Source organism: Ylistrum balloti, unplaced genomic scaffold (assembly GCF_031769215.1).
Source record: "Ylistrum balloti isolate Yb309-2 unplaced genomic scaffold, AGI_CSIRO_Ybal_v1 Utg369980, whole genome shotgun sequence".
Lineage (NCBI taxonomy): Eukaryota > Metazoa > Mollusca > Bivalvia > Pectinida > Pectinidae > Ylistrum > Ylistrum balloti.
In genome coordinates, this window is record NW_026782068.1 from 522,835 (window position 1) to 587,095 (window position 64,261).

The 64,261-nt window shown below is 34.8% G+C and overlaps 2 protein-coding genes across 2 annotated transcripts; one reads left to right on the forward strand and one right to left on the reverse strand.

The window, feature by feature from the left end:
- Window positions 1-20,870: 20,870 nt before the first annotated feature.
- On the reverse strand, window positions 20,871-23,215 carry LOC132547811 (uncharacterized). Its single transcript, XM_060211614.1, has 3 exons — window positions 22,941-23,215; window positions 21,898-22,690; window positions 20,871-21,518 (listed from the first exon to the last, which is right to left on the reverse strand). Exons 1-3 carry the CDS (start codon window positions 23,213-23,215, stop codon window positions 20,871-20,873), a joined length of 1,716 nt encoding a protein of 571 aa, XP_060067597.1.
- Window positions 23,216-40,649: 17,434 nt separating this feature from the next.
- On the forward strand, window positions 40,650-58,526 carry LOC132547812 (tetraspanin-9-like). Its single transcript, XM_060211615.1, has 8 exons — window positions 40,650-40,709; window positions 43,582-43,702; window positions 49,055-49,215; window positions 50,920-50,994; window positions 51,612-51,716; window positions 55,641-55,856; window positions 56,492-56,575; window positions 57,903-58,526. Exons 1-8 carry the CDS (start codon window positions 40,650-40,652, stop codon window positions 57,975-57,977), a joined length of 897 nt encoding a protein of 298 aa, XP_060067598.1. The 3' UTR covers window positions 57,978-58,526.
- Window positions 58,527-64,261: the final 5,735 nt, after the last annotated feature.

The following is a 64,261-nucleotide window of genomic DNA, read 5'->3' on the forward strand; positions in this document are numbered from 1 at the left end:
CAACTTGTTTCCCTTGGAAACCCACTTGCATGACCAGTACCTTGTCCCCTACCTCAACGATACTCTCCCGAACCCTAGTATCGTACCTGGCCTTCTTTTTTGTCATCCTTGTTGCTGACTTCCTTAGCTACAGCATGGTACGCATACTCAAGACTCTTCCCTAATTTGTCGACATAGGTGTCATGGTTGGTTGCCACACTGCTATCTGCACTGATACCAAAGAAAGCATCTACAGCTAGCCTAGGGTGCCACCCAAACATCAGGAATTGGGAAGAGTAACCGGTAGAGTCATTTTTTGTGGCATATTAAGCATGAACCATGGATGGGACATACGACTTCCAGTGTGCCTTTTTTTCCCTCCTCTAGTGTAGCGAGCATGTCAAGGAGAGTTTGGTTAAACCTTTCGGCTGCCCCATTTCCCATAGGATAATATTGGGTAGTCCTGGTTTTCTTGACAGCAGCGAGCTTACATAGTTCCTTCACTAATTTGCTTTCAAAGTTACGGCCTTGGTCACTATGAAGCTTCTAGAGAAATCCATAATGAACAATGAATTTCTCGTACAGAGCTTTAGCCGTGGTATGAGCAGACTGGTCAGTTACCATATCTTTCTCTAGACCAGGCCCCACTTATATAAAACATCTCAACTTGAGATTTCCTCAAGTCGAGATCTTGCTCGGCTGATATCTCCTCGAAAACGGCTTGTATAAAATTTTCTCAAGGAACAGGAGGAAAGCATCGGCTAGGATGTCCTGAAATTCCTTGAGGAATTTTCATACAAGATATTTTCAAGGAGATATTAGAATTGATAGGGCTCACAGGATAGGGCAGAAGTAGGACGGACACATCAGACCAATTGTAGTTAAGTTTAGTTCCTTTAAATATAAAGAGTTAATGAGGAGGAATTCCAAGAAACTTGAAGGGTCAGATATATATATTTCGGAACAGGTCCCAAAGGAAATTCAGGAAATCAGAAGGAAATTGTGGCCAGTTTGTCAGAAGGCACGCAAGGATAATAAATGGTCTGTTTTGGTGAAGGACAAACTTTATATCAATGATATGTTATATACCGGACCTATTCCGTTCAAAGTCGGCCTTCAGATATATTTTCATATAAAAGTGACGAATTGGTTTCAGAAAGAGTCAATCCTGATTCTTGGGTTAAACACTATGGTAACCGTCTTATTGATTGATGTTAAGCTTGTCGTTTACGTATTTTCAATGGAAGAGATAAAAATAATTTCTCCAATGACTTCACATACTGCGGTCATAATGGAATGAGTGTCATTGACTATTTGATTTTGAGTCTATCTTTATATTCATTAGTTTGCCAGTTTATTGTTAGTAATTTCAAGGTATTATCTGACCACGCCCCCTTACACGTGCAACTGTTTACTTGGTTACCTGTATCAGAGATGTATATAACACAGTGTTATATATGTCTCTGCCTGTATTGAGTGATTTTGATGATAGCAGGGCACACATGAATACCGATTCAGGTAGTGAGCAGTCTACCTACCGATGGAAAGAGGATGGTATGGAACAATTTTTATCGGAACTTGTAGCACATCGTAGGGATATTGATAAATCTTATTGTTCCCCTAATAAGATTACTCAGAATAGCATAGACGATAATGTGAATAACTTTACAGAAATCCTAACACAAGCCATGCACCCTTTTCTTGTTACAGGTAACACACGTGTGGCGTGTAATCGTGTAGATGCATTAAGGCGTGACAATGTAAATAAACAAGGAAGGCGTGTTGTAGGCACACTATTGCAGGAAGGCAAATCATGGTTTGACCCTGAATTAAAAATATGTTTTGCATATGTATAAAATGCTTTGAATATATTCAATAGTTGTAAATCAAATGAGAATCATACTAACTTGATTGCTAGGAATTTTTTTTATGAATTACTAGAGAAAAATAGGAAAAGAATGTATTTCAAATATGAAGGAAAAATGTTGGAGTATCTTAGAAAATATAATCCCAAGCAATTTTATAAGAAATTTGCTTCACCTAAGGACTTCAGATGGGTATGGAGAATTTATATTTGCATCTTAAAATTTGTCATCAGAGGCTGTTAACACTTCAGAGGCAGCAGTAAGTGGTGTAGATGTTAATGATGACTCTATTCCAATTGATGATGAGTTAGATTGTCCAATTACATTGAATGAAATTTCTGCAGCTATATGTAAACTGAAGCGTGGAAAGTTTCATGGCCTAGATGGGATTTTAAAGAATGGCTCCTCGTGGGTAAAGATATACTGCTACCAGCTTTTCGTGTATTACTTAATACAATTCTGAATTCGGTATTTTTTCCATCAGAATGGTCGCAGGCAGTGATTACTCCTGTACATAAGAAAGGTGTCAAGACTGACCCTAATAATTTCATAGGGATTAGTTTATTAAGTTGCCTTGGAAAGTTACTTACATCTATATTGAGTATTAGGTTGGTTAAATGGTCAGAATCTTGTGAAATTATTGCTGATGCGCAGTTTGGTTTTCGTCCAGGGCTTAGTATATAGTTGATGCTTTATTTGCCTTACATTCTATAATAACAAAGTCTTTCAGTGAAAAAAAAACGCCTTTACTGCAGTTTTGTAGATTTTAGGGAGGTATAAACTATCTTAAGTTGGGAATAAAGGGTAAACTTCTGTTTGTCATTAAGTCAATATATAAAAATGTGAGGTCTTGTTTGAAATTTAATGGCCGCATATCAGATTATTTCGCTAATGACATCGGCTTGATGCAAGGGGAAATTTTGTCCCCAGTTCTATTTTCTATGTATGTAAATGATTTTGAATCTTATTTTATCTCAAATTGTAGTAACCAATATAACTTTGGTGAATTAAGTATTTTTATTATGTTATATGCAGATGATTTAGTTCTGTTCTCTGAGACTTTTGAGTGTTTACAGGAACTACTAGACAATCTTGCTAGCTATACTGAGCAATGGAAGCTATTTGTTAATATAGATAGGACAAAAATTGTTTTTCGAAAAAGTTGGAAAATTCGCAACAATGAAGTTTGGTCATATAAAGGTAATCCAGTTGTGTCGATCAGTTCTCGTACCTGGGTGTGTTATTCAAATACAATAAGTTTAATATTATTCAGAAACATTTATCTGAGCAAGGTCTTAAAGCAATGTTTGCTTTGTTGTCGAAATGTTCTACTCTAAATCTTAACTGTACAACTATATTAAGTTTGTTTGACACATATATAAGTAGCATATTGTTCTATGCATGTGAAGTATGGGGATCCATAAAGGCACTAGATACAGAGCAAATTCACTTAAATTTTTGTAAGAATGTTCTTAAAGTAAAAAAAAAAAAAAAAAAAAAGTAAAATGAAGAACTATGATTGAAAATTATAATCAAGGGGGGCGAAAAGTAAGAGACATTGAATCTCATATAGATATATTAAGAATTAGCTGGGTTAAAAGATTAAATGATGGAATGTTGGCTAATTGGAAAATTATTCCAAACCTACAGTATGAAAAATATGGAAAGGACTTAACTTATTTTCAAAATGAATATTGCACATTTAACAGATATAGAAAACATGAACAGGGACCTGTTTGATTTTTATTATGACATTTTAAAATCGTGGGTTAAGATTAAAGGTTCAATTAAAGTAAAAAACAGTTATAGAGATATAAGAAACTCTATTGTATGGGGTAACGGAGATATACGCATACGGAAATCACTAATAAACAAAACTTGGTCGGATAGTGGCATAGTTTTTGTAGAAGATATAATAAACAGACATGGACAAATTGACGAAAATATCATTTACATGAAACTAAAAGATAAACGAAATTGGATTGTGGAAACAACAAAGGTGAAGAAAGCAATACCAAAAGAATGGAAAGAAATATTGCTATCTGAACAATCGCGTAAAACAAAAATTAAATTGGATAAACGAATAACGATAAACATGAGGGGAACAAAAATCAATTTGTTTTGTTTGAAAAACAAGGATTTATACAATAAGGCCGTAAAAAGGAAATTTTTAAAAAGCTACTGCTTGAATATGTGGAAAGAAATGTTTAGGCCAGAGAAAACTGAAATACACACATATATGCTTGATTTTAATTTTAATACAATGAAAGATAACCGTTAAAAAATATTTAAATGGAAACTTTTTCATTACATTATACCTTGCAATGTTTTGTTGAAAAGATGGAAAATAGAAAAAAATATAATGTAAGTTTTGTAATGTTACTGAAGATTATAATTATAATCACTATTTTATTGAATGCGAATATTTTAATACTTTAAATATCTATGGGATTTTGCTATAAAAATATTTGAAAAATTTGGTTATAGAACTGATATGAGAAATTGAAATATATTATATATGGATACAAGATATACCAAAAGAACTGTAATGAAATCAATACAATATTATGTTTAATAGGTTTTACAATATATAAAGTTTACCATTTGAGCGAACAAAAGCAAAAAATAATAAATGTGAAGGACATATAAAACATCTGATTATGAAATGAAAAAGACATATACTTAAATACTTGTTTGTGAGTGAAAATTGAAATGTATGTGTGAGTAGACGTTTGTTTATATCATGTAAGGTATGCATATATGAATATACACCTTTATTTACGTAATGGAAAAATCTATATATGATTATATTTTGCAAATATGATCACCCCTTTTCTTTTTTCCTTTTTTTCATCTTTCCTTTTAAAATCTGTCTTTAATCGAACATCTGCGAACATATCGATTCGGATCTTATATCATGCTATCTTGTCAAAGTGAAACAAATATAGAAATATATATAGTTTAAGTTTTTTGTTGAGTCGATTGAAAAACAAAACAAGGCTGCAGTGAATGTTCTGATAAGGAAAGTAAGCATGCGCGAGTCTGTGAATGAGCAAGAGTGTTCATTTGCTTAATTAAAAATAGATACCTTGAATGTTAATAAATGTAAACACAATACATAGATTATGACAGGTAAAAACTTTTCTCAGACGCGTAATTGATTTAAAAACAAAATAAGACTGCTATAAATATACTGATCAGGAATGGATGTATGAGCGAGTCTATGCGTACTTCTAAAAAATCGTTGAATGGAAATTGGTATGAAAAAGTGTGAGTGTACAAGTCTGGAGAGAAAACACATTGTAAACATTGCTGAAATCAGTATCTTGTTCTCCGAGTGAAAAAAAAAAAAAAAACATGCAATGTTATGGTTTATTGTGAACTGGGGCGTCTGCCATTAGAGAACATGAGAAAATATAGAATTATCAAGTATTGGTTTAAGTTGCTTGATACCAAAAATTGTATTTTGAATTGTGCATATGAATTTTTACGAGATAGATCCACAGGTACCTGTTTTAATTGGTTACATTATGTAAAAGATGAATTGTTTCCCTTAGGTTTTGGTGATGTTTGGTTAGCCCAATCTCCATTCAATATTGATTTCATTTTACCGCTTATTCGTCAAAGAATTATTGATCGAGGCCAACAACGCTTAAGAGGCCTGCTAGAAGCTTCATCCAAATGTTTCCTTTATAAACACCTTGTAGACAATTTATCCAAACAGTTTTACTTAACAAGATATATTCCTAAGAATATTAAGAATAAATTTAACAAAATTACGTTTGCCTGCACATTCCTTAGCGATCGAGACAGGCAGATACCAAAATATTGCTCGATCCCAGAGATATTGTATATCATATAATTCAAATAATGAAGTTGAAGATGAGTATCATTTTGTTTTAATATGTCAGTCATATCAAAATTCAAGAACACTATATATAACGAAATAGTATTGGAAAAAACCATCAATGTTTAAGTTTTTACAATTATTAAGTACGAGGAATACAAAAGAACTGTGTCAGCTTGGTAAATACATTGTTGAAGCTAACAAGTTGAGAAATTAATGTCTTCTTCTTTCATACTACTACTACTAATAATAATTATACTCTATCCACTGTAGCACTGTGTGTCGTGCCAATATTCATGATTTGTATGTATATGCATTGTACTGATAGGCCGGAAGGCCAAAAGTCAATAAAATGAATGAATGAACAAAGCCAGATCCCCTCAGACGGTAGGAAATATTCTTCACCAACCGAAGACCTTGTTGGTACAAGAATCTTGCAACTATAGGCCGATGTTTACCGCGTACATGATGGCCAAACCTATGGACATCACCGAAATCGATCCTCTGGTCAATACCGAGCTCGTGAAAAATGAAATCTCTAAGTGCCTCAGAATCTTCACTCCTAGATTCTCCAGCAAGGCCTGTGAACACCAATTTATTTTTCATTGATCTACATTGTAAATCTAGCACCGTGTCACAAAGGGTGATTTGATTCTTTTATAATTTAACGCTCGTACCACACTCGAGAAACAAATTTAAACCAGCATGTTTTCACCCCCGTGCGTAACCTCAACCGCTACCACATCAATGAAGCGTGACGAAATTCCGTGCATATCTCCATGTTCTGCTCAGGTAAATAGTGAATGTGTGAATAGAAAAAGTTCAAAGTTCAAAATGTAAACAATAGAATCAATATAGATCCATCGAAGATTGGCACTGAATGATAATTAGAAGCAGTCTGTGCAATATAAACAGCACGAATACCTGACGGAACGGTTGAATATTCAGCTTGCGAATTCTCAGAAATAGATAAAATCTCTGAACTTGATGAAACACCAAAGTTCTCAGGAGTACTTATCGACATTCCTCTGGGTTAGTCGCCATCTTATATCCCATCTTGGAGAGCGAGGAAGATGCGACAGAGACCTTGACAGACAAACGGACGTGGTCAAGCGTGAAAGTGAGAAACCTCGATAGCGGAGGAGGTGCAGTCAGGCGTTGAGGTGTGAAACCTGGCCACGGAAAGACGAAGGACAAGAATCTTAGTTAGACATTCTTTAGTTTGGGATTAAGATGGCACTTTATTAGGCCGTCATAAAGATGGTCAGAAAGACAGACAAAACGGAGATAGATAATATAAAAATTCTATGGATAAAAGATATAATAAATAGTTCCTACAAAACTACAATTCTACCTTATACTACTACCTATTATATCTTATGTATAACTCTACCTTATTGTGTCTATAATACTACTTTAAAACACCTTTAACCTAACACCTATATAACAGAAGTCATTTTTCATCTCAATGCCTCCGCTAGGAATCGAACACTGGACCCCTGGTTTACTAGTCTGACGCTTTTTTTTTTTTATCTTTTATCAAAATCAAGAAAACACATTTCATTCACACATCAGTTATATCCAAAATTGTAGCAATTAATACATGAAAGCTAGAATTTTTATAATTTATAATTAAATGGACAGTACATAGCAGGAAAATTCCGTTAAAGACATTTCATTACTTTTCTGTTCTATCAAAGCATTATCAGCAAGGAAATATTTCAAAAATAGTTTTCTGTTATCTGTACTTTGGTAGTAAAATATGACATAGGAGAAGTACTTCTTAATAGTGTATCTAAAAAACTTTACAATTTCAACATTGCGTATCCCATTAGTACATAAATTCCGCCTTTTATATATACAGAATCGCGCTACACCCAACAAAAAATTAATGAAATAGCTATTACATTTTTTTAATTTTTCGGGTAAATCCCAATAACATCCTGTATGAATAAATCTCTAGTATCAGCTGAGTCTGAATTGGATAATAGTTTTATAAAAAAAAAAAATCAAGAAAGCAAAAAATTTCAGCCAGCTTAGAACAATTTATATAACAATATTTAACAAGAATAAATGTTGAAGCGTCATAGTTTCTAAATTACAAACTGGACACACATCACTTACAACTTTTCCAATTTTCAGTGATTCATCCATTGTAAATATAGCATTATGAACAACTTTGAAATGTAAATCTACACAATCTGGTGGAAAACATGGTGCATACATTACTGAAAAAACACTTTTTAAAGACATATTGGGAAATGACACTGACCAAAATTCTGTTGCACTTGGACACTTAAATTTGTGCTTTATGAATAGATCATAGAAGTCTCGTGTATGCACAGGTGTTATTTTACATGAGCCACCAATCTCCGTTTTTTTTACAACAGAAGGCCTTATATTTATTTGTGTCTTTACATGTGTATATACATTAGATAATACAATAACTTTGTAATCTCCCGGGATTGATTTCATCACAAGATTATAATCTGAGAGAATTTTACGTTTGGGAATATCAGGATCTGCTTCATGAATAATATCTACAATTGCATTAAAGGGAAGAAACTTAGGTAAAACTTCATATGTTAGATATCTTATTCTCGTTACTCCAGCTTTAACAAATATGGATGAAAAAAACAGCCCTTCCACAACTTGTATTACTCGAGTTAAAAAACAACGGCTGCTCATAAACAAATGATGGATCATCATTATTAAAGTGAACATCATAATATTTTTGAAAATCTGACCATGCCTATAGCATTTCCTTATATACACATGGTAATTGTTTTAATTGTTTATTATCAAAATTTCAGTAAATGGTTCCACAACCTAAATTCATTTCTTCTATAGTATTAGAAAAATAAGAACACGTATTCTTCCACTTGGCTTTACATTCGTGTCAAGCCATCTCATAAAAAACTTCAACCTAAATGACTTAAGCTTTAAACTAATATCAGGATTATTTAAACCACCATAATATTTTTTCCCAATAACCGTGTCATACTTATGTGCACCATTCCATATAAATCCCATACACATATTTTTAATTACATTTACAACATTATCCGGAATAGTTTGTGACATTAATGTGTACCAACACTTCGACAGTAGCAAACTACCAACAACAGTTGCTCTGCCTTGTAAAGTTAAATTTCTTTGCACCCACAATTTCAAAATAGACTGAATAGATTTTACTTTAGTATTCCAATTTAATTCATTGCATAATTTGACATTTTTCCCTACATACACCCCGAGAACACACAAGAACTCTTTACACATTTTAACCCCCAACTCTTCTGTCTCATTTTCTGAAAAATGGCCGTTACCGCAGCAAAACAATTCTGACTTATCTTTATCAATTTTAGCCCCAGATCCCTTACTATATACTTCCAACAATTCAAAAACCTTACCAACTGAATTTTTATCTGAAAGTGTGAGAGTAGTACCGTCAGCATGCTGGAATAATTTAGTTTCTATAGTAGTTTTTGGGATTCTAATGCCCGAAATAGCTTGAGATTGAAGAATCATTTGGCCTAAAGGTTCAGCTGCCAACACATACAAAATAGCACTTATTGGACATCCCTGCCTTATAGAATTAGTAACTGTACAAAACTTCGATTTCCATTAAATTTTACACAACTAGATATATTTCTATAAAAAATCTTTATCCAGTTAATAAATTCATCATCAAAGCCAAATTTTTCTAGTGCTTTAAATAAATATGTATGATTGACACGATCAAAAGCTTTCTGTTGGTCAATTTTTAAAATAGAACCCTCCGTCTCAATGAGATCAACAATATCTCGAACACTAAATATGATATCAGACATATCTCTACCTACGACACAGCACGTTTGAGCAGGTGAGATAATAGAGGGCAACACAACTTTTAAACGGTTTGACATAATACGAGCAAGAATTTTGTAGTCTACATTAAGTAGACTTATTGGTCTCCAATTTTTTAACAAAGCTTTGTCCCCCTTCTTTTTTATTTTTTTTTTTTTTTGTATTTTTTTATTTTTAAGCATTTTTTACAAGTATAGTTAACATCACATAAGCATACACACACTCCACACACAGAAACTTGCATACCCGTATAGGATTGTAACTATTTGTGAATCAATAACTTAAGTATATTGTAGATAATATCCTAGTTTACACAACATTCTTATCTTCATAGTTGCCATCAGCATTAGAATATTGCAATCAGGATTCATCCATAGATATATAATTAAGAAAATATGGTCTACAAAAACCAATTACCATTTCTATATACACAACAAAACACATGCCTTTGTCATCTTTATTACACACACACACACACACACACACACACACACACTTTCCTTCCACATAGAGAGACAGAGAAAAAGAAAGAGAAGAAAAGAGAGGGTGATAGTGGGCTAAACATTCATATCACATCTATGTATCTCACTCACCAACAATTTCTAATCTTTTTCACTTACATTTTGAAACCCTCACACACTTTAGAGGAGAATAGCAGAGATAAAAAGAGACAAGCAGCAAGGAACAAGACAGAGGGCTAGTGGAAGAGAGAAAAATTATATGAGTATATTGAAAATCTTAAATACACAATGAAAGGTCATTTTATTCTTTGTAAAGTCTGCTAGTCCTGGAGAAATTTTGAGCTGGTGAAGATTTTATCATGAATATTAAGATAGTATCATTAAGTAGTATTAAGTACACATACTATTGAATGGTTCATCAAGTAACATTTATATATACATGTATGAGTAAAGCTTTATGATGTAGGTATATGAAAACTATGAGTATGATTGAAAGAGAAAGGGTGAAAAAAAAAAATATATATATATATATATATATACTATATTGGCCTAGTAATTATAATGTTATTATACAGCATCAGAGAGTAAAACCAACTGAGGGAAGACTACAGTATTGATACTACACAGTAAAATGAAACTACATCGGTCTATATAATGCATGCAGTTATTTCAGCATAATCAAGTTATCCTAGTGCAGATTGTAAAATGTTTACATACATTATGTCTGAAAAAACTCATACAACAATAGACACATCATAAATCATAGATTATTAAGGGTTTTCATTTTACAGTGAAGTATATTTACCTGCACAAATTATTATGCAATTTCTATCAAAGACTTCCATTTTCTCCATTCATTTTCAAATCTGACCTTTTTGGAGTCCCCTTGACTATTTGCTATATATTTCTGAACAGAGTAGTATTCTTTGATAAAATTTACAAATGCATTAATGTTTAATCTTCTATGATAGCATCTAGTCTTATAGATATAATTCTTAATAATTATTAGTATTACATTGTCAATTTTTGCTGATGTAAGCATTTGATGTTGTAATGAAAATCCAAAGAGAAATTTTTCTTTATTATAAGCAAAAGGAATAACAAGTGCTTCTAGAAGTACTTCAAGACTTTGTAAAAAATTTTGTACTTCCTGACATTCCCACATGATGTGGATTATGGTTTCCTGTTCTACATTGCATAAGGGACAGAGTGGACTGGCAACTAAACCTAATCTGTAGATAAAGGAGTTCGTTGTCAGAATGTGATGGACTAATCTATATTGAAACCATTTTAGTTTTGTATTTTTAGTTACTTTAAAAGGAATTTTGTAGATTTCTTCCCATTGCAAATTATTTAATTGGATCTTATCCTCCCATTTTTTTCTGCCAGAGGGAATAATATCGTTTTTAATCATAAGATTATACAAATCTTTAGACCCTTTCATCTTTTTTATGAAAAAATAAACATTGATGGGTATAAAAGGATATTCAATTGAAACTGCCCTAGTATTTTCAAGATCAACTTGACCTAAATATGATTTTATAGAAGATAAGATACCACGGTATGTAAGAAAATCTGTGTTTATTTGATATAAGTGGAAAAATTCCTCAAAAGTATAGAAAGTGAGAGTATCACTGTCTTTTATTAAATCATTCACAACAATAACCCCCTTTTTATACCATTCCTTATAAAATATAGTTTTCCCCCCAATAGTTAGACTCTCATTGTACCATAATGGAGCTTTAAAGATGAACTTTTCCCATGTTTGCTTTACACCACTTAAACTATTGAATCTTGTCCATGCCAGAAAGACATCCTTCCAGAAATCATTTTTACAATTATTTTGACATAGTTTAATATACTCATTACCACAATTTGAAAGCTTATGTAGGTCAATATATGTATTTAAAATGATTTGCCACTTTCCAGACTTTTGATACAGCCTCCTTAACCAACTTAGCTTAAGCGAATCTATAAAGGATCTTATATTTACCATTTTGAGACCCCCTCTGTAATATTCTTGGGTTATGATATCCCTCTTAACTTTATCAGAACTCCCATTCCACAAGAATTGAAAAAGCATTTTATTTAACCTAATCAAAAATTGATTGTCTGGATTTGGTAAAGAGATAAATAAATGAGTAAATTGAGGTAACAACAGAGATTTAATTAGCTGAATTCTCCCTATTGGAGTAAGTACTCTTCTACTCCATGTTTTAATTAGTGATTTTAATTTGATTATTTTCTTATCAAAGTTCAATTTGGGGATCTCATGCAGGTTAACACTAAATTCTATTCCAAGGAGAGTAAACTTATTCTTTCCCCACTGTAAATTTAATTCAGGTAAAAACATATCTTCACTATAAATTTTACTTCCTAACCAGATCACCTGTGTTTTATCTATATTCAATTTTAAACCAGAAATTCTCGCAAATGTATTTAATTCTTCAATGGATTCTTTCAAAGATCTTTCAGTACCATCTAATATGAGAGACGTATCATCTGCATATTGAGAAATTAGGATTGGACTATTATTTATCTCTATACCCTGAATCATCTTATTGTTTCTTATCCTTATGGAAAGTATTTCCACACACAAAATAAAAATATATGGAGCGATTGGGTCGCCTTGGCGACAACCTCTTTTAATACTTAGAAAAGAGGACAAATTACCTCCTTGATTGATAGTTGAATAAACATCTGTGTGTAAAACTTTCACCCAGTTTCTCAGACTAGAACCAAAATTGAAAAATGTTAAGACTTTAGATATAAATTCCCATGACACTGAATCAAAAGCCTTCTCAAAGTCAATCATTAATAACATACCTGGAATATTGTTTTCCTCAGTAAATTGCATGATATCATAAACTAATCTAGTATTTTCCCCAATATATCTACCCGCAATAAATCCTGTTTGATCATCACTGATTAATGTATTTAAAATATTTTTTATTCTACCTGCTATAGATCCTGAAGCAATTTTATATACAATATTTAACAATGATATGGGTCGCCAATTTTTTAAGTATTGTCTAGGCTTATCTCCCTTGGGAATGCATGTAATAATTCCTTGTCTCTGAGTTACAGATAGTGAACCTTTATCATACCCACAATTTATGGACCGAACAATAAAAACACCCAATTGTTTCCAAAAACACTTAAAAAATTCTACAGTAAAACCATCGGAACCAGGACTTTTATTATTTTTCATATTTTTTAATGTTATTGCTGCTTCTCCCAAAGTAAGTAACCCTTCTAAACTTTCAGATTGAATATCATCTAATTTTGGAACCACAAATGAGTTTGTAAAATCATGCAAGTCTATGTCTTCGGTATCATGACTGTCATAATATAATTTTTCATAAAAAGAGCGTACTTCTTCTAATATTTCATCCTGATCGGTAATAGTAATGTTTGATTTCTGTATCTTAGGGATGATCTTGGAGGTAAAATTTCTGTTTTCTAAACTCAAAAAATAACTAGTTGGCTTTTCCCCTTCTTCTTGCCATCTGGCCCTAGACCTTATAATACTTCCATTTACTTTTTTAAGTCTCAAGCTTTCTAGTTCCTTTTTCTTGCTATCTAATTCTTCTAAATCTACACCTTCTTGTTCTTCTAATTCTTGTATCACTTTTTTCAAATTAAATTCGTGCTTATTTTGTTGTTTCTTTTTATAAGAAGAGTAAGAAATGCTTTTGCCCCTAATTTCCATTAGAAGTGTTTCCAGAAAAAGTTGATCATCGATCATAAAAGTTAAATCTGCATCTGGAATATTACTTATGTTGTTAATGTTGTAAACTGGCAGGCAATATTGTACTTTTACATCCAGAATAAGTTGTTTTACCATATTAAGATATTCTTGATCATATAAGAGAGATGAATTAAATTTCCAAAGCCCTTTCCCCCTTCTAAATTCATTAAATTTTAAAACAATTATAGGAAATGAGTGGTCAGATCTATATCCAGATTCGATGGCTGATTTTTGGATACTAGACAATAAATTTTGTGAGGCAAGAAAGAAATCTAACCTTGCCTGTTTTAAAGGGTTTTTCTTTCGCCATGTATATCTTTTACTTTCTTGATTTAATTCTCTAAAGATATCAACTACAGAATAATTCTCAATAAATTCTAAAACTTTCTCTCTGGCTTTCTGGTTATTAATATTTCTGTAACTCTTATCATAATCCAATTCGGGATTTAGTACAAGATTGAAATCCCCACATACTATAAATTTATCATTACCAAAATTGTCTATCGTATCAGATAAAGTGTCATAAAAACTAGGTGTATCATTGTTGGGGCCATACAAATTAATTAGCGTAACTTTTGTACCCTCTAATTCTATATCCAGAGCTAAAAAATTCCCTGATAAGTCTTTTTTCTCCTTTTTAACCTTTATTTCAAAATTGTTATTTAATAAGATTGCCACCCCCTAGCATTGGACTTGAATGAGTTAAAATAACAGTCTTCTTTTTTATACTAAATTAATAACCCCTTGACGCATAGTCCTGGACAATTCCTTTTCTTTCCGTATACTTTCAATAACTCGACGAAATTCAATATGTAGAACATCAAAGAAATGACAATAAAATTCAACCGTTAAGCCGTCAAGTCCAGGACTTTTATTCTTTGACATACCAAAAAGAGCATATTTGATCTAATAGAGGCATCATATGTAAGTTTATCTTCTTGTCCTACTTCAGCTTGAATATTATCTAGTAAATTATCAACATCTGTATTTTCTACATCAACACAATTATAGAGTGAATTGTAGAAATAAAAATATTCATTAGATATTTTACTATATGTATTTAATTCCTCCCCTTGACAATTTTGCAGTTTTTTAATAGAATTACTATCTTGTCTAAATTTCTCAAGACGTAAAAAATAACCGGTATTTTTGTCACTTTCTTCGGCCCATTTAGCCTTAGACCTTAATACTGCTCCTTTACATTTCTCTTTTTCAATGTTCTCGAGCTCTTGCCGCAATTCATTATACCGATTACAATCCAACGTCTGTCCTGTTGAGATTTTAGCTGAAAATGTTTGCAATTTGTTTTGTATTTTATAAAATTCAGACATACGTTTTTTATAACGCTCTTTACCATATACTTTAGAAAATCTTTTGATGTTATACTTTAAATTATCCCACCAAACACTTGTCTCATTTTCATACAATGGACATGATTTTGCCTCAATAACAATAGATCTGATTTTACTATTGTAGTCTTCTTCCAATAAAAAACTGTCATTTAGAACCCAAATACCTGGTCCCAAATATCTGTGCAGTCAATTTTCAAGGTAACATAGGAATGATCACTAAAATGTGTATCATTGTAATATATGTTTTGAATGTAGCTACCTACACATTTACATGCTAAAAAATAATTTATTCTACTCTGAGACAAAACTCCTTCACGTACCTGTTTACGAGAAAAAGTAGCCTTTTCTCTGTTTCTATGCCTCCATATATCATACAGATTATAATGGAACATTAAAGCCTTTAAGAAAGCCACACTCACATTTGTTTGGTGTCTAGTTGTACCTGTACGATCAATACCTGAAAAGGTTGTATTAAAATCGGCCCATATAATTAAATTTTCACAGTAACTAGCAAGCAATCCCTTCAGCTTATCAAAAAATACTTTCTTTTCATTCACTATATTAGGCGCATACACATTGACAAAATTCCACTCAATATCGTCAATTTTAATTTTTAAACGTAGAACCCGGCCATCATAACCATCAGAATCAATAATCATATCTTTAAAACGATTGGAGATCAAAAAGGCAACACCTTTTCTATTCTTATTAGAATTATTACTAATAATCATCCCATTCCATAAATGCTTAATTTGATTGATATACTCGTTACTCCAAAAAGTCTCCTGGAGAAAAATAATATCAGACCGACATTCTTGAAAATTTTCAAAAACATGTTTCAATTTATCAACATCCCTCAAGCCATTGGCATTAAAAGAAACAATATTAATCATTAGAACTGTACATATAATCAACATGTTGATTTTAATTCCTCAACAGCTTTTTTCAATTTTTTGAATTCACTACCTTTATTCCTCTTACTTCTTTTATGAATATTTCCAGGATTAACTTTGTGTTTATAGAAATCACGAGCCTTATGAAGTTTCTCATCGTCCTCGCTTTCCCCCTCCTACCAGTCATCACCATTTCCCCACAGTCTTCCTTCCAAGCATCCTTCCCTCAATATAGAATTATCACTCTCAGTAGATATGTCATCATCATCGTCATCATCCTTCTCATCCATTTCGTCCTTCGACACGACACCATTTTTAACAAATCTGGGCTCAGTCGTTTCCTCATTAATATCGTCACAGGTACCTTGGACCTCTTGTTTACTACCGTCCTCTTCACGCTCCGTCACGCAAACACAGTTGATCTTATCGCAGTCTATACATCTGTTCACCTGTTCACCTTTGCACGCGCAGCCAAATTGACCGCATTCCTCACACAGTGACATTACCTGTGACCGGGGTTCATCGGTGCACTCGCACCCACCGCGAAACCCACATCTATTACACGGTGGTGCACGGCACGTGCGTGCATAGTGACCTTCTCTACCACACTTGTAGCAGACAAACTGTTGGCAGTCATTGAACATATGTTCGTCTGAATAGCACAACGAACAAACTTTTGTTTGATTGTCGTGAATTACACGGTAATAGTCAGATCCAAATTTCATACTATATGGCAAAGATGTTAAATGCGGAGAAGCCTGACCTTGACATAACAAGTTCCGATAGGGGACACCAGTTCCACACGTAATTCACTCATCTTGGAAGAAATGATTTCATCATCCGATATGTATGCTCAGCTTCACGACAATCATATACATTACCGTCAATTGTGATCCCTCCAATAAGTATGTTGGTTGGAGCCCTACCATCCAACGTTACTTCATATAGATTTCCGGATTTAGGTTCACAGGCCAAAAGGGCCTCCTCACCACAGAGCTCACTAATTTCGGTTATAAGGCTACTAGCCCTGACTGCAGAGTTACCCTTCACATCAACAATTACTGTATTGTCTTTCAAAAAGGACCTTCTTTCTTCAAACTTTTTCCTGCCACCATTGACATTTTTAACTGCCACCTCACCACCCGATGGCGCCATTTCCATGAGCAAAAAGCACCAAACAGGTGGAAAATGTTCAAAAATATGTATTACATAGTAAAGGTTGACTTTTCAAAAAGTCAAATACAAAAATTCACTAACAAAATATCCGGTATCCAAAGAATGCAGACCGATTTACCTGGGAGTAACTCGAATACGTGTCCACCATTCGTCCATCAAACCGGAAGTATTTTTGTGTCTATAATACTACTTTAAAACACCTTTAACCTAACACCTATGTGACAGAAGTCATTTTCCATCTCAATGCCTCCACTAGGAATCGAACCCTAAACCCCTGGTTTACTAGTCTGACGCTTAACCAATCGAGCTAAAGAGAAGTTCTCTCTAGCTGAGTGGTATATTGCAGCTAGTGTTTTATCAGGGTTACATACTCCCCCTCCAGGAAATAACTCGTCCTCAAGTTTCCAGGGGTTACAGCGATGCTGATGGGGCATGGCTAAGTACTATTCCCGGGTCCCTACATGGGCGCCATTGTGGAATTATGATTCATTTTGAATAACGACTGACTCGTTGGTTAACTGGTATATGGATCAAATTTATTATCAGCACAAAGAAATCCCTAAAAACACGGGTATACAATACGAGCACATAAAACTACTTTTACAAAACGTTATCGAAAACACTACACTATTACTTTACCATTGTAGGAGTAATTTCCCCGTTCCTCATATAGAGTTATTTCCCCGTTCCTCATATAGATTAAACCCAGGTTCTAATCAGGGGTTCCATTTGTGGTCCCATGTAAATAAATAAACAACTCCCAAAGAAAATATTAAGTAGGTTATTACGTGAGGGAAAACATTTAACAAGTGCAGACAGGACGAGGCCCTTACCTACGGCCGCCGCTGGGACATTTAACATACAAAGGGTCAGCTACTTGGCTTCGCCCTGGACACAATGTGACGCTGTTATTACCCAGGGAATTAGCTAGTGATGATGTTGGGCTAACGTGGTCACGTAGTACTAGATTCTGCAACAAACTTAAAACGACGAAGAGAATTCTTAAGTGTCCAAATCGGTCTTTATTCGATGGCGTCTTGTTCGAAAGTCACAACATATGATAATACATCGTGCAATATTAAAATACAATTAAAATTTAGACATTAACTAAGATATTATACAATTTGTCTTTAGCCAAAATTAACATGAGAATTATGAAATTACATACGATTTACTTTACAAGAACATTCTTTGAATTAACTATATAAAAATACATAACGACTATAATATTTCCATGCCAAAACATTTTTATGATAACTACGGTAATGGTGAACCACATACACGAAAAATAACTTAATAAACAGAGTTTCAATATACATGTTCTCCAGTCATGATCAACAAAATATCTGTATAAATCGCAACACAAAATATATATATAATCTGTGATTCATGAAAAGAAATACTCCCTGATAACATGATTTCAGTCCTTTTCTCCTAAATCTAGCAGCCAAAACTTTCTCCCGGATATGGAGATGAAGTGTGTAATTACACTTAGAGAGGCGGATAGATACGTTTTCCGGAAAGTACAATTATTAATGTGAAATACAAAACTGGCCGAAACTATCCGGAATGAAAATGATCTAGGACAATTCATATAATTGAAACTAAAATAAAAATGTGAATTAACGTGAATCGCTACTTATTAGTTAGAAAAAAGTATATTTGTATTTTTGTCAGATAAATTTACACTTTCAGCTAATAAACATCTTTGATGAAAAATCATAGAACAAATGATTAAATACAAAAATATTAAAATTAAAACAAATTGTAAAACGAATGATAAAAGTCCAAAAGTTATCAATTGAACTTTATACTACAAAACATATTTACAGGCTTACACAAGCTTTTGCAAAAATAAACAAAAGTGAATATCCTTACAACTTCCCGTAAGAAAGAAAAAAAAAGTAAAACTTTATATATCAAAATGATTAGAAAAGATACAAAGCTGTTTTTACCTTAAAACGACGAAGAGAATTCTTAAGTGTCCAAATCGGTCTTTATTCGATGGCGTCTTGTTCGAAAGTAACAAGGAACGCCGTGGACACTATAAGTAAAGAATTCTCTGATTTGTCCTTAACCAATCAAACTAAATTTTACAGATCAATTAAGCTAACATCTTCGTAACTGACCAATAAGATTTAACTTTACATAACTAATTTAACTGACCAGATGACCTGTGTCAGCGTACCTGTGACCGGGTTTTGTACGGGAATTTTGAAGACTGAAGTATAAAAGAGATTTCTTTAAAGTTTCCAATAGTCTTTATTCTGGAGTGCTGCGTTCAGAGTGACGCAATAAAATATACACTTTAAATTACAATTTCGAATATACCTAAAATGCTAATAAATGTACATACATAAATGCATAACGCTTAGATGATATCGAACATAGATCTAGGATCGTTTTGCATGCGACCCTTAGGCTAATACAAAGTTTACACGATCACCAGCCAGTGGCTCGTTCTCGGGCGAACAACTGTGTAGTAATGATTGATAGTAACTAAAACATTATTTCGAATCATATACTCCCTTATAATTCAAAACGAGTATTTCTTGAGTTGTAAAAAAAATAACACATTTGTATGTTTTCTTATAGTCGCGGCAATTGATCCGGAAGTAAAAGAAGTACATATAAAATTAAAACCAATTCCGGACATGATCGAGATTTCCGAATAGAGTGAGATAAAAATGTTAGAAATTATATATGGGAATAGAAACGGAATAATCAAATTAAAAATACAATTTTAAATTTGACTTTCTTGATAATAAAACATTTACAATAACTCAAAAATCAATAATTATTTACATTATTATAATTTTTTAAAAAATCAATAATTATTTACATAAACATACTGCATAAGTAGACTACAATCTATTTCGACTTGAGACTTCATAATAAGAAATATATGATTTTGCTAGAAAAATATCACAAGTAAACTTGACTCACCTGAAGTATAAAAGAGATTTCTTTAAAGTTTCCAATAGTCTTTATTCTGGAGTGCTGCATTCAGAGTGACGCAGCTCTACCCTGGAAACTCTAATATACCCCAAAATGGTGAGCTGTTTGATTGACCAATCAAATTAAGATGTACGATACTTTAGCCAATAAAAAGTTACGTATCTGGTCAGGTATCAAGAACTAATATACTGCGCATGACAAGCGCCCCTTACATGTCATAAGTCGCTCTACGTTAAATCCTAGGTAAACGTAAAGCCTAAAATAATGCCTAACGTAATTATAGCCTATTGAGACATCCAGAGGTGTCAACACCTAACTACATATAGATGACTACCACTTTCTTTGATTTATACAAATTAATACCGCTCACAGCGTTGAACTAAATAGGTATAAAAACACTCTTGTAATTTTGATATTTTGACGGGACATCTCAATTGACTTTTACCTGCCATGTCTTGTTCCAAAACTTGTAGTACAAGTTTGCAGCAAATTCTAACCAATTATAAGATTAGGATATTTTCTACTCTTCGTTAATGCTAAGTAATTTTAAGGTATATTTCTAAATTATAGTCTCATTTTGAAGAAATAAATATTTTATAAAGTTTCAAATTTTAATAAATTTGTTTACTTCATTATCGAAATAAGTTTAATAAAAGCCGTGATATACCTGTTGAGACCTGTCAATAATAACTCAGCTTATGCTGTAGTGCTGTGACGTAACGGAATAGTGTTAACAGACCCCTTAATTGTCTAACTCTATCTCAACAGTTTCTTTTTGTGCGGGAGACAAGCGCCTAGCTGGTAGTTTGATAGGTATTTGACCACCTGTGTCTATTTCATGTTCAACTACACTTGTCTGACCTAACTTCCCATCGGGGCTCATAAAAATGTCCTGGTATTCTGAAACTAAATTTCTGACATTTTGTTTTTGGTATAGAGAGAGTTTAGGTGAAACATTTTCTACCAAGTTGACCAAGTGTTCTGGGAGCTGCTGATTAGTGTCTGCCCTACTGCCAATGGTATGAACTGCACCTACGGAGTTTAATTTTCCTACAATTGTGTTTTCACTGAGACCAACCCCTTTTTGTCCCAAGTTGAGTACAGAGAGAGTTATCTCTTGGTTACAAGGGTCCACAAGGGTCTTAGCCATTAACAATCCCTGGATGATTACGTAAGCTGTGGGCTCTACCAAACCCTGAGTTTCTCTTACACCTGAATCCTGTAGAACTCCATCTACATAGGCCTTGAGTAGGAACTCAGAATTTGGGGGTATTTTTACTGTATCTTTAACTCTTATGCGAGCACAACCAGTATAACCGTCAGTGGCTAAATCTACTTTCTGTCCCGCCAATTTAATGGTTTTGTCTAAGAAATTAATCTCACCACCATGCTTAGAGAGGAAATCTATACCAAGGATGCCATTTAATTTATCCAACTTAGCTACAATGGCTCATAAACTAAACGACCGATTTTCATTTTAAACACTGCTTTACCCTGTACTTGTAGCTCATTACCAGAAGCAGAGAACAACATGATATTAACAGGATTTAATTTTGGCCGTCTGTCTTCAGGAAGTAAAAAATACATTTCAGTAGTAAAGATTGTAACTGAAGACCCAGAATCTATTAAATATCTGGAAGTTCTACCCATTACAGAACCATCTAGAAAAAGGCAATCGGAGACAAAAGAATTTATGCTAATCTTAGTTTTAAGCCCTTTGGAGAAATTATGTTTTGACTCGTCATTGATTCCCGTACAATCTGTCAAACGGTCGAGCCCACGCTTGACCTCTCCATGTTTTTTGGAACAGTTGAGTTGGGCTCTACCTCTTTTTGACAATTTCTCTTTATGTGTCCTATCTCTCCACATTTGTAACACCTTTTGTATCTTGGGTTATCTCCCCTTGTTTGAGCTAATTGTTTGCCTAGCTTTTCAAATCCCTCCAGCAACAGAGAGGCTAAATCTCTTTCATGCTCATGGGAACCCTGGGGCTCACTATCCCTAAATGCATGTACATGGGCCTGATCTGTTTCTATATATGTCTTAGGTTTGCGTATGGTAACTTGTTCATTTTCAAAGGCTTCAAATTCAATAGCTGCTGTGATTGCCGCTTCTAAAGTTGTAGGGTGTTTAAATTGTACATGTTTCCTTAGCTCAAAACTGCCTATTCCCATAATGAATTGGTCAATAACAGTAATTTCTCTGGCACTACCAACCAAATCAGGAAAAGCTAAAGCTGCTAGCCTGCGAAGTTCCTGTCCATAGTCTACCAGCGATTCAGTATCTCTCCGACTCCTGCACTTTAATTGACACCCATAGGCAATGTCTCTACCCGGGGGATCAAATCTCCCAATGAGAAAAGATTTCACTTTTTCATAGTCTTTAGAGTGTCCAAGTGTTAAATCGGATAATACCCTTTGAGCTGACCCCCTTAAGGACATTATTAATTGTTGAGCTTTTTCCTCAGAAGACCAATTATTCCATTCAGCTACTTGCTCAAAGTGAATGGTGTATTCCTTGAAATCTGTGGTACCATCAAAAGTCTGGGGTTCTTTTTGTTTCCTGTTTTATTTTACTGGTATCTGTACTAGCTACATCAGAAAAATTAAAACTAGGAATATGAGACCGGCAGCATTGTTTATGCTCATGGGTCTGACTAGGGTGTGGAGTACTGCTAAGAATGCTAGGTGGAGTACTAGTGTTAAATTCACTCTCCATATCAACCACGTCAGTCTCAATATCTACAGGATGTGAATAAAATTGGTTTTGAGACGACCCCTCAACAGCTGAATACACATCGTTTGACCCTGACCTTGTAGACGCGTGCGGAATGTCGCGTGTACGCGGGTGTGGATTGGAATGGTCAACACGGGCACCTGTTGTTACTGGAGTGTGTCTGTGTAATTCTAAATCTGTACTGTTTTGAATAGGAGGTATCCTATCATCATGTTCATCCGCATCTTGTGAAAAACTGACATTATAAGTGGGTTTGGGACTACGTAATGACCGACGTGAGGACCTACGACTAGTGTTAGCCTGTTCAGTTTCAACAGTGATAGTTGAGTGTCTGGACTGACCTGTAGCCATTATAACAGTGATAAATATCACACAAAATCAAAGAACAGATTACACAGAGTTGGTTCACGGCACCAGTGTATAAGTATTAAATTCGTCACAGTACACAGGTACTTCTGACAGAGTGATCGTATAGTGGAATATTTTCTAGTTCGTCTTCTCTGTGGTTCTGTCTTATTATTCCATGGCTACAGACCAATAACTCGAAGACAGGAATAAAAGTTAGACTTTATTAGTTACAACAGACAAATAAACATGGAGATATTTACAATGATGAACAAGATACACCGGCTCCGACGACGGCTATGACTTTACTTGGTTACACTACCAGTAAATTCTTACTATCATAAAAAACTGCCACCCAGTTGCCCAACCCTGGGATATGTAACACTACCGTAAACCCTAACAGAACATAATAATAACTTTAAGCAACTGCCTTCTAAGGTAAAATACCATCCAACCCGAGGTATAAAATACTGTCATAAATCATACATAGTGTTATAAACCACTAAAAACTGCCTGCTAGGGGAAAATACCACCCAACCCAGAGTAATTTAGAGGTCTAAGGCCGAAAGAGTCCTACATACCTTTCTAGGGAGAGAGAGAGCTGACCAGCTACATGAAAGCTACTGCCAGACTGACTAATACCACCCGAACACTCTGCTATATAGCTAAATTTAATAATATGCCACGAATTACACGTGAGACCTGTCACCTGAGTAGGTATAGTAATGTACAGGTGTGGTGACAAGTGCCTAAAATATTAACCAATCAGAGCCGTCTAAATAATAAAAGTGCAAGGGAATCCCCAAACTGGAATATCCCTAGTAAACAAACATGGCGGCGACGTAACAGAACTCTGACAACACATGACAGACACCATGATTTAACAGGGCGTAAGTACAATGAACTCACTACTTTTACATTTATAGTAAACACGGCAGCCAATCACAGACAAAATGAGAGACAGCCAATCGGCTTCGGTGACACTTCAGGACAGCAACGGAAATAGTTATAAGCAGACGGCACGAGCAGCATGGACAAAACAAGTGACAGCATATGAGCCCCAGCAGCGGCAAATACATTGTTAACAGACAAAAGGTATATATACATACACAGCGATCAATCCACCCTCACACACGTGCACTCAACCATCGCATTACCCATTCAATATCACCATACGACCGCACAGACAACACAACCCTGGCCAGAATCCGTTCATAAACAAAACACAACTCTCACACAATACATAATGCGAACCACTGGACATCTGAAGTAAGAGTTAATATACGTGAATGTGTAAAATACGAAAAACTGAACTTGTAAAGCAATAGTAATGATCATTTACAAATAGTTCACGGCAACTTACCCTGCATGTGGTGCTGGAGATGTATACTTGTATTTCAAATAACGTCCAACCTCTTTGAAATCTGCTGCCCAAGTGAAAAGAAAGACAGAAAAGCGGGAAAGGACAGGAAGACGGGACAGCGCGCATGTGTCCGGAGTGGTCAGTCCGAAAAAGAATACAACACATCACATAACACCACACACAAATACACACATTGCATAACCATACGCAATATGCCTAGCACGGGCCGCAATGCAAAATACATATAAACCGAAAGTGATGGTCACGTGATCTAGCGACACGACGCGATAATGCTAATTAACAATAGTTACAACTGCCATGGACAGTATTAAACCAAAGAAACTATTATCTTTTCAAATGTTAAATCATTTAATCAAGGTGCCACACCTATCTAAATAAAAAAAACTATACAGGCCAATATACTACTTGTTATTGGGTCCCGACGCGAATATACTAGATTAACCTGACGACATACAATGACTATCAGAAAATTTACGAAAATTTGAGGTGTACTTATCCTTCTGCTGGACTTCTTGGGACCTCTGCTGTCTTATCTGTCCTCGGCCTGCTGATTTATCGTAAATACTGTAAATTGATCGAAAAACACAGAATATCGCACACTAAAGTTCAAGAGATCACAGGGGAAGAGATATCAATCCTAGGGAAAGTAACACTGGTAATAAAATATATAACCTAACACTTAGTCGCTGATGACAGGTAACTATGATACGCTAATCCTACAAGAGGTTTCGACAGCTCGGGGGTCAGGACAGCAATCTCTTGGTGGAAGATCTTTTCTTTTTTGGAGCAAACCACATAACCGCCCCTCAACCATCAGGATCCTTTCTCCCAGTACTAACGGGATACAACCCACGGCAGACAGATTGCCCCTTTTAGTGGACTTTTACCACATGCAGTAGGATACGGCGGACATATTCTAACCCCTATCCGCAGGGGATGCGCGTGAAAAAAACTAAATTGAAATTCTCTTCCGAAAACAATGGAACTTACAATCAACTTTTCTCAATGTTAGAACTTCGAGAATCGTTGGTAAAATCACATGACTCTGCAACAGGACCCGATGATATTCTCTATCAGAGTCATCATTAGTAAAAGTTCTAGATATTTGTAACTATATTTGTAGAACGGGAAATGTCCCAAAGTCATGGAAAATGGCAACTGTGATTCCTATCCCCAAACAGGGTAAAGATACAACAGATCTCTCCAGTTACCGCCCAATATCACTTACGAGTCGCGTTTGTAAAACTCTCGAGCGGATGATAAATTCAAGATTAATTTTGTATCTGGAATCCAATCGCATATCACCCCTACAAAGCGATTTTAGATCTAAGTGAGGTACCAACGATCCTTTGGCTAGACTTGAAACTTTTGTGCGTGAGGCTTTTCTAAAGAAGGAACACTTGGTTGCTGTTTTCTTCGATTTGGAAAGGGCTTACGACATAACGTGGAACTACGTCATAATGAAAGATCTGCACGCTATAGGTATTTAAGGTAATCTAACAATTTTTATTTCAAAATTTCTATCAGATAGAGTTTTTCAAGTCCGGAATTGAACTACCCTTTCCGATGTTCATCAGCAGGAAATGGGTGTACCACAAGGCAGCATTCTTTCGGTTACACTCAAAACATTATCAATGGAGGGCGCTCTTTATGTCGTTGACTTCATCATATGCTATCGATTCAGGCATATGAATACCATCGAAAGACAACTTCAACAATGTTTGAATCGACTACAAATTTGGGCATGAAAATGGTTTTAAATTTTCACAATCAAAAACAGTTTGTATGCATTTTTGTCAAATTCGGAAACAACACGACGATCCAAATCTGTTTCTCTGTGGTGAACCTATTCTGGTTGTTGAGCAAACGAAAGTCTCAGGTGTAATATTCGACAGGAAATTGCCGTTCCTTCCACATATAAAATACCTTAAGGCACTGAATATTCTAAGTTAGTATGCCACATTGATTTGGGAGAAAAGTATTGCTAAGACTCTATAGAGCCCTGATTAGATCAAAACTAGACAACGGTTCCATTGTGTATGGATCTGTTAGACCTTCATATTTAAAATTATTAGACACTGTTCATCACCAAAGTCTCAGGCTCGCTCTCGGAGCTTTTAAGACCACACCTACAGCAAGCCTCTATATAGAGGCGAACTAACCATCATGATATAGCCGTCGAAAAAAACTGGCGTTGCAATAGACCATTCGGCTATAGTCAAATCCTGATTTTCCCCTGTATTTGATCCAAAATACAAAACCTTGTTTCAAGGCAAAACAAAAACTATTTCATCATTTGGTATTCGAATTTCCGCTCTTTTACAAAACACAAAAATTGATGTTGACCAAATTCAGTCATTTGGAAGGATAGAAATTCCATCCTGGCTCATGAATTCACCTGAAGTTGACTTTTCACTTCATGAAATGGTTACATCAGACATAGACAGTTAAACTTTTCGTTCATCCTTCTCGAAATTGCAGTTAAAATATGAAACATTCCTACATTTATATATTGATGGTTCAAAAGATAATGGTAAGGTTGCTACGGCCATGGTTACACAAGATAAAACCTATGGATGCCGGCTACCAAACAATGCCTCAATATTCTCGGCAGAAGCGCGAACTATCTACCTCGCCCTTGAATATATTAAAAAACGAAGTAATGAGAGCTGTTATCCATTCAGACACTTTCTGGTCTACAAACTCTTAGCAATAGTAATATCAACAATATTTTCATTCGTAATACCTTTATATTATATCATAAATTTTTTTTAACTTTCGTACTGCTTTTTGCTTGGTTCCTGGGCACAAGGGAATACCAGGCAATGAAAAGCAGATCGTGCCGCAAAGGAAGCTTTATCGCTACCACATGTTTTTAAACTTTATTTTACCGATTTCAAACCATTTATTAAACAAATTTTGAAAGCTCCGCGGCAGGATGAATGGAATACCTATACCATTAACACTCCGTTAAATCTGTTATTGGTGAATGGTCTCCAGGCTATAGAGACAACCACCGAGACGAAGTTGTCCTTGCCCGTCTTTGGATGGGTCATACATACCATACACATTCATATATGTTGAAAGGCGAAGATAATCCTTTGTGCATAGGATGTGATGCGCCATTCACCGTTAAACATTTTTTATTGGACCGCATTTACCTGTCTACTCGGGAATGTTTTTATCGTAATATAGCATGTCTAAAATCCTTTTTGAAGATGTTGAGATTTGTAAAATTCTACATTACCTGAAAGATGTTGGTCTATATAATAGATTATGACGTAGCTTTTTAATATTTTGTGTTGAAATACCCATTTATGATTTTTTACATTTGTCTTTTACCTTTTCGTTTGTTTAATGTAATTTCCTTTTGGATCGTTGTGTGTTGTACCGTTTGATGGCCCTAATGATCTTTTTTGTGTTGACAGGCCGTTAAGAATGTAATAATAATAATTATATCTTGAAGACCATATACTGGAACATAATGTTGTTTTTTTAATTTTTTTTAAAAAGTTTTGTTTAATGTAATTTCCTTTTGGATCGTTGTGTGTCTTACCGGTTGATGGCCCTAATGACCTTTTATGTGTTGACGGGCCGTTAAGAATGTAATAATAATTATATGATAGTTCTATGCTACTCACAACCATTTAGAATCGGTCAAACATATCGAAATCTTTTCATTCTGTCTGCCGTTTTTACTCAACACGACTTCGCGTCGTCCACCATAATTTATTTTCTAAATACGCGCATATAAGAAAAAATAGATAAAAAAAGAAAACGTAAACATGATGTGTTTTAAAGGACAACTTCGAACTTTTTCATGCAGATAACGGTATGCTTCTGTTCTGCTTGGAAGAAAAATCTTATCTGTTCGATTTATCTCCCTTCATCCATACTTTCGAAGTTTCTTATACGCTAGTTATTTTGTTTTAGCCCTCATTGTCAATACGAAATAAAAAATTCCAGGTCTGATCTCTGCATTTCAATTCAGGGATGAATGCAGTGAATCGCAGCCTGCAATAAAGCAGACAGAATGTATCATAGCTGTCATAAGGTACAATGATAAACGAGAAGTAAAATAACACCGAATATAAAATCAGTCTTTGTATGGTACTTAACAGGGGACGAATGAAGTGGACGCTGTTCCGACCAGGTACGAATGCCGGGTCGATGACAGGGAAAGTGAATAACCACCTATTCATAGCTTACACACATTCACTCCAGGTTCTCGCAGCACGAGCTTATTTCGCGCGTTGGCGGCATTGTAAAACAATTACATGTACCTGGCCCCACTTGTATAAAACATCTCAACTTGAGATTTCCTCAGCTAATATCTCCTTGAAAATATCTTGTATGAAAATTCCTCAAGGAATTTCAGGACATCCTAGCCGATGTCGTCTTCCCGTTCCTTGAGAAAATTTTATACAAGCCGTTTTTGAGGAGATATCAGCTGAGGAAAATCTTGACTTGAGGAAATCTCAAGTTGAGATGTTTTATACAAATGGGGCCTGGTTACATTGTGAAAAGGTCTTAATTCCAAGGCATAACTAAAAAGATTTTGTAATATTTTCAATTATCCTATGAAAGATAGTGTTGCATAGATGATCATACGTACTTGAAAGAGAAACTGATTTCCGACATACTCCTAAACCGTAAATTAGTTTCATTTTCCTACCAACACTTCCGAGGTCGAGTTTCTGATTCATTATATTTACGTTTGAGATACTTCTCATTTTTATAGCAAAATATACATATGATAACAATAGATTAATCGTATCGTTATTCAAACTTAAAGTCGAAACAAAACTGACTAGTGAAGAGTTAGCTTTATGTTAAGTTATGTCGGTAAGCTAAAACACTGTTCGTAAACATGGATGAGAAAACGATCAAAAGTGACATTGCTTAAAGAAATAAACTGCGATTGGCACATATAATGCTTTGTCATCGAATTGTGCTAATAAAGGCAAGTAATAATTTCACTATTGGCAACAGTTCTGATTAAGTCTTCATATTTTGCCAACGCTTATTGATGTAATTATGAATTTACAGCATGTCTTTTTTTATTTTCAATATTTGTTATTGGTTAATTACACATGTCGTTTCGTAATTAAACTTATTAGACACGTGTCTCAGGGTGTCTATATACTTCACGAAGAGGTCTTCCATGTCATACGGGTAACATTAAATCTTCTCTGATGTGCGAGAAACATGAAACAGTTAAGTTTCCCTGTCGTGTGGTTTATCCCCAGGCAAGTTCATGTTGTACTGATAACATTAAGCGGTCTATATCATGATTGTAAAAAAGCATAGGTTGTCTGGAAATATTTATCGATAAGTACACGCAATCTACTGAAACCAATTTAAATATATTTACCAGCTACTGGCACTTACACTACAGTTAATATAACGAAATTGTTGGTTATACCACACCTGTCAACGGCATAGGAATATCAAGCATTTAGCTTGCATCAACACACTGTAGGTGTTGCCTCCCCTTATTAATTGAAAATCTACAATTTTTGTTCAGGTTCATTTTCTTCAAGATTGTTAAACAAATCCCCCCCCCCCCCAAAAAAAATGAATTTAAAAGCAAATTATTTACTATAGATATAAAACTATCGATCCTTATCTTAGATCGCCTTACTTTACAACTAGATCGTCTGCTAGCACAACATGGACGTCAACGATGTTATTGGAATGTTGGCCTTAACTTTGCCTGGTGATTTGAATACTTCCTGAAGTTTATCTTCTGATCAACTATTTAAATCACAGTGGGAGTGGAATGGATAGCAATACAGACATCAAAAGTCTTGCTTTAGATGATCTGTCCCCACCTGAATCTCTGTAACCGGTCCCCCAATCCTCAAGAGGGAGGGACTTAAATCCAAGGTATCTAATCATGATAAACGAATGTACAATTGTCCTCATTCGTCATCATGTCCAGTTGAAATGTTTTTTTTCTCTCGAAACAACTGCCAGTTGTAGTCCAAGTAGAGTTATATGGTTCTTTCTTATACTGGTTAAACATCCGAGTCGCATATAATACAATATTGTCAGGTATAATACAAAACCACCGACTACATTTGCCCAGATTCTTTCAGAAATCTGTCATTCGTCTGTAGTTGAATTTCATTACACAACTCAGTGTTTGCAAGCGACTGTGAATCATTTGAATAACTCCAGATACGAAGGTAGGCACAAACGTTTTTTCTACCATCGTTGAGAATCACCGCTACGTTCATACAACCGGTCTGTGTCAACAAACCAGAAGAAAGCCCTGAGTTCATCACAGTCGTTCATCGTAAATAAAGCTCCTGTCTCGTCATGTAAATCTGACAGTAAGTTACCAATGGCTTTCGACTCTGAGCAACAAATTTCCGAGGCACGTCAGTTTGACACTATGCCGTGCTCCCTGACCTCTAATGGTAGTTATTTGATTTTGTTTTGTGAAAATTACACGTAAATTAATGTTATAAATTGAACTTGTATTATTATGTAACATTCTTTAGTTGAACGCAATACATCGTCACTTCTTTATATTCTCCCAGGGACTACATTGTTAGTCCTCTCAAAGTGTGGCTATTCCAGGAATTATACGCACAAAAACCGGAGCGAGAGAAATTTGAATTACAGGAAAGATCAATACGAAACACATACAATTTAAGTAAATATAAGCTTTGAACTGCATTCGTTTGATTATACTATGTGCAGTTGGTATTCATAAGCCAACGAATGCAAACGAAAAACAGTACATTACCTAAATATTAAATATCACTTTTGATAACTCCAATGCCTTTACTGATAAATGATGTTTCGTTTCATGGATATGTTGGTATCATTTGCTTACCCTTGATATACAGTGCGTGTGTTGATTTTTTCGTTATAACGACATATGTTGCTAATACCTACACTTAGGTTAGTGCCACTATTGTGAAAACAACACTATATATGGCGTTTCGACAGGTGTCAACTCATTGCAAAAGGACGATGAAGATAAATATTATGGAATTATCAATAAATTTGCAGAAAGGTACAATGTATGTTGTAATTACCATATACTACTTTATTAAGATCTGACGATGGCCGGTAAGGAGTCACATTCAGATGACCTCAATGCTTTCGATACAACTGGAATTTTCTAACCAATATAAACTCGGCTCTCACTTGCCTGCTTGCCAGTGTGACTAAATTGGAGGAAGAAAATGAAGCGAAAAAACAGGCAATAAGGTAATGTTTAAAATATAAAGTCTTAATAATTTTCTTCGGAGATAGTTACAATAACGGAAAATGAGAATCCACAGATAAGGCATATATGCTCAAATACAGACTCCATTTTTTATGCGAGGCGACTTGCGATGTCGCAGAAATTATTGTATAGTTGAAATTCGGGAGAATCGGTTATAAATTCACGATTTTGTAATCATGTTTTGTTTGGTTGGTTGAACGTTATCTGAACGTGACCCCTTCACGGGAACCGTCAGATCTTCCTGACGTATTGCAGGGATGTGTAATGATCTGTCTTTTAAGAAGATTGCTTAATGAAGGATGCGTCTATAGGGCATCGTCAAATATCCACGTGTGCAGTAACGCTACTTAAATTTAGTTTTTGATTATAAATTATGTGTGCATCTGTTTTTTTTCGTTTCTCAGATATTATCATTTATCAGAAATATATACATTGACTCAGCAGCGATCTGTGACGTCACAAGTTCAACGCTGCCAAATATACCGTATGATCGATATACAAACGTTTTAGCTACTGATGTGATATATTCCGTAGTCACTTGTTTTGGTTACATTTTAAGTTCTACACGCATGTAAAATGACTTTTTGTCACAATTCTAATTACGAAATGAGTTCCTATTGGGTAGACACACAAATATGTGATGTATGCAAGTGTCTGAACGGACTTGCTGATTCTATGCAAATGAATCCGTGTCTTTTCACACATTTAGGTACATTCCATTGTTTTTCATAATTCGTTAATCTAGTGACAATATCATGCGATTTTTATTATCCAGTTGGTTCCTCGAAAACATAGATGAATCTACAGTTAATACAATATAAAAGTCAACCTATCAAAAATTCAATCATAAAAACGAAAGTGCACCCAACTTTTTTTTAACAAATTGAGATATACAATTGGAATTAACAATAGATGTAGTATTGGTGACACAATTTGCGTAAGCCAGCGGTATGTGGAGGAGATATTTAATTTGTATACTTTATGCTATACAGAGATTTCAGGATATTATCAATTGGTAGACCAAGATAAGAATGTTGTAGAAGAATAATTTTCATTTCAGGTCTTGTATATAAATAGATAATTTATCATAAACCACCAGATCACTTTTTAATTATCAAATTCATTAATATTTTCTTCTAATTTAACCCCTTGACCCCTTATGCCTGATCGAACTGATGTAAAATGGAAAACCGGAAGACTATCATAATCGACACCAGTCCACATACTTACGCCACGTACAGGTTACTCCTCGCTCACCTGCATAAAGCCTTTTGATGGCATACCTTGGCACAGGTATAAAGACATTTATTGAGCCTGGCTATGACAGCACGTAACACATGTATCTTTAGTGTTATTTACCTGGAATTTACCACCAAGGGAGTTGATCAATATGATTTCATTAATAAACCAGGAAACACTATTATATTGTGAGTATAATACATTTGATGGAGAAAAAAAAAAGAATCTCGAAAATCAATTTGTATTTTAGAGATGTCTATAATCAGAGACATACATGTATTGATCGACACACAACACTAGACAAGTCCCGGATATTATTTAGCATATCATACATAAGTACTGTAAATGAAGTTAGTAAATGTCGGATTTTTTTTAATTGTCGACCTGACATGGATTGCATGATATCTTCAAGTGTCATTATATGAATAAAATACATTTCCATGGTATATAAAGTTGGAATATCAGAAAAACCTGGCACAAAGTGTTTCTGTTCAACGACACGATAAGGAATAACGGTTCTCACTGTAGAGTAAATGAAAAGATTGCAACGTGACATTTCCTTTGATAGAATGGAAATAATTTTAAGCCACCGTCTGATTGGTGGGCTGGTCAAAACCACCTCCGTCTGTCCTTAATCAATTCTTGGTATCGCTATGCCGTGAGAAATACTGGTTGCATTCTTTTAAAAATTCCTATGTAGGTATCCCTTGGTTTGTAGTTGTACAGTGTTATGTTTCCGGAGTGATCCGACATGAGACCATCTTGCGTTATGACCATGAACATTTGTGTCTCGGAATGTATTGAACTGATCTCTCTCAAATTCCATGTCTGTTTAACTAGGTTCCTAGCTGTGCCCTTTCAATCCTAAATCTGATTGGAGAAACGAACAGCCGACAGTAATTGGGCAAGGTTTAGAATCGCTATTTCCTGAAAAGCTCTTTTAAAATCTGTCACAACTTTCTAGGCATCTACCTGTCTGTACCTTGTTGTGCATGTTTGCTTTTAAGTCTGATCGGGATAACCAACTGACCGCCATGCGGCCATCTTTGATTTTAACATTCAGTAGTTCTCTTAGAAGTACTGGATGGATCGGTCTGTCATTTCATATGTAGCTTTGCCTATTTCTGCTATGTACGTGTCATTTAGGGACTGTCTGGAAAAGCAAATTACTGACAGGCGGCGATTTTTCATTTGATAGTTTAGACATAAATGAAATATTTTAAGTCTTTTATTTAGACTTCTCTTGCGGATAGGGGTTAGAATATATCCGCTGTGTCCTACTGCATGTGGTAAAAGTCCACTAAAAGGGACAACCTGTCTGCCGTGGGATACGTCCCGTTAGTACTGGGAGAAAGGATCCTGATGGTTGAGGGGCGGTTATGTGGTTTGCACTTTATTCTCAAGCAATATCACATGGCCTTCCCCCAATACATCACTTTGGCCTCTATCTCAGTACGACGGGTGATCATTGTGGTCCTTAATGATTAATCGGCTGGTCATGCCAAGCCATGGGTCAACTTTATGTCCTCAGTGTTTCGTTTTTACTGTTTATTTCACTCAACCGTATATCCATCTATTTTTGTAGCTTTTATTTTACAGTTGTATCCCAGAAGGCGGTGGCTAAAGGATCAATCGAGAGAGTTCTATTCTTTCGAGTATACTACCTGTGTATCCTTGGCACTCGTGTACCGGAGATCCGTATCGTTAGAACTGTCCACTTGTTGGGCTCCGAGGTTGGTGAGGAGCACGGGTCATGGAAATCTATACATCTAACTATGGATTATATAAATAAACGACCTTGTCCTTCATCATCAGACTCAGAAGATGACCAGGATTTCAACCAGTTCATCTTCATACGATCGTTGGAAATGGATAAACCTATGTCATCCGTTTCATCATTCGTAATAGGAAAGACTCTCCTGTCAACATGCGGTACTCTAAAGAGTGTTAAAAAACTGCGGTCTGGCGAAATCCTTGTAGAAGTTATCCTCCCTGAACCCATCAAAGGGCGTTATACGCTGTCCATCTCTTCAGGGAGAGAACGAGAACATCCTCTGTTATTTCAAATAAAAACAACGGAAACATACCATTACATACAGACCTCCAGGCGACTGCTGTTAGCGTTACGCTCCATAGAATGCTAACAGTATGCTCCATCTATATCCCTCCAAACTCTGATTTTACAAACAACCAACTAGCCGAAGTCCTATCGCAACTGCCTCCCCATTCATACTTTTCGGTGACTTTAACGGTCATAACAACCTTTGGGGTTCTCCCGATACTAATGACAGAGGAACAAAAATTGAAAAAAATTATATTGGAAAATAACCTTTGTCTTTACAATAATAAATCTACAACTTATTGGCATCCCTCTTCCAGAACATATTTTGTCACCCATCTTTGTTACTCGATTTCGAATGGACGGTGCATGACGATCTCTTTGGAAACGACCACTTTCCAATATTTCTAAGGAATTGAGGATCCACGGAAAGCGATCATGTACCCCAAGCAGATTGGAGTATATTTGAACATCCCAGTACCAAAATTCTCAACACCATTGATTTCCTGAATTTAAAAGACCCGATAGAATCCTTTACTACCGAACTTATTGAGATAGCTGAAGAATGTATACCAAAATCCAAAAGAAGACGCAATTAAAAATCATGGATTAATGAAGATTGTAATAAAGCTATTCGAAATAGGAAAAACGCTTTGATGCAATTCAAAATCAACCCCACAAGCGCAAGCTTTAAACAACTACAAAATTATTCGGGCGGAAGCCCGTCGTGCTGTAAGCTTACACAAAAAATGTCTTGGAGATCTTGTGTGTCCCTTCAAGACCTCACCTAAAGCAAGCCTCTAAATAGAGGCTAATGAACCATCACTATATAACCGTCGAAATAAATTCGCTTTGCATTACACCATTCAGCTAAGGTCAAATCCTACTTTTCTCCCTGTATTTGATCCAAAATATAAAACCTTGTTTCAAGGCAAAGCAAAACTAGTCCATCATTTGGTATTCGAATTTCCGCTCTTTTACAAAACACAAATAATGATGTTAACCAAATTCAGTCATTTGGAACAATAGAAATTCCATCCTGGCTCATGAATTCACCTGAAGTTGACTTTTCACTTCATGAAATGGTTACATCAGACATAGACAGTTACACCTTTCGTTCATCCTTCTCGAAATTGCAGTTAAGATATGAAACATTTCTACATTTCTATATTGATGGTTCGAAAGATAATGATAAGGTTGCTGCGGCCATGGTTACACAAGACCAAACCTATGGACGCCGCTACCGAACAACGCCTCAATATTCTCGGATGAACCGCGAGCAATCTACCTCGCCCTTGAATATATTCAAAGAAACAAAGTAAAAATAGCTGTTATCCATTCAGACTCTCAGTCTTGGCAAAAGAAATATCAAAATTATTTTCTTTCGTAATACCTTAATACTATATCATGAACTTGCTTTTAACTTTCGTATTACTTTTTTGTTTGGTTCCTGGGCACATGGGAATACCAGGCAATGAAAAAGCAGATCGTGCCACTAAGGAAGCTTTATCGCTTCCACCTGTTGTTTTCAAACTTCGTTTTACCGATTTAAAACCATTTATTAAACAAATTTTAAAAGTTCAGTGGCAGGATTGGAATACCTATACCAATAACAAATTGCACTCCGTTAAACCTGTTATCGGTGAATGGTCTCCATGCTATAGAGACAACCACCGAGACGAAGTTGTCCTTGCCCGTCTTCGAATTGGTCATACATACCTTACACATTCATATATGATGAAAGGCGAAGATAATCCTTTCTGCATAGGATTTGATGAGCCATTCGCCGTTAATTTTTTTATTGGACTGCAGTGACTTTCTGTCTACACGAAAAAGTTTCTATCGTAACATTTCACGTTTAAAATTCTTTTTGGAAGTGTTGAGATTTGTAAAATTCTAAATTACCTGAAAGATGTTTGTCTATATAATAGACTATGGTGTACCATTTTAATCTTTTGTTAACATACCCATTTAAGATTTTTAACATTTGTCTTTTAATTTTTGGTTTGTTTAATGTTACTTCCTTTTGGGTCGCTGTGTGTTTGATGGCCCTAATGACCTGTTAGGTGTTCACGGGCCGTTAAGAATGTAATAATTATAATAATTTATATAGACGTTTACATAAGACTGGGACATGAAGAAAATACTTGAGATACCAACCAATGTCTTATGAGATCAAACGAAAAAGTCGTTGAGCAGAAATCAATGGCAGTGTGGATATGAATACAAGATTTCGGACGAAGAATTGCTAACAAATGTTTTTATTCCTATGTTTGATGAAATTTTCTGACATAATAATAGCCTTGTTTTTTGGGGATACAGTCAACATCCACTTTATCTCCCATCCACTCTAGAATGTATGTAAAGTAACATAATTGTCGTCGTTTGACCGAGTGGTACAATGTTATATATCTACGTATATTAAAATTCAGGCCGCATAGTCTATGATAAATCTTATCAACCGATGTGTGCTAGCGAAATCCCATCGCGATGTTGTGCGCTATATACTCTAATGTGCTTGGTATGTGTTGAAATCAGCCCTAAATATACCAGTAATTATTGCGAGATGTTTATTTACATCTCTAAATTTTGCATACATACAGACATGTTCAGAACCTACCAGTATTTTCTTGTCATTTGATCGTCAATGACTATTCTACTGAACTGGCTGCTGTTCTAGCTGTATGTTTAATGTGACGTGTTTTAGGAAAATCTGTGAAGATAAGAATTGTTAATGTCGCATGTAAAATAGTTACCCCGAAGTTTGTACACTTTATTGCATGTACAGAAAAATAAGTAACAATTCATATATATATATTTAATCTTTTTTCATCCCTGCTGATTCAAATCAAAACAACAATATAAATATAGATATGCCAACTAAGACTTTTAACTTGATGAAACACGAGTAAATATCATTAACAAAAGGAATATTTACATGTAAGACCTTTGATTATTAAGTAAAAAATGACTGGAAGAATAAACGGCTTCTGCTTTATGGAAGACACCTACAATGTAAATCTTGCCCTATTATATCTATATATATGAATTAATGGGGTAGTAATAAAAAAGTATATGCATCAAACACATCCAACGGAAAGGAAATACAATATTTCCCAATATGATCATTATGTCGATTGTAAAACTTCCCTTCTCCGTTATCTTTAGCAACCAGCATCTCAATCCTTTGATTAGAATTGATCAGTCAGCTGTCAACATCATGGCCGGGATTTATACACAGAATCTCCGACCTTGAAGAAATATGATCTCGATTTATGACGGAAGTACCCGAGGGACTCGTTGTTCACAGGGCATGCATAGTGAATGAAGGCACTGTCGTCAGTAGGTTGATTGTTTAAGGTTTATTGCAAAGATTCGTATTGTAACCGTAAACATATATCGGTACATGTCGGTTACTAAAACGCCCCGTGGAGAGAATAACGTTCACACCTGGGATCGGATGTTTACAAAAAGCACGTAGATTAGCCATGGCGTATTCATGAATACTTTATATGCGAAAGCGTCTTAATTGTATATTTCTCTTTGCACTCAATACTCCTGTTCAGAACGTCTCGTGTTTCAATACAACATCCGATTGGCGTTCAGTCTGCAAGTTTTATTATGTAATCTTTTGAATATGATATGGCAGAAATAGACGGTTATCTGAACATATGGAAGATAAGGTATATCCCCTATAATTATGTAAAATTATGAAAAGAAATAAGTGTATTTAAATGACCGGGTGCGGCAATGACTGGATTATTATATAATCTGGATAGAAAGACGATAGGAAAACATGTTTTATTAAGAAAATATCTTATACGTGTACACAAACTTTGGACTAAAAACCGTGAATAGGAAATCAAATTTCTTTTGGTTTCAGCAGTACAACAAATTCACACGAAATCATCGCGCATATTCTCAAGTAATATCATAAAAACGTCCTGTCGTGTACATGTATTTTGCATACAAATCAGAATAGATATTTACCATTTGGTTCAATTAGTTTAAGTTTTGTTTCCCCACCATCCATGGTAACCGTTTTCATAAAACCAAGACAAATATAATGACATGAAACCAGAAACAAACACGTCAAGAGATAAACAAATAATTGTTTAATCTTGAATGGTCTCAATTCATTCTAAAATTGAATAAATTTAATCTAGAATTAGATAATATTGTTAAAACCCATGCAGCTTTTATCGCTGACTGCCTTAATATCAAGTGCAATAGACCTAAACCGTCATCAGACACAATATGACTCTCACGTCAAATGAACCTATGTAGCCTTACATAAACAACAAGTACCTGCAGTTTCAGTGTTAATATGTAGTTATAGCGGACACAAATATTAACCCATGTCTTCAGTCGAGAGATGCAGCGTATCAAAATCATCAATACAATACTGTCAATTTATTTGGAGAATGCAAATGTAATTTTAAATATGTAATATTCGATTTATCAATAGTATTAATTTCAATCTTTTTTGTTTGTACAACGTTTCAATTATATATTAATCTCCATATAAATAATCAACTATTGTTAGCCAAATGACGTCATGATTCGTGCACTTTTCACTTCTATACCTAACAGGTAAGTTGCATAATAAACATTTTGTCGGCAAGACTACCGAACCTGATAAAACCCACAGCTATTGATTTTCTGTCAAGTGCGGTTCTTTCTTCTGCACTGTATACGTTATCACTGTTTTCCTTTGGACACAGATTTCAACATTGTGTACATAAGTTTGGCTACAAACACCTGTTATCTTGGTTGTGTTACACCTGCGATTAAAACGTAGACAGACTATGGTTTGTGCGATTTACAGGTGTGTGAGCCTAGGTTCCCCGGCTGCTAATACGTAGCCCAGGTTCTAGTAAGATATATTGATTTCGAGGTCGTTGGTATATACAGGAGTTGGAGGGAAGGGAAACAAATTACTACCGCTTTATTGGGGTCGTGTTACAAACAAGCCATTGGAAATTGATTCTGTCGTAACATATCATTATTGATAGGCCTTTAATTGTTTCCTTTTATTAGGTACTGAATGATTACCCCCTCCAAAAAGTAAAAGAAAAGAGATATCGTTGACAAGGCAGATACAAATCAATTAAACTTTATCACATTTTATAAAATTTACTTCACTTTAGTTCCTCTGAAAATAGTAAAAATTGAAAACATAAATATATGAAACTGGTTCAAGTTCGCTCTCATACCTAGAAGAATACACTAGCCAACGAATTGCCTTGTAATGACAACCATCAATATATGCAACGGAAGTGACGTTACAAGGTCACGAACCCTCTGTATGGTTTCATTATCAAGTTCTCAGAAGAGGCCTTTGGGACACCAAAAGAGATTTGTTAACGGCACATTGCCATAACGTTCATCACACCCGGCGATTACGGGGTGGTAAATATTGTGCATTTTATCGCACGGACACGTAGCTACTGGTGTGAAGGAACAAAGACAAACTTCTATTTCTACATTCAAGCGATCCTTATAAGTCATCATGGATTGTTTGGCGTCTTGTGGAAAGTGTTTTTTAACGCTCATCAACACTTTATTTGGGGTAAGATAGCCTATTGAGTTAATTTATTCGTGTTTTATAATTCACAAATTCACACTAGAAAAGCAAACAAAGTCACTGTAGTTAAAATATTGCAATAAACTCGTACCACAGTATATTTTGTATCCACCATATTATCATAATATGAGTCATCATATTAATGATTTTGAAATTAAATTAGGTGCTTTATTATTTTATTATCATGTTTTATTTTAATTCGCTGATTTAATCTCACACAGGAGAGATTCCAACCAATGACGAGGATTTTTTATATTAGATAATCAAAATTGCACGAAACTGATCTTTTTTTTTCGTTCTAGAAAGTTTCACAATCAATTATTTTCTTTCGTTGAAAACTTGAGCGGAAATATCGCAGTCTCCCGCGAGATATGATACACGAAGTACCTTATTTTAGGCAATTACTGCTAGAAATTGTTAATAGAGATGATGTTTTAACCACTTTCGATGTATCAGACTCAAATATATGTATGCAGTATGCAAGCTGTAGTCAGTTAAGGAAACATGAACAGAGAAGACGTTATAATAGTGATGTATATAGTCAAAAGAAAGGATGAATGTATATTTTCTTATTCATACCACATTTATGATTGAAACAGTCTTCCATATTATTTTATGTCCCATAATATCTGGTTCGGGTTTTGCCAGGGTTAAGGCCCAGGGGTCCAATTCCTCACATGTCTGTCCCCGCGAAGGAGGGGTTTCAATAACCTATATATATTCCGGTCCTTCTTATTGATCATAATTCATTATTTCAATATATTATTGCAGTATAATACACGTATTTAAGCATTATATTCCTTATTCAAATACTTTATTGTACATTGTTATCTCTCATTTATTCATTTTTTTTCACACAAAAACAATTTTGTCAACATTCCATTCCTACGATTATTACTGAGTATATAATTTGCTGTCCCCATGCAGGAAGGTTTCACTCATCACCCACGCTCTAAGATATAACATCTTTTGTTTATACATTCCGTAATATGTTCAGATATAATTGAAACGTTCAAAATCGTTTAAAATTTAGCAAGATTACTTCCTGGGTAGAAACAAAACAACATTAAAGTTGTACTGCTTGGCAATTACTTTTAACGTCACGAGTCGGGAGATAAAGTCTCTTTTTTTAACTATTTGTGGAATAATTGAAAAACAAATAATGAATTTTACGACCGACGCGAGATTCTTCAGATGACAACTTAATATATATTGAAATGATATATACCTCAAAAAAGGTTCGAAATAACATTTTGATTAAACTACCGTGGATACAAAGCTTGATGTCGATGCCTATGAAAGGTAAAAAAGAAAAGCATGACAAGGAAGTCATCTAACAAATTAAGGATACATTATCGCAGCAAATTTACAACAATTTGTTTGAAATGTGATGTCAAGTAATATCTTGATACATATTGTGTACATCACATATCCTGTGACACTGCTATGGTACTGCCTTTCTAATGGCTGTTACCAAAAGCATGAACTGCTAGTGGTATATGAATATTGCAAGAAGTATAAATAATCAATTGCAATTACCACTTTCCTGATAACAGGATAAAATCAGATCTGATCAAAGTTAGCATTTAATTGTTTTCAGTTATCATTACTTGGTATTACATGTATGAATGGTTATGGGATACAGACAACCTCACAGAGCGCTATCCAACTGACATTGCTTTTGCCTTTGAAATGTCAATTGAAAGCAGTTCAATGCTTCCTCAATGAAGACGGTGTTTGCAGATGAATGGACAAATGCCTGATGCTATTATGATATTTCATTACCATAATATGAAAGCAGAAAATCTTATCCTGTCACATTATACTGACAACGGAGTTATAATCTGCCGACTTATTATACACGAAGGCGTTTGTTATTTGGGGTGACGCTCCTGCACCAGCAGGACTCATTTGAAGGATTTTATTGATAATTCCTTAAATAACACTTTTATAGTGAAATTCCTTTGAAATTATAATTTTGAAATGGAAGCAGGAAAATGCAACCGGTCCCATAATCAGTCCTTGTGTTTCCTATTAGTTGTCGAGTGGCAGGTTGAACCACTCTGAATAACTTTTTAAAGGCTATGATATGTCATTGTATGGAGACGGAATTCAATGTCATGAAAGTGTCGAATTAGTATTTGCATTGTATTTTGGTTTTGGAAAGCAACCACGAATTTTCTTAAATTACGTGGGCACACAAAGTTACGACTATGAAGTGTCAGGAGGAAGAAAAATGAAATAAACTAATGATTACCAACCCCCTTCCAAAAACAAAAACAAGAGAAAACATAAAGATCTAAAGTTAAGGCGCTTTTTAAACTCCTTGATCTACTTTCACTTTGATTACTGACACTTAGTTATGATGCAAAAACTATTTAGAATAGTGATAACAATATGAAGAATAGATACATTTCCGAGTATATAAAAAGATGATCGTGAAATTGTTCTACAATTACAACCACAGAAAATACCGTATTGGCAATAAAATCACTTGAAACTCAAATTTGATTAAACAAAGAAAAATAGGAATAAATGAAAGAATAGAATGGAATAACACATGGGTTTCTTGAAAATCTTGGTTTATCCAAGTATGTTACATGACGTTCTCTAATAAAAACATTGTAAACAACAACGAAGCCATCAAGGATACTAACGGGGAACAGGCCTAATCTCCTATCGCACAAGAATATTTCCCAATAAAATCATTATGACAACTGTAAACAACTATTCCCTAAGATTAAAAGTCACAATCCCTCGAACGATATGTTATTTATGTCCACTACATGTCAGTATGATATTTGTTATGCGTTGAAGGGCCGTTAAGATTGTAATAATGGTATTAATAATTTTTCAGTTGATTGGCCTAGCCTGCTTGGTCATTGGACTGATTATAAAGTTCGGAAAGGACGTTCTTAATGACGTCCTGAATACTGTGATGGATCAAATCGGCGATCAAATTAAACCTATGCTGACAGGTATGTAACCATTCATGATACAATATAATAAAGATAATTATGTAAATCACAATCGCCATCTCATGTGAGATAATGTGCGAATTAAACTTTGTTTTTCTTTTATATAGGTCAAAATTTGAATTATAGGTCATAGTGACCTACTTTTAATACACGACACCCGCCACCTCTTGGTTGGCCCATACTGCAAATATATTTAAGTGATAAAGATAGAACCCAGACAAAATAAAACGAAGTGAAAATGAAAGACAGCGACGTACTTTTGATATACAACGCAATGCATCATCATGGTAAACATACATATAGTATGCTTTTTAAGTGTCAGTGATAACGAGCAAGCTATTGGAAGGACAGATGGAGGAATGGACGAACACGACAAAAACCGTAGTCCTTCTCATGCTTTTGAGAATATTTCTGTATTGAATACTTTTTCTATTAAGAACACCTCACTATTAATATCACTTTTTCTCAATACTCCCGCTATCTCTTTGTAATGAATATTTTTATAATAAGACCACTTCCGTATCATAAGTAGTTCGTTTGATGTTATTTTATTTCTTTCACCGGTTGATGACCTTAAAGACCTTTTATGTGTTATGTGAATGTAATAATATTATGTGTTGACGGGCCGTTACGATTGTAATAATAATAATGGTCTTCATAATGAAGCGTCTCTGTAAAATTTCCGATTTCATCAGCAGCATCTGTACATTGTCCTTATAATACAATGAGCTGAAAGTAATGTCAGATCATTTTCGTTAAAATTGAATAATGATATGATCTTTTCCACAGAGGTACCCTTTATCTGTGACTTCAGTGTTTTATCGTTCTTCATTCCTCTGCGATTTTTGTTTTAAATTCTTTGACCACGAAAGTCGTGTCCACACACGAATGGAAATATTATGTCTTGTGTAAACATGCGTTTTAAAAGAAATTTGGATATTACTAATATGGACAGTGATTTGTCACGTTTGTCTATGCAGCCTTAATACGAGGTTCGATTCTCCAATCAGGGGTTTTCTTCGATACAGTTCGTCGATTACCCCGGTTCCCTCCCACAGTAAGACACTGGGCCAGCAAAAATGCAATGAACTGCCACCTTGTTTCACATTTGTTGTGAAATATAGGTCATAGTTTAATATAAGTTACTCAATATTCCGCGTAAAAAACTGTAGGTATTGCAAGAACTAAACACAAACGAAAACCTCAACGTTCGTTTATGCTATGTATGTCAACCGCTGAATATAAAAAAACTATATTCTTTTCCTAGAAGTGACTGAAGTGACCTAGACCTTTCACATGTTCTACACAAATTAACGGCAAATCATTATTACTTAACACGTCACCGAGACCTTTATAGGGTTTTAATTCAATATTTAACTTTCTGAACTATAAACAAATATTATCTTCGTATTTTAATTTGGCCGATCTTACCGTCATATTCTGTAGTGATTGTGTAACATCATCGAATGTTTTTCTCTTCTGTTCTCAATAGTATGGTATGGGCATCCCGTATGTTGTTCACCGGGGTAGCTATCAGTTCCTACAACGATACACAGCCTCCAATTAACCGTCAGTGTTGAATGGGCAATAAATCAGGATATAAACAATAGATTTGCTATTTTGACCTCATATACATTTATTGTCAAAGGGAACAAGTATACCCCTTATGGCACTCTTATCATGCACTTGGACTGATGTTTTGTGCTCGCGTTATCAGTAATCCGCCGCCTTGTTTACATATACCTGCTGGAGTGTGTCACTGGAAAAGTGTATAAACGTCAATAACGCCTGAATATGGTTGCTTTATTTTTGTCGAAATTTATCATCCAAGCTCAAGATTATTTTAGATTAATAAGTAGGTATCATATATGATAACTTATAATTTTAAAGTTTAGTTAATCAACAGATATGAATATAATTGAAAGAGTTAGACACAGAACTTTAGAGAAAAAGCAACCATATTCCCTTTTAAATCCACCTTTTCCCCTCGATCCCTGGCCTGGCTTCTCAGAATTACCTGTACCGTCTTCTTGCCAAGCATAGTTAGGCTTACATTGGATTTTATTCTAAACATTTAATAATACTTATGTATACCGCTTAATGCGTTGTATCATTACATGTGTGTTACCCGATATTTTTCTAATTCCCTGTAAAATGAGCGGCGGCATGGGTCTGGTAATGTAAACAGTGTAAATCCGTGTGTGTCCCGGTCTGTCAGTCGTTAAAGAATATATATGATGCGCTATACACACAACCAATTCATTTACAGACATTTTAATCTTTCATTGGCTATTTGTTATGGTGTATCCCTTGAGACAAGCAAGTTTTATTGACATTAAGAACTTCCGGGTGCTTGTGCGAATATATAAATGAAGGTAATTTATTCCAGATAAGCTGGAATATGTGAGGAAAAAACAGAATATTTAAAATGCCACTCTTTCAGTGTCTTCTCTAACAACTTTAAATGTCTTTTATCCTGGGATTGTAGATGAGTTGTGTCATACCTGTATTAAGAGATATTGATCAGAATGTGACCAACGACAAAAGACTTGTTAGTTTACCGTGTTATATCGGAATATATTTAACTGAAGTATACAAACCATAAAAGAGGAGAATAAAATGAGACAAAACATGAAACAAAAATTGACGTTTGGGAACCTAATTAAGTGTAATTATAACTTAATGGCATGACTGTCTATGATGAAAGACATTAAAACTGTTCTAGTTAATAAACAAGAAACTTAGAGGAAACTTTGTCTATAGTAATTAATTAATTTTACATTATTACGGAAAAGTTCGTAAATAACCATTGCTATTAATTTATGAAAGACGTGAAATTCTCTATTTGATAAAGATAAATATAATTGACGCTTATAGTGTTTATACATGATATGTGTAGTTTTAAGTATATTTTCATGGTAACATCATCACTAATAACCATGGTGATCCACTTTCAGGCATCACTTTTAAAAAAAATAAAGAGTTGGGTGTTTCTTCCTTTCGGACGAAAGAACGTCCTTTTAAACTATCAAAGCTTTCAACAGAAATCGTCCCGTCCGGTAGGCCGCTCTTTGTTAAGCTCTCCTGGATACCCTATCTATAACAAAGTTTGAAAAAAAAATCTTTCATGACAGGAAAATAAAAGATATCGTTTAACCCACAAAGATTAATATTTGCCGCATTTTTAAAGTCTATATATTTTCATTGCAACCATAATCTACCCTATCACAAAGAAATAAATATATTACAGATTCTACTTATTTAAGCAACAAAGGTAAAGCGATTCGTGTATGTAAGTGATAAGGCACTTACAATTAAGATATAAGTAAAAAAAAAATGTCACCAAATACATGAATTTCAAGTTACAGGTCATGACATTTATAATCGGGTATATGTAGAGTGTACTTCTAATTGGAGAAAGTAAAATGCGCATTTTATCGAGACATGTCAGTGCTTAGTGCTTCCGAATTGGAAATCTGCCAAATCAGTGCCCTTTGGATTTCAAACACTGGTTTGGCTTTACAGTGTTTAACATCCTGTCAGCAGTTATAGTTATTTATTGATAGCTTGTCCGTGCATGCAAGGTGAATGCATGTACTGAAGTTGTGGGTTTGCGGGGTATGTAAGTGAGATTCTCCGTTGATATTTCGGAACTGCTGTTTACTTTATAGTACTACAATACTGAAATATATTGTCGAAGACACTCATATATATATATATATATAGGCAAAACCATCGTTATACTTTCGACCTACTTGCATCGAGCTGTTATCTTTTTGTATTTTATGATATATTGCACACCGCTTTGGCAACACTCGATATTAGAACTAGTAGAGTCCCATAAGCTTAATGGTTTAACAATATGTTCAAAAGACACACAACTGGATAGCACCATTTATATCAATATAGAATAACAAAAGTAGTGCAAAATAACGAATCAAACCACGTCATAGAGCTGTTCAACCTTCTAGTTCTCGACGGTGATGCTAAGGGAATAAATTGTGATATCTAGAAGGCCTCTGAGTAAAATCCAAAGTCATCGAAAGATAGTCAGAATCTAGATGGAGATGTACTAGCCCTATGATATATCACAATTTTTGAACAATGTCAAATACATGTGTATATTCTGAGCCGTGCAACTATTCAAATGATACTAAGGACCTACATCTTAAAACAGGCGACTAAGGGGGGAATGCAAAGTGTTTTCTGAATGAAATCAAAATGGATATAATACCAAAATGGACTTGTTTAAAAACACCTATAAAACAAAATATGATCCTATTCATAATTCCATTACCGAAACCGTTTTTTCATGTTATATCCATCGCTCTTGTCGGCTAGCATTGAAGATGTTACAAGATCCGAGATTATCCGTAGAAAACGCACGTTGTCGGAGAGATGACTTCGTAACTTTTTACGTCGCATAACTTACAACTACACCGCCCTATTTAACTATATTCGTTCATGACACAGGCACATAAAACAAATAGCATCATATCAGAACTGACATTTTCGAAAATATCCAGCATGTATTAACATACCCATTTAAGATTTTTAGCATTTGTCTTTTACCTTTTGGTTTGTTTAATGTTATTTCCGTTTGGACCGCTGTGTGTTTTACCGTTTGATGTCCCTTTAATGTGTTGCCTGGCCGTTAAGAATGTTATAATAATAATAATAATGTACCATTCCATATGCCCTGTACCATTTAGGTCCTCAGCATTTCTGACGATTCCTGGAAAGACAAAGCGGTTGTAGAAAGCAGTTTCTAACTCAAAATTGTATTGGTGTTTCTTTTGTACAATATCCTATACGATAGTTCCGTTTTGAAATCAAGACAGAAATAACTGACAAGCCAGCATTAATTTTCATCGAAACTCCAGAGCGATGAAACCAAGGAAAAGGTATAAAAGAAATTATTAACACAACCCCAACCCAACCCCCCCCCCCCCAAAAAAAAAAAAAAAAACTCTTGAAATAAGATCGCCTACCACATAAATATCTTGGTCAATCCATGTACTGTTTATCATGAATATAGTAGGTATTTGATTAATACTCGCTAGTGTACGTGTTGTATAGATTGTTCTCATTTGAGAACGTGACACTTCTTAATTGGAATGACCAGACTTTTCATGGCGGGTATCGTCGACAAAGAAGACGCCTACTCTTGCGGATCACCTGGTATTCTCTTGTACTTTTTCAAGCATCTCATTGTAATTTTTTTTTTCATAATATGTTGCCCTAGTTTTGTTGACATGTTGGATTGTTTTGTTTGTAGTTTCCATCACATTTGAATGATGTTTAGACGAGCAAACATGTTAAAATTACGCTGTCGTTTACATTTTGTTTCAGCGACTGGAAGTTCCATCGATTCCTTCAAGGATTCGTTTGACCTGACAGTGTTACTAGGAGATGTAGCTATCTTTCTGATTGTGTTCGGCGTCGTCCTGCTGTCCTTGGTCATTGTTGGGTACTGTGGCACGTGCTGTATGAGTCGGTGTCTTCTGATCATAGTAAGTATACTGTGTCATTGAAATGGTATGTATACTCTATATTTTTAAACGGGGTTCTGTTTTCGTGAGTTAGTTTTTTTCTATTTCGTGGATAAATATTAGCTCGATAAATCCTCTTATACTTTTGTAACAGGTCGTAGTCTTACGATTTCATGGATTGAGAGTACCCACAAAATTTTTGTCTGTATATAAGACAGAATATTTAATTGTAAGACAAATGACGTTATCTTCGATCTGTATATAAAACATATTCTGTCTTGGCTGGATATAAGGCGTTGTCATTTTTGTTATATGTTGGCCAGAAATTTTCATCTCAATTAGCGACAATAGTTATCACATCTTCAGAAACTCAAAACAAAAGTGAAATATGAAATAATCTCCGGCTTCCATCTTACTCTGGAGTTAATATTCAATTACCAACTTATTGCGTCATTTGATTATATAACAGGAAAAGGCCACGCAAGCATAATCTCGGAAAAAAACACATGTATGGTCATGAGATTGTTTACACTAGTTATAGTTATGGTTGTAAAAACATGGCAATAACTACACACGGAAACCACAGATAACCCTGAGTAAACACTCCCCTTACATAGACTAAGAAGTGCCTTACCCATAAATTTCCATTTCTCTGCAAACACTCAACAAAACAAACAACTTATATTGCCGGACATTCAAACGTGCAAATGTTAAACATTTATGTGTAAAACAAATGAGTTGATGTGGTTTGACGCTAGAACCTCTGCAAAAATATAATATAATTTGAAATGACGGAATAGTGCCGAAGGACTATTTTAAATCAGCAAATGTATTATGGCTAGATATAAAATGCCGATATACAATACTCTTTATCAGTTGCTGATTAATTTTCGGTTTAAAGTTGGTCATCTTGCAACCTAATGTGATACAAATGTAAAATGGCGGCTATGGTGAAGCCTTGCCCTGCTGCAAAGGAATTGATTTGAACATTTCTAATTGCCAAACATACACTGATACATCTTTTATAAAGTCATTTATATTTTGTATTGCTATGGTAGTTAAGACACCAATATCAGAAAATTAGGACAAGATATAATATTTTGACGATCCAATATATAGGTTAAAAATTTGTATCCATTTTCCATGGCCAAATATTCAGATACGTTTCCTGTTTATTCCTTCTCTCTGTAACATCTGTTCTGTAGCTTTTTATCTTCTTAAGAAAGATTAACTACATTTTTGTTCCATTCATTACTTCACTATTGGATCGTCTCTGATTTCCCTGACGTACAACGGGTAGTAATATATTTAATCAACATCTCATGATTTCACAGGGTTCCAGTGTCCATGACAACGGTGGTTAGTTTAGTAGTAAATTTTACTTGCTTAGTAAAATTGACGCTTCTTGTCTGTTTATCTCTTCCTATAATCAGACAAAATATAACTATTTCAATAGCTGTATATTGCTTAAATATTCAGCGCTAGCTATTTGAAACTATACTAATTTTAAAAGTTTCTTTTCTCTTAAACTTAAAATTTAAAAAAATCGTTGAATTTGCTCATTGGAGGTACCCCTGTTCGTTGGAGTGGTTTGTAGTAAGAATATTCAGCACAAACATGTTCGTTAAATTAAAAGTAACAACAAAACCTTTGAATAAAATACCAGCACGATATTTAAGATGGTTAATATCTGGTGATTGGAAATGATTACATGTTTGATTGCAGTACGGTGTTATCCTGATAATCCTGGTACTGGGACAGATAATCGGACTTATTCTGCTGTTCGCAAGTCGGGACACTGTAAGTACATACTTTTAATAATTCGTTCCAAGTTTCTTTTTAATGAATAAGAAATACAAACAGAAAATAGAATAAGACCTTTATCGGTTCGTTGTCACGATTTAATGAGATGATGCTTTAAATTTAGAGTCGGTTATTCTTGTGGGTATTATTTTCGCGTTATATTAATGTGATCGGGAAAATTTAATCCGCGAAATAATGAGACACTTGTGTTTTAATGTCCTTTTCAGATAACTATATTTTAATGTATTAATATATGATAAGATCATTTTATTGTAAAATTGTGAAAATTTTGACCAGTGCAAATTACCATCTATACGGTATACTGGCTGCGCATGAAGATGTATAATGATCCGTGGCACAGTTACTACCTTCCTGGCATACAGTTATGATACATAGCTTATAAACAACACCATACTGTGTTCTACTTTATCTAGGGTTCATCATTGCACAGAAAACACATATAAAGTTGCACAACGACTATTAATGAACTTGTCGTATCTAAATGTCTGGTGACACATGCTTGCTTAAATCGATAGTTAGCTTGCCAGTGTAAGAACTGAAACGAAATGATGAATTATCTATATTAATGTTTTGTACATATCCTGTCGTTATAGTTGAGTGATCAAATCAAATCTCCACTGAAGGATTCCCTTACGGACTATAAAGGTGATCAGGCTCTAGACTTTGTCTCTGTGGCCTGGAACGCTGTCATGTTACAGGTAAATTTCAAATGTCAAAATCGATTATAGTTGTTAACGGTTTTATGCAGATCTCCATGATGATATGAGAACTTTAAGGGAGATACAGTTGTTTTTAAAACTGGTTAGCTAATATTACGGATTGAAAATCAAACGGAACATTCGTAAAGTTATTACTAATTAGCAATCACATGAACATTAAAATTGATCGGTGATTATAACAATTAATTTCATTTCGACAGTTTTCGAAATAACACTGGAACTACATCAGTAAGTTTATCGTATATTGTTTCACACCTTAGGAAGTGGTGTCTTGGGCAACAAACGTACCGGTAAACGTGTATGAAGGTGACAGGTCCGGATGCGTACCGCCTGGGTCGCCAATGTAACAAACGCAATACTTATCTGATTTACCCGAGCATATATTTTTTGTTTACAAAAAGAATGAAAAATGAGCAGTATAGAAGTAATGAAAATGAAATTTTCTTTCTGATGGTATAGTATTTAAAATGATGCATTGATGAGACATAAAAATACGTCCATTTAATATCTACATATATATCGTATATATAATGTGTGTCCGTACACTGAGGCTGGTCACGTGTGGCTCTTTGTAAGTAAAACACTATATATCTATGGTTTAGGTAGGAAATATTCTTTATAATTAGTTGTTTTCTAATATATTTAGAAAAGAAATAAACCCTACCTACATTTATTTATAAGTCATTCTAAATTTATACGTACCTCGACAGAATCGCACATTTTTGCGATAGAACTGCACAACATGCGCACAAAATGTGCGATAGCTTATTTCGTTAAATTTTCCTATCGTTGTGTGATCCCACAACTGTACAAAGAGAATTAAAAAGATACAATAGACAGGAAAAAAGAAAAATGCAGATCCAATGTGTTACAATGGGCACTACAAGACTGTTTTTTGATTTGTCAACGGCTCCTTAGAAGAATATAAAGAGGGAAGCATTTAATTCTGTTCGCCACTTATACTGATGCAGTAAGATACAAGTAAAACCGGTAAAATACTTAGGTTACATGTACACGTATTGGATCGCACTATTTGCGGGAAAATACCATTTGTACATCGTCCGTACATCAGCAGGATGCACTATTGTACCGACCAGTCGGGCGGTTTGGTTACGATTGGTTGATCGATAATACGAATTAAGAAAAAATAAACTGAATGGTAGTGCACTACTGGCTGGTTAGCGATTGCCAGTAATGTATTACATGAACTAGTAAAGAAGTGGGAACGAGTTAGGAAGTCGTGCAAACTGGATTACAAAGAAGTGGGAACGAGTTAGGAAGTCGTGCAAACTGGATTACAACGAAGTGGGAACGAGTTGGGAAGTCGTGCAAACTGGATTACAAAGAAGTAGGAACGAGTTAGGAAGTCGTGCAGACTGGATTACAAAGAAGTGGATTACAAACTGGATTACAAAAAAGTCAGAACGAGTTAGGAAGTCGTGCAAACTGGATTACAAAGAAGTGGGAACGAGTTAGGAAGTCGTGCAAACTGGATTACAAAGAAGTGGGAACGAGTTAGGAAGTCGTGCAAACTGGATTACAAAGAAGTGGGAACGAGTTAGGAAGTCGTGCAAACTGTATTACAAAGAAGTGGGTACGAGTTAGGAAGTCGTGCAAACTGGATTACAACGAAGTGGAAACGAGTTAGGAAGTCGTGCAAACTGGATTACAAAGAAGTGGGAACGAGTTAGGAAGTCGTGCAAACTGGATTACAAAGAAGTGGGAACGAGTTAGGAAGTCGTGCAAACTGGATTACAAAGAAGTGGGAACGAGTTAGGAAGTCGTGCAAACTGGATTACAAAGAAGTGGAAACGAGTTAGGAAGTCGTGCAAACTGGATTACAAAGAAGTGGGAACGAGTTAGGAAGTCGTGCAAACTGGATTACAAAGAAGTGGGAACGAGTTAGGAAGTCGTGCAAACTGGATTACAAAGAAGTGGGAACGAGTTAGGAAGTCGTGCAAACTGGATTACAACGAAGTGGAAACGAGTTAGGAAGTCGTGCAAACTGGATTACAAAGAAGTGGGTACGAGTTAGGAAGCCGTGCAAACTGGATTACAAAGAAGTGGGAACGAGTTAGGAAGTCGTGCAAACTGGATTACAAAGAAGTGGAAACGAGTTAGGAAGTCGTGCAAACTGGATTACAAAGAAGTGGAAACGAGTTAGGAAGTCGTGCAAACTGGATTACAAAGAAGTGGGAACGAGTTAGGAAGTCGTGCAAACTGGATTACAAAGAAGTGGGAACGAGTTAGGAAGTCGTGCAAACTGGATTACAAAGAAGTGGGAACGAGTTAGGAAGTCGTGCAAACTGGATTACAAAGAAGTGGGAACGAGTTAGGAAGTCGTGCAAACAGGATTACAAAGAAGTGGGAACGAGTTAGGAAGTCGTGCAAACATGATTACAAAGAAGTGGGAACGAGTTAGGGAGTCGTGCAAACTGGATTACAAAGAAGTGGGAACGAGTTAGGGAGTCGTACAAACTGGATTACAAAAAAGTCAGAACGAGTTAGGAAGTCGTGCAAACTGGATTACAAAAAAGTGGAAACGAGTTAGGAAGTCGTGCAAACTGGATTACAAAGAAGTGGGTACGAGTTAGGAAGCCGTGCAAACTGGATTACAAAGAAGTGGGAACGAGTTAGGAAGTCGTGTAAACTGGGTTACAAAGAAGTGGGTACGAGTTAGGATGTCGTGCAAACTGTATTACAAAGAAGTGGGAACGAGTTAGGAAGTCGTGCAAACTGGATTACAAAGAAGTGGAAACGAGTTAGGATGTCGAGCAAACTGGATTACAAAGAAGTGGGAACGAGTTAGGAAGTCGTGCAAACTGGATTACAAAGAAGTGGGAACGAGTTAGGAAGTCGTGCAAACTGGATTACAAAGAAGTGGGAACGAGTTAGGAAGTCGTGCAAACTGGATTACAAAGAAGTGGAAACGAGTTAGGAAGTCGTGCAAACTGGATTACAAAGAAGTGGGAATGAGTTAGGAAGTCGAGCAAACTGGATTACAAAGAAGTGGGAACGAGTTAGGAAGTCGTGCAAACTGGATTACAAAGAAGTGGGAACGAGTTAGGAAGTCGTGCAAACTGGATTACAAAGAAGTGGGTACGAGTTAGGATGTCGTGCAAACTGGATTACAAAGAAGTGGGAACGAGTTAGGAAGTCGTGCAAACTGGATTACAAAGAAGTGGAAACGAGTTAGGAAGTCGTGCAAACTGGATTACAAAGAAGTGGGAATGAGTTAGGAAGTCGAGCAAACTGGATTACAAAGAAGTGGGAACGAGTTAGGAAGTCGTGCAAACTGGATTACAAAGAAGTGGGAACGAGTTAGGAAGTCGTGCAAACTGGATTACAAAGAAGTGGGAACGAGCAAAGCAGACCTACGATTGAGTAAACAAAGTCTTTCAGAAAACCCTGTCCGTGCAACCTTTTATCTCATTCTTACGACTAAGTTATTGTTTTCGCATAAACAATGTGTCACGAAAGATTTTTTATATTTGTATTTAAAGAAGGTAAATTATAGGAATAATGGTCTTATAAATGTATACTGACACCGTCCATCTGCTGAGAGCGTCATAACTGCATTATGCACTGCTAATAATTGTATTTTGTATATCTACATGTATCGACGACAAGTAACACGTTCATTTATCGTGAACATCTATTGTATGTTTTAAGACTAATAATTATAATCATTCTCTTATAATGTATTTAATATGATTGTAACATACCTTTGTTTCTCATCTATCCATTGTCCAACCAAAAGACCGAACGCCCACATTCTCCGGAAGTTTATGTACAGATAATGTAATTGCATATAGAATACGAAAGACTGCATCTTGTTTTTTTGTGTTATTTATTTAATATTTATTCGTATAATCATACAGTTTTATTGTACTTGATGACCAGATGAGCTGTTGTGGTGTTGACACTTACAAAGACTTTGATGTGGCTTCTAAGTGGGGGAAAAGCTATACAGACGGTGCAACAACCATCAATGGTCTCGCCACACCTCTCGTGTGCTGTACCGAGACGGCACGACAAAACCTAGGGAACTCTGGTAGTGTCACGGCCATACTAGATTGTGCTAAGAGTCCCTTATCATCAGATAATAATTATCAGAACGTAAGTATATCACAATAGTAACTTTGTTTGGCTATATAACATACATTGGTTGAAATTATACTTTTTTTAATGAAAAAGCTTATCTTTATACTTCAATGCGATTTGTACCTCAACAACCTTCTTACAATATTCGTTCAATTTATAGGCAGTAAATGCGAGTCCCTCATTTAGCAGTTATATATATTGATTTTATTTAAGGACATTGCTTAAATGGATCCTCTAAGATATACTTCGGTTGATTTCCAATGGAGATTAACATGCATGCCGTTGTGGAGCAGTTAGTTTAATTATCCAAGTATTTGCGTCAATGATCGCCATGTAAATCTTAATTTCGTTTATATTTTATCCCCATTTCAATGATTAGGAGTTTCAATTTGAATTAAGGTTTTGTTGAAAGTCAAATCCATCGCTGCATTATAATATATGATGATGTGCCATAGTTCCCTAATGACTTTTCCGTTGTTTTTAGTCATTTAAATATAGGATGTAGTTCAATTTAATTTCAATAAATCATTATGGAAAAGCTAATTAGAATAGACAAAAACCATCTTGGACATTTTAAATGTAATTATAATGAAGCCGTGCGATTACTTTTCCACAGAGTTACATGTATGTATGATTTTTATCCATAACAGGGTTGCTATGACGCCGTTTGGGACGAAATAGACAAATCGAAACCCACAGTGATCGGCATAATGTCGGCAATTATCGCATTTCAGGTAACATTTAATCCTTCACGCTGAACGCTAATATAATACATGCCAGAAAGTACAAAATATCATTCATAAGATAAATGTAACACATAACAAATCAGCTGAATAACAAACCTTAAGGCAAATCACTAACACTCACTAAATGCATGCACTATCAGACCAATCACATTATTTCTAAGAAACTGAAAGTCACTTATCAGAACAAGTAATCTAGTTTACCATATTTCAGTGTGATGACACTAAAAAACATTTGTATATGGGATCATCATCCACGATCAATGTCTAAATACGACTCTGTCTAATGTTAGGACAGAAACCACAAATCAAACTTTTTTTTAACTTTATATCAAACGATTAATATATTTTCAAAAACGAATTCGATACAACAACGTGTTTTTATATGTAATGTTATGTTACCGATAGGTATATTTCTGACTCTTTAATGGTACAACACTGCCTTATTATTACCTGTATTCCTTGCGGTCCTTGTGCATTCAAAACAATGTTGGATTTGTTCCCTGGTGCACGGCATGTCCATGATAACGTTTTACCACAAACACTTTTAATTTTGAAAGTCGTTTTGCCATATACAGATTATGTCAGTTTATGATTAATAATCAAAGACTGCATTATGGGCAACCTGTTCGAAAATGTATAACCCGGACACTAACACACATCAGCCTAACCGATCACATTAGACTTAAACAGCTGATCGTAACGTACAGGCTAATCAATTAAAGTAGTGAATTTACACAAAATCTTCCATGTTCAAAAGTCCCTTAGTCTCTGACAAGTTCTAGAAGGAAGATTCAGCTGTGTGGTAAAGTTTGATTCATTATATAACCGACTTTAATTCAAAATTCGAAATTGGTGTTGAAAAGTGCTGTTTACTTGTGGGCCTTGGTACAATCAACCTGAAGCGAAAGGAAACGAGAATGTACTCTGTAGTATAACAACAATTATTATCTACTGCTTTATTTGACGATATTGTGAAATGTAGCATTCATATTTGCTAGCAATAGTAACTGGCTTGTTTTCTTTATATATCTATATATACGAATACATTTGATGTTCTTCTAGCGAAGCTTTAATGACAAAATAGCTGGATGATGAAATCTAATATTGAGCTATTGTATCTAATTATAAATTAATATGGTGCTATTCATTATGTCATTTTATTCAAATCTAAGACACAGTCTATATGTGTTTCCTAATATAAACCATATACACTTTAAATTATCTGGTATTAATCAGAAAAGTTTTACACTTACCAATTTTTAACACTTACCGATAACATTGGTGAAACATTTGTTTTATTTTATTTGTCTTTCAGGCTCTGATGATATTTTTCTCGCTGTGGTTGGCTCGCGCTATCAGGAAAGAGAGTCAGACCGGACCAATCGGATAATGGATTGATTGACAACCAACCAGATTACGAAGAAAATGGACCAATAAGATGACAATGATTATTAACAAATGAAATGGTTAAGAAGATTAACCAATCACCAGGAATAGTGAAAAAGTCAGATATTTCTTATAATGACAAACATCAAGTTAAAAAAAAGATGAACGAGTTATTTTACTGGATTTATTAACAGCTGTTTGGACTGTAGTGATTAGAATTAGTAAGGAAAAGAAGAAATTAACTCCAAAACTTAGATTATTGTAGCTGTCAGATTTGTATTTACGTACTTTTGGTTTGTCATTTTATCTAGATTTATAATATGAAAAGAAATGAACATTCACGTTCAACATGAAGCGTTGATAAATAATTGCCATGGCTAAATCCACAAAAGCCCTACCACAAATGCCCACGGCTATAGATAGCTCGGTTGGACTGCAGTAGTTCAATAAGTATGCTTGTTGCTCTCGCCTATTCAAGTGTGATGTAGTTAGCTTTTGTAGTCAGTGAACTTAATTTTTGTTCTTTTGTTGAAATTATGAGATAAGCAGTTAATTTTGTGGGTTTTTTTTCATCTTAGTTATGATAATGTTTTGTTTTATATCAAAATCAATATATCAATTGATCCATCCACATGTTTTAGTTAACAATGTAACCGTAACATATTTTAGTTAACAATGTCACCATAACATGTTTTAGTTAACAATGTCACCATAACATGTTTTAGTTAACAATGTCACCGTAACACGTCTTTGTTAACAATGTCACCTTAACATGTTTTAGTTAACAATGTCACCGTAACATGTTTTAGTTAACAATGTCACCGTAACATGTTTTAGTTAACAATGTCACCATGGCAGATTTTAGTTAACACGGTAACCGTAACATGTTTTAGTTAACAATGTGACCGTAACATGTTTTAGTTAACAATGTGACCGTAACATGTTTTAGTTAATAATGTCACCATGGCAGATTTCAGTTAACAATGTCACCATGGCTGATATTAGTTAACAATGTCACCTTTGTTAACAATGTCACCTTAACATGTCTTTGTTAACAATGTCACCTTAACATGTTTTAGTTAACAATGTGACCGTAACCTGTTTTAGTTAACAATGTGACCGTAACATGTTTTAGTTAATAATTATATATTTCAGTTAACAATGTCACCATGGCTGATATTAGTTAACAATGTCACCTTTACATGTTTATGTTAATAATGTCACCTTAACGTGTTTTAGTTAACAATGTCACCTTGGCAGATTTTAGTTAACACGGTAACCGTAACACGTTTTAGGCAACACTGTAACCGTAACATGTTTTAGTTAACAATGTCACCGTAACATGTTTTAGTTAACACAGTAACCGTCCGTGCTTAATTATATATTTCTATAGATTAAGTGTTTAATGACTATTCCGTCCAAGTTTATCTTTAATTGTATACATATATAATGTTGTTTTTCTTTTTATAAATGTTTATGGTAGTATTTTACCTGCTGAAAAATTACGGAAATCTTTAAAAATGATGTACCGGATATATCATGATATTTAAACAATAGAATATTTTAATTCAGTTAACAATGATAACAGGTTTGGTCATTTATTATCCTGCGAAATATTTTATGTAAGTCAGAGTTTTCATATCCAAAACGAATATATAAGACCGTGAATAATACCTTATTCCGTATTTCGCAAACTAGTACGTAAACCCTTTTATCTTTCAATCATTCGATGTAATTTGTGTGCCAAATGATCTGTTCAAGCATTATATATATATATATATATATATTCAAGAGGAATAAAGAAAAAGAAAGACACTATCTCGTTGTTGATTTTCTTATATTGCCGATCGGACATGTGTTTCAATGTTAATTACCATGTTACGTTTGTCTAATGCTCGTAACCTCAGAAACAAAGGGAAATTTCCTCAATCTTTACAGGACAAACAACACTATCTTCTATATGGGATTACCTGAATTTCAATAGGATGGATGGGGCGGACTTGAGGAGGAGGGGTGTGAGGATTTGAAAACAAACTATTCCATTCTTCTGGAATAATATTACCTAGGCATGATAACATGGTATCCATGTCAGCATAATAGTGTCTGTAGACAAAAAAAATTATATGTTACAAAAAAAGTAAAAAAAAAAAAAGTAAAGTTATTTGGCATCCATTCAACTAGCTACACTGAAAATGGTGTCGTCGGCTACAGCCACGGGAATTTCAAGGTACGTTATACTGACAATATGCTTTCTTAATGTTGATTCACTTCAGGTTGTACGTGAAGCGGGAAGCGGCATGTATACATTTTTTTTACTTTGTTTTCAATCGGTTAGGGTCAGAAGCCATAATCGCCATCGTTTGTGAGGATACTCACTGCTAAGGTAAAACGAAAACCAAGAAATATATAGAAATTTCAACAGAATCGTAATTAAACGATTAAACTAGGGGAAGTTATGAAAGGAAGATTTACATGGAGAATCCCGAAAACGTACAAGGGTAACAAGACCACTTGATCCGGAAGAGTAAACGTATTGTACTTCATATAAGATATTCGCGATGAACTTCCGGTCAAACCAAATAAGAAAGTTCACTTTCCTAAATGATGTAAATAATAACGAAACCACCAGGCGTACGTTACAGAAAGTACAAGTGTGATATGAGAACAATACAAATTTATGAAGAAAACAACGCAAGCGGAACCATCCACGCATCAGTGAATTTACGAGAATGCCATGGAAATATCAGGCCGAACTCTTGCCATGATGTTATTTGGAATAGAAGAACATAATAGGGCTCTTGGTTCTTTTGTTAAAATAACGACTAATTATAAATAATTTTGTCTAATGTGTTATGTTTTCAGTTTTCTGTCAATAATGTATGTTTTTACACCAGTGTCATTCAGTGGGATCTTCTTGTTATGTATTATGCGAGAGGGAAAGGGAGAGAGTTAGAGAAAGGGAGAGAGAGGGAAACGGAAAGAGGGAGAGAGAGAAAGGGAGAGAGAGGGGGGAAGGGAGAGAATGAGGAGAAGGGAGAGAGAGAGGGAGGGAGGGAGAGAGAGTGAGGATAGAGAGAGAGAGATTGGGTCAATTTTATGTTGTTTACTGAAAAAAATATGTCGGATTGCATTGCTTTGTTTGATTTATTTCTTGTAGATTCAAAAATGACACTTTAAAATCACAGTGTTACGTCATTGAAAGCAAAGCTGTTGAGGCCAAATCATGAGATAGCTACATCTATCAATTAAATTCCGTATGTTTGTAATTATGGTGAATTGATGCGTATACTTTATAAAGGAAGTAAACAGATTCTTTCGCGAATTGTTTAAAACAAAATAATATGAAATCTTAAATTATGCTGAATATCTCATTGAAGCTGATGCAATAGATTTGATTCAAGACTTGATAAAAAAAAATCACGCATGGCTCTTTGGGATCATCAATGCTTTCTAATTTTACAAATTTGGCACACATTCACATGTGCTTAATCCAACAAATCTGCACACGGGCGCTCGCCAAGACAAATACATACAGGTTGATACATTCTTTTGAATTCCACGTCCCTATGCAGTATACATGTCCTCTTAACACACGCTTATGAGTCAAACCAATGTCTACATATAACCAATCGTAAGAATTATTATGACGTTATTACCCAGAAGGAACTGGAACTGTCGCCAGAGTGGGGAAATGATACCCTCAGTTCAACACCATACAGAATGGTACGTATTTCATGATAAAAATCACAGGTCCGAAAGATAGATATAGAGAATAATTTAGTTTTGTCAGATGGATCCATGAATTGTAAATTTTGAAACAGATTGAAATGTGACTGTATCCTCCTTTACGTAACAGGCCAGTCAGATAAACAATGTAGGCGGAGTTGTTCAGACAAGATTCAGTAAAACTGTTATAAAAATAGATAAAACCTTAAATATGGGCAGGCGCACAATATAAGTGTGTAAAGACTACATCAGGGATGTTTCACAAAATTTGGACAACCACTGTAGGAGGAGGAGGAGTCTACAAGATTCGGTCTTCAAAAATACTAGTACAATGGACATATCTTCAATGAAAAAGTCAACTAGAGAATAAGCACGAGGATGTAACTTCTATTGTGATATTGAAATCCACAGTATTTAACATAGTTTTGACAAAAATCATGGGGAAGTTATCCGGATGTGATCCTGACACAGAAATACGGAAAGACGGGCGGCCGGACACCATATTGCCAATATACAACCTAACTTCATTGTGAAGTGTACCTAAATATAGGAAAACACACAAGCTAAGACACTTCTTACAACGATACAACTGGATCAGAAGGCAAAATCGTTAAAGCGTAAAAGCAGAGTCATGCTGCTTTTTCTTGTGAGATGTTTTATGTTTAATCATAGCATACCATTACGAAAACCTGTGAAGAGGGTCCTAAATATTTGATTACGGTTAAAAAGTGTACCTGTGTCTGGAAAGAAATAAATATGCTAATTTCATATATCAACAACAGTTAAGGTTATTTGCTGTATGGGAAATATTTGGAGTCTTTCCAAGGTGGCGTCATCCTCATATCCTAAAGGTTTACCAGTTAAAAATATATGTATTTAAAATAATAGGAAAAAAAGGAATTTAGATATAACTTAACGTCATGAGTTCACCTGTCTTTCAAATTCTCCCATAAAGCTGTTTCCGTAACTTTTTACAAGAGTTGTACATATGTGAAGGTGAAATTCTAAATAAAGTAATATTGATTACGGATGATAATTGTTTATAGATAAAGTCATCTCGTATGGAATAATTGAGAATCAAATCTGTGTGATTTATACACATTTAAAAACATATGCAGTTGGTGTGGATGACATTAAATAACTACAGATTTATCAGTTTGTATCTCGTTTGTACTCTATCTTACCTAACTAAGACTATTACAAATATTATCGGACACGTTGCCTGTTTCAGTTAAGCATGAATTCTACTAGCATCTGATAACGGAAATATTGATTTGATGATGATTCACTGAAATGCCATGTCCCATTTTTATAATATGTTTTTGTATCCCACTAATTGTATCTAATTCTTTGTTGACAGTAAGCACGTGAAACGTGAGCAAACATATTAATGGCTGGTATACCAAAGATTAGGGACTGGACCTTTTGTTATTTTCTCAAAAGACAAACGCACAGAAAATCATAATGTAGAACATGAACAACATCTATTTACGATGATACATTCAGGACGTGCACAATGTTGTTTTCATATTACTTATCTCGAGCGCTCTGTATATGATTTCAAACGCTCGGCATGTTATTTCGAGCGCTAAACTTAATATATCGCACTCGACATACTGTCCCTATTTACTTTATCATAACTCTTACTCCAATTTTGTAACGGAGTTCAGTAATGTACTTACCAATGCGTTATTGGTAGGCAAGTAATATTTCGAGATAACAAGTTGACCGCTCGAGATAACAAGTCGACCACTCGAGATAACAAGTCGACGTCTCCAGATAAAAAGTCGACCGCTCGAGAGAACAAGTCGACCGCTCGGAATAATATGTCGAGCACTCAATATGATTAATGTAAAAATAATATTGTGCATGTCCTAAATGGACCCTCGTACCAATTTGATATACACTAATGCGTTATATAAACATTGGACCTGTTTTCTCTTGATACAGCGCCACATGTATTAAGGATCATGTGTTTTACTGTAATGAAAAGTTGTCTTCATTTACAGTTCTTATCAATTGATCATAAATATCAGGATTTTCCCTTGATTGCTTTAATCCTGTATCTAATTTTATAATCTGTAGTCAGAGAGAACATATTATATATGGTAAGTGGTTGTCTTAATTTATACTATCTGGCAGCAAACTTGTCTATGTATCAGACAGACGTAAGTAAAGCAGGGCTGGCTGTTCCAAGTTTTACTCAGATCGGATGTATGTATTTCATATCGGCTTTGATTCCACTGAGATATCAGATTCTTAAGATGTAGTGGTCCTAATTAATCAGGAAATCTTTTAAGCATTTGGCGGAAATTCACACATGACCTTGACTATTTAGTAAATAGATTGATGAATAGTTATGATCTACTATTTTAGAAACCTGGTCATTTTTTTTATTTCTTACATTTATAAAACATGAATGATCCAGCTTCTAGTTAGATTCATATCATATTTTAAACATTGTTATAGAAAGATCGATATGCACACGTTGACATTGATACTCGTAATACCAGCTGCGAGGCATTCTCGTAATATGTTATCAATATCCTTAATAACAAAGGC

Bases quoted from the DNA above. Each gene is read 5' to 3' on its own strand.
- LOC132547811 (XM_060211614.1), bottom strand. From the start codon at position 23,215: ATGGCTACAGGTCAGTCCAGACACTCAACTATCACTGTTGAAACTGAA. The intron at 22,691-22,940 runs GTCAGGGTCAAA...AAAATAAAACAG, and splicing joins ATTCCGCACGCGTCTACAAG to GAAACAAAAAGAACCCCAGA. The intron at 21,519-21,897 runs GTTTGACAGATT...TTCCTCTCTAAG, and splicing joins GGTCAAGCGTGGGCTCGACC to CATGGTGGTGAGATTAATTT.
- LOC132547812 (XM_060211615.1), top strand. From the start codon at position 40,650: ATGGATTGTTTGGCGTCTTGTGGAAAGTGTTTTTTAACGCTCATCAAC. The intron at 51,717-55,640 runs GTAAATTTCAAA...CTTGATGACCAG, and splicing joins GGAACGCTGTCATGTTACAG to ATGAGCTGTTGTGGTGTTGA. The intron at 55,857-56,491 runs GTAAGTATATCA...TATCCATAACAG, and splicing joins CAGATAATAATTATCAGAAC to GGTTGCTATGACGCCGTTTG.